Source organism: Triticum aestivum, chromosome 5B, assembly GCF_018294505.1.
Source record: "Triticum aestivum cultivar Chinese Spring chromosome 5B, IWGSC CS RefSeq v2.1, whole genome shotgun sequence".
In the NCBI taxonomy this organism is placed as follows: Eukaryota; Viridiplantae; Streptophyta; class Magnoliopsida; order Poales; family Poaceae; genus Triticum; species Triticum aestivum.
This window is the reverse complement of record NC_057807.1, coordinates 14554967-14627055: the sequence shown is the minus strand read 5'-3', so window position 1 is coordinate 14627055 and position 72089 is coordinate 14554967. Positions and strand designations below refer to the sequence as shown.

The 72089-nt window shown below is 45.2% G+C and overlaps 1 long non-coding RNA gene across 2 annotated transcripts; it reads left to right on the top strand.

Moving 5' to 3' along the window:
• The first annotated feature begins 37745 nt into the window (after nucleotides 1–37745).
• LOC123115453 (uncharacterized) lies at nucleotides 37746–42300 on the top strand. Of its 2 annotated transcripts, none has more exons than XR_006456617.1 (5): nucleotides 37746–38271; nucleotides 38361–38431; nucleotides 38560–38765; nucleotides 38851–39379; nucleotides 39961–42300. It is a non-coding gene; the product is annotated as an uncharacterized lncRNA (long non-coding RNA). The 2 variants fall into 2 exon arrangements; XR_006456616.1 differs by having other exon boundaries at nucleotides 38851–40069; nucleotides 41061–42300.
• Nucleotides 42301–72089: the final 29789 nt, after the last annotated feature.

Sequence of the window (72089 nt, the reverse complement as noted above, 5' to 3'; positions counted from 1 at the left end):
GCGGCCCGGACCGACATTACGCGTACGCTTACGCGAGACTGGTTCTACCGACGTGCTTTGCACATAGGTGGCTGGCGGGTGTTAGTTTCTCCAACTTTAGTTGAACCGGGTGTGGCTACGCCCTGTCCTTGAGAAGGTTAAAACATCACTAACTTGACGAACTATCGTTGTGGTTTTGATGCGTAGGTAAGAACGGTTCTTGCTCAGCCCGTAGCAGCCACGTAAAACTTGCAACAACAAAGTAAAGGACGTCTAACTTGTTTTTGCAGGGCATGTTATGATGTGATATGGTCAAGACATGATGCTATATTTTATTGTATGAGATGATCATGTTTTGTAACCGAGTTATCGGCAACTGGCAGGAGCCATATGGTTGTCACTTTATTGTATGCAATGCAATCGCCCTATAATTGCTTTACTTTATCACTAAGCGGTAGCGATAGTCGTAGAAGCAATAGGTGGCGAAACGACAACAATGCTACGATGAAGATCAAGGTGTCGCGCCAGTGACGATGGTGATTGTCGTGGAAATATCATGTCAGATGTCCTAACAAAAGGACTTAGTCGTGGAGCCATCGCAACAAGATTAGCTTGAAGGGGTTAAATCGGAACAAAGGACACGGGGAGTTTATATTGGTTTGGCACCTTGCGGTGAAGGTAAAAGCCTACGATCCAGTTGTTGTGGGATTGATTGAACTCGATGAGCAAGGAGCGAATCCGCTTTACCTATCTCTTGAGTTGTTGTTCCTTATCCCTTAACCGCCGTCGGGTCGTCCCTATATATACACAGGTTGCCGCCCGTCTGGTCTACAGAATCCCGAGGCCGGCTCATACAAGTGTCCTGCTCGGTTTGTTCCTCTCCCTAACTTACAATACAAGTTATACATGTATGGCGGTTTACTACTATGGGCTCTAATCCGCCATTGGGCTCTGGGCCTCTAAGCCTCCATAGTTAAAGTGCCATAGCCTTCTTTTTCATGGGCCCTTGTATAGGACTCCTTATGAGTGTAATCCGGCCCCTCCTGGGCGGTTTACATCCAGTAGTAATATCCCCAACATTAGGCCCCAAATTGAGTTGAACTTGTTTTTGTCAATCTTCAACACTTTAGAAAAATTCTTCTTGAACATCCTCCTATAGTCCTTGTAAACCACCATGACGTCACTTCCATACGAGCTTGGTAAACCGCCATGACATCATCTTCTAAAACTGCAGCAAATCGTCATGACATCATCTGCGTAAAAAACTCATAAATACCTTCCTTTATGAATTAATTTCTGAAGATCGAGGCAACAACTGTGCCCCATTTTCCGCTTCGAGCTCCCCGATCCCCGTGTTTGCCTGCTTATCCATTCGCCTTATAAATAGGCCTAGGGGTCTTTCCCTTTTCCCCTTCTGCGCCTCTTTTTCCTCCTCTCGATGCTTAAGCCCGAAAGCTTCGCTGCCGCCCTCTACCTTCAAGTGTTGCATCATCCTTGGCCGTTGCATCGACTTGAACGTACCAGAGAACCTCGGCCGTTCTCCGCCAATCTTGCGAAGATGGTAAGCCTTCTTTCTTCAACCCTAGATCTGCATTAGGGTTTCATGCCTTCATCAGTGTCCATCGGTGTTCATCGGTGTTTACTGCTTTCTCTTACTACCTCTTGTATCCTGATGAACTTAATAACTTTCTTGTGCGGCCGAAACTATAGTTTACTTTTCCTCACCATAGCGTCCTTTCACCTATGAATAGATCCCATCTGCATCTTGTTGTTCTGCTATCGCCACTTTAGGCTTTGAATTTATTCCTTTTCCTGAACTGCACTAGATCCGTAATTATTATGTCAACTTGTAGAACCTGTTTGCGTAGCACTTAGCAATTTTCAGATCCGTTTTCCTCCAAACCATTATAGGCGGTTTAACCTGTAGAAAATGACAATCCGCCAGGTACCATTAGCCCTCACGTAAACCGCTATCTTGACTTGAGCACCAGTATCCGGCTTAACGTGCATACATGCTCTGATTAAATCCCTCGGTTTATCACCGGTTTATGCGCATCAACCTTGAATTGTGAACTGGCATTTGCCCTTCCTTTACAGTTTGTCTTAAAAAATGGCCAAACAATTCGCTTCTTGCAACTGGGTTCCTTCCCGGATCATAGAAGAGCAGCTTACTGGGTACGTTTTGACTGGTGCTTTAGCCAAGAAGGAAATCATTCATTGGCGAGTCCCTGGCACTGAGAACCCTCCTAAACCTCAAGATGGAGAAGTGGTTGTGTTTATGCAGCACCTGGACTGGGGTTTTAGCCCTCTCGGATCAAAGTTTTTCCGCGATGTGCTTGCCAGCTTCCAACTCCACCCTCAAGCTATTGGACCGAATTCCGTGTGCAATATTTGCAACTTCCAAGTCTTTTGTGAAGTTTATCTGCAAGAAGAACCGACTATTGAACTTTTCAGAGACTTCTTCCATTTGAACCGCCGTACTGAATTTTCTAACGGCCCCAATACTGAACTTGGCGGAGTGTCGATAAAAAAAAGTCAATTTTCCTCATGCCAAACATCACAGCCACCCAAAGGATTGGAATCAAACGTGGTTCTACTGTCGGAACACTGCGCCTGCTGATGAAACTTCTTTGCTGGGTTACCGTGCTCACCGACTCAGCAATGAACATCCACTGCCTCAGTGGCTTACTACCAGAGAACGACAAACATATGCACCACAACTTGCAAAGCTCCGGGCTTTCCTAGCACACGGTTTAACTGGCGTTGACCTTGTCCGTTGTTGGGTTTCATGGGGTATCCTGCCCTTAAGCCGCCGCACCAGATTAATGCATGAATACACCGGGGATGTTAAAGATCCTCAATGGCACACTAAAATACAGATGACTGACGATGAGGTCACTGAGTCCGTGAAGAAGATGCTGGATGAACCGATCTCTGAATGCAGCAAAATCGGGTTGCGTCCCTTTTATGTCAAACTCAAACCGCCAGCTGTAAGAGTTTTATCCTTCTGTTTTTAATCCGTCCTCCTTTTAACACATTTTGATAGCCTTCTGTTTATTCCTATAGGCCAAAGATCCATTCTGGAAGAAGAAGACTCAAGACAAACCGGCAAAACCCCAAGACAAAACGGCGAGAGCTCCTCGTGCGAAGAGCAAGGCCACAAAGAAGTTAGCAAAGAAGAAAACCACTGAGTCCTCTGATCCGCCCGAAGATGTTGACAACTCAGAGTCAGAGGTAGAACTTGACTCCCTTGGTTCATTTTTCATACATCTTATTGACAATGACCATTATCAGGATGATGCGAAAGCCAGCCGTGCTGACCATGTAGAGGTAATCTCCTTTTCCTCCGATTCAGATCATGTGCCAATACAAAAAGTTTGCCGCGCAGTCCGGAAAGTAAAACGCTCACATCCTCTTGCTCATTTGGATCCACAATTTTCTTTGAAGACACAGCAACATGAAGGTCGTGGCACAACCCGGCACAGTGGCCAGCAAGTTACTTCCTCCGTTTTACCAGACACCCCAAACCGGAAGCGTCGTCCAGAGGTCTCTTGTTCTTCTAATAAATCTTATCCCTTGGTGGGTTGCTTCCGATACCCACTTAATCCGTCTGATTCGAATTATCAGGTCACTTCCAAGTATTCTTCCGGAGAATCATCAACCACACAAATACCTCCCCTCAAGACCGTCCCTGGGTAAGTACTATGATTTTTAGCTTTGCCTTCTTGCGCCAGTTTATCATATTAACCTTTGTTTTGCTATTTTTGTAGCGCCAAAGCCCGTCTCAGCAAGAAGGCGAAAACAAATGCTCCCACTTAGGAGTTTGAACCGGAGAGGACCTCAGAAGGTGCTGGTGGAGATGCCGATATTGCCATGGATGATCCCATACCAGAAGGTCAGGACACTTGCATTGATCCGCCAGAGGTTAACCCAGCTAGTCCTCATACTGATCCGCCAAGCCCATCCAAGGACGTAGATCTGCCAAGCCCAGCCAAGAATACTGACAATCAGCCAAGCCAGGCCAGGAATGCTGACAATCCGCCAAGCCCGTCCAAAGGTGGCGATGATGATGTTGTTATCACTGGTACTGGTCACATTGTCCCTGGCAACCCAGTTGCTTTATCCAAACATAGTGCCAAGGACAAATTTGCTGATGTGGAGAAAAGCAAATGGAACACCGATTTGTCAAGTTGTGCTCATCTTAGTGCTTAGGAGCTCCATTCCGGATTTCTAAACCGCCTATATACAAGCCGTGACTATGAGGCCGGTTTAGTCAACTTGATGAAGGAACGCTATGAGGTAACTTCAATTCCAAACCCTTTATAAATGTTCTTTATACTATATATCAACTCCACTGTAGCACCCAAGGGCCGGTTTATCTCTTCAAGATGAACCGGGAGTTTGGATAAAAAAGACATCAACTGTGTAGCCCCCAAGGGCCAGTTTAGTTTCTGTTCAAAACTTGTCCTTGTTGAATTCCTTCACCTTTGATTTTTCTGATCAATTATACATTAGCCCCCAAGTGCCAATATTAATACTTGTATTGAGTCTTGGGACTTTAAATAGCAGTCAAAATAGAAGGAATCTGCACTAGCCCCCAAGTGCCAAGTGCATAACTTGTTATATGCTTGGGACTTTGAGAAAAATATTAACATCTTCATCATCTATCTTTTGCAGGCTGACATAAGGAACAAAGATTCCCAAATTATCGATCTTCAAGAGAATATCAAATCCCAGCAAGCTGAAACCTCCAAGGCCAAAGATGAATTGAAAGGCGCTTTAACTATCATGGAGCAATTAAAGGATGGTTTCAAAAGCGAGCGGGCGGACTGGGAAACCGAGAAGGCTGCTCTGTTAAAGCGGGCTGAAGATGCCGAAGCAGCTCTTAAACCGGTGGCGGAAGAGCTAACTGGGCTAAAGCATCAAGTCAATGCTATGACTTCTGCAATATTTGGTAAGTATTGTTTTGTAAGAACCGTTCTTAAACATCTTTGATGTTGCTGGTTTTAACAACAAATTCTTGAACCATTGCAGGTAGTCGTGTTGCTCATCTGGGCTGGGATATGCGGATGAAGTTGAAGGCATCTTATACACTGATAGAACAATTGTATAGCGGCGCTCAACGAGTTATCTATGCGGCCTCAGACAACAAACCGGCTCCAACCTTGATCAAAGATACACTGGCCAAATTATCTATGACCACTGCCCAGATAGAAGAGGTAAAGCAATCCACTGCAAGGGCTGGCGCTTTAACAGCACTGACTCGGGCCAAAGCTTGGATTGCGGATCCTGATCCGGCAGATATCGCAAAGGGCTATCCTGGCGAACAAGAGGATGGGTCAGAATTTGATAGTGAAGCCCTCAAAGCCCTGACAAAGGAGATGCGCCCGCTGGCAAGCCAATTGGCCGACGAGGTTGACTTGTCTGTTCATTGGTCCAGCTATGATGCAGACAACAGACGGGTTGATGCAGCTGTGAAGGAAGTGCAGAATCTTATCCCGCCAATTCGTAAGCACACCTATGCCCCTGACGTTGAACCGTCCAATCTTATAAGTGACGAAGCTGTCTTCCAAGCTTTAACCCGGATTGACTGGGCCACCCTTGACTTCCAGCCACTGTGTGGGGAGGAGGAGGTTGAACCGGCGCAAGATGATCCATCAACTTCTCGTCAGCCTGGCAACGAGTCATAATCCGGCAGCCGGTTGTAGCTTCGCAGACTTTAGTTGATGCAACAAACACTTATTGTTTTGGGGCATCAAAACGCCTTGTAATAGGCTAGTTGAAATACTTTGATCTTGTGCCATCGTGCACTGCTACATGACACTGCAATCATTTATGATTGTTGCTATGCTTGCTCATATGCCTTTGTACTTTTCAGAAAATCCTGCCTTCTGCATTTGGAAAACTTAAATGTGTCCTGGCGGTTTACCGCCGGACGGGTTATGATATCCAATACAGAACCAGAGTTTTTATAACCAAGGCTGTAAAGCAATAACATATGAAATATATCATACCTGTGAGATGAACCACACCGTTGGTTTACTAACTTGCGTAGTAAGGGTGATAACCCAAATCTTGAGTGTTGATAACTCCCACCATGTTGTACTGGTGCATAATAAGTCATGCCGGGCTATGATAAACGCCGGATGATCATCCTGGCGACTTATAGTCAACTCCAGACCGGGTTAAGAAACACCGGTTTAGAATTGAATGTGGTCTGACAACTTGTAGCTGAAAGCCAAGCCAGGTTAACAAACACCGGGTTAATATGATGACTGATAGCCATGTCGGGTCAATATACGCTGGTTCAAAAAAAATTCATCGAAGAACAAATCTTGACAAAGGCAAATAAAACTGTGTAGTCGAGGCTTTTCAAGGGCTGCCAGGCCCAAATTCGAGGCTTTTCATGGGCTGCCAGGCCGCTGAGTTAAACCATTTTGCAAAGCCTTTCAAGATGGGCCTCCAACTAACCAATCATCGTTTTAACTTTGACAAGTTCAGAGTCTGTATAAGATTGACTTGTCAAACGTTCGGCGGGTCATGCCAGTATTACATGGATAGGAGTGGCTTACTTGATAAAGGCAGGTTAACCCGGGGTTTTAGGTGAATACACCAGGCTTCCAAGCCGTGCTTGATAGCATATTACAAGGGTCCTTTCAAACTCTTTGTTGCAGTGCACAAAGAGCCCCCAAGTAACTTTGTGAGCTATGCTCAATGGGTGCCTATGTTTGAGCTGTGCATAGCAACCAGACTCTCTTTGGCCCCTTCGGTGTGAAGCTCCCAAGCTGTATTGTGGCGTGATAGCCGGATTAATGGGTAGAACTCCGCTTTGTCAGCTGAAGCCCCCATGTAATCTGAAGATATTGGAAAAAACAGCAGAGACCCTGCTTATAGCAAGGATGCCGATTTATTATATTGATCATAATATATACATTGTCAAAATATATACATAAGAAGAGCCTATGGCTCAGGTGTAGTAAGGCCGAAGATGAGCTATATTCCACGGCTGACGGGTCTCCTCCTCCGATTTGCGTGAGTATTTGTGCTCTCGAATGTCGATGAGGTAGTTCCCAAGGTGAGGATAACTTGTGCATATCGGTCTGATCCTGGATGAGCCGGAGCACTAAGTCGCCTTCTTGAAAGGTTCTTGTTTTAACCTGGCGGCTGTGATAACACCGCAGGTCTTGCTGATAAACCGCCAAACGAGCCAACGCCATGTCCCACTTTTCATCTAACAGGTCCAACGCTTCTTGACGTGCTTGCTCATTGTCCGCTTCAACATAATTGGCAACCCGGGGCGAGTCATGATGAATATCACTTGGGAGGACTGCCTCTGCCCCGTAAACCATGAAGAAAGGTGTATAACCAGTAGACCGATTTGGGGTGGTGTTTATGCTCCATAACACAGATGGTAACTCCTCCACCCAACAACCCGGCGTCCATTTCAAAGGAACCATAAGCCGAGGCTTGATACCCTTCAAGATTTCCTGATTAGCTCTCTCAGCTTGACCATTGGACTGGGGGTGAGCCACGGACGACACATCAGGCCGGATGTGCTCTCATTGACAAAATTCCTCCATCTCATCTTTGGAAAGGTTTGTCCCATTATCTGTGATGATGTTGTGTGGAAAACCAAAACGGAAGATCACCTTTTTGATGAATTGAACCGCCGTGGCTGCATCACACTTGCTTACGGGCTCCGCTTCAACCCATTTAGTAAACTTCTCAACCGCCACCAACAGGTGGGTCTTCTTATCCTTGGATCTCTTAAAAGGCCCTACCATATCAAGCCCCCAAGTAGCAAACGGCCAAGTGATTGGAATCATCTGTAGCTCCTGAGCCGGAACCTGAGCTCGTCGAGAGAATTTCTGACAAGCATCACACCGCTTTACCACGTCTTCAGCATCAACATGAGTCGTTAGCCAGTAGAAACCATGACGAAAAGCTTTAGCAACCAATGATTTTGAACTGGCGTGGTGACCACAATCTCCTTCATGGATCTCACGCAAAATCTCGTGGCCCTCCTCGGGAGAAACACAGCGCTGGAACACGCCTGAGAGGCTGCAATGATGCAACTCGCCATTGTGAATAACCATGGACTTTGATCGCCGGACTATCTGTCTGGCCAGAACTTCATCTTCTGGTAACTCGCCTCGATTCATATACGCTAAATATGGAACCGTCCAATCCGGAATTACATGTAAAGCGGCCATCAACTGTGCCTCCGGATCAGGAATAGCTAAATCCTCCTCTGTAGGCAACTTAACCGACGGGTTATGCAGGACATCCAAAAAGGTATTGGGAGGTACCGATTTACATTGAGATCCCAGTCGGCTCAAAGCATCTGCTGCTTCATTGTTGCACTGATCAATGTGCTCAACCTGATAACCCTTGAAATAACCAGCCATAATATCCACTTCGCGTCGGTAAGCCGCCATGAGTGGATCCTTGAAATCCCAAGTACCTGAAACTTGCTGAGCCACTAGATCGGATTCTCCAAAGCATCGTACCCGGCTTAAGTTCATTTCCTTAGCCACTCGAAGACCATGGAGTAAGGCCTCGTACTCAATTGCATTGTTAGTACAGGGAAACATTAAGCGGAGAACATGACGAATTTTATCAACTCGAGGGGAAGTAAGGTCAACTCCAACCCCCGAGCCCTCCAATTGTCTGGACCCGTCAAAGTGGATAGTCCAGTACGTGTTGTCCGGTTTGTCTTCTGGTGCCTGCAACTCTGTCCAGTCATTGATGAAATCCACAAGAGCCTGAGACTTGATGGTTGTGCGAGGCATGTATTTGAAACCATGTGGTCCAAGCTCAATAGCCCACTTAGTAACCCGGCCAGTTGCCGCCCTGTTCTGGGTTATATCCCCCAAAGGAGCAGAACTGACCAATGTGATGGGATGGCCCTGAAAGTACTATTTAAGCTTCCAACTTGCCATGAAAACCCCATACACTAGCTTCTGCCAATGCGGATATCTTTGCTTTGACTCAATTAGCACTTCACTGATAATAATAAACCGGCCTTTGAACCGGATATTCCTTCCTAGCCTCCTTGCGTTCCACCACAATGGCTACGCCGACTGCCCGAGCATTAGCAGCCACGTATAACAACAGCGGCTCCTTATCAACCGGAGCCGCAAGAACCGGCGGTTCATCCAACTGCCTCTTTAAATCCTCAAACGCCGCATTAGCAGCATCACTCCAGACAAAATTTTCTGTCTTCTTCAACATCTGATAGAGGGGGATCACATTCTCTCCCAATCTGCTGATAAACCGGCTTAGAGCCGTAATATGACCCGCCAGCCGTTGAACATCATTGATACACGCGGTTTAGCCAGAGACGTAATAGCCTTGATCTTTTTCGGATTAGCCTCAATGCCCCTGTTAGATACTAGAAAACCCAAGAGTTTGCCTGCCAGAACACCGAAGACGCACTTGTCCGGATTAAGCATCATCTTATAAACCCGAATGTTGTCGAAGGTCTCCTTGAGGTCATCTATCAATGTCTCCTTCTTCTTGGATTTTACCACAATATCATCCACATAAGCATGAACATTGTGCCCAATCTGAGTATGAAGACAATTCTGCACACATCACTGGTAAGTCGCCTGGGCACTCTTGAGCCCAAAAGGCATAGATACATAGCAGAAGGCTCCAAAGGGAGTGATAAAGATTGTCTTCTCCTGGTCCTTAACTGTCATCTTGATCTGATGATATCCGGAATAAGCATCCAAAAAACTCAAACGCTCACAACCCTCCATAGCATCAATGATCTGATCAATACGAGGGAGAGAAAAAGGATCAGCCGGACAAGCCTTGTTCAAGTCTGTGTAATCCACATACATTCGCCAAGTGCCATTTTTCTTAAGCACTAGCACCGGATTAGCCAGCCACTCTGGATGAAAAACATCAATTCTAAACCCTACTGCTAAGAGCCGGGCTACCTCCTCACCAATAGCCTTGCGCCTTTCTTCATTGAAGCGGCGGAGAAATTGCTTAACCGGTTTAAACTTAGGATCAATATTCAGATTGTGCTCAGCGAGTTCCCTCGGTATACCTGGCATATCAGAAGTTTTCCATGCAAAGATGTCCCGGTTCTCACGGATGAACTCGATGAGCGCGCTTTCCTATTTCGGATCCAGAGTGGTGCTGATACTAAACTGTTTAGATCAATCGCCGGGAAAAAAAATCAACCAATTTAGTTTCATTAGCCGGTTTAAACTTCAGAGTCGGGTCATGCTCTGTGGTGGGCTTCTTCAGAGGAGTCATATCTACCGGATCAACATTGTCCTTGTAGAAGTTCAACTCTTCTGTTGCACAAACTGATTCAGCATAGGCCGCATCACCCTCTTCACAGTCCAAAGCAATCTTAAGACTCCCGTGAACCGTGATGGTCCCCTTATGACCCGGCATTTTGAGCTACAAGTAAATATAACAGGGCCTTGCCAGGAACTTTGCATAGGCCGGCCGTCCAAACAGGGCGTGATATGGGCTCTGGATTTTCACCACTTCAAAGGACAACGTTTCTGACCTAGAATCATGCTCATCACCAAACACAACTTCCAAAGCTATCTTGCCAACTTGATATGCCGATTTACCTGGTACTACACCGTGAAAAATAGTGTTCGACGGCTTAAGATTCTTATCCGTCAATCCCATGCGACGGAAGGTATCATAATACAGGATGCTGCTGCTCCCCCCATCCATGAGTACCTTGGTGAACTTATAACCCCCGACCTGAGGTGCCACCACCAAAGCCAGATGACCCGGAGTATCAATCCGGGGCGGATGATCCTCCCTGCTCCACACAATGGGATGCTCGAACTAACGCAGGTAACGAGGTACTGCCGGTTCAACAGCGTTAACTGCCCTCTTGTGAAGACATGATACTGCCCACCATTCAACTACTTCGGGTTACTCTGATAACCTGATTGCTGCTGATTCCCCTGATTGTTCTGCTGGTTTTGACCACCTTGGTTGTTCTAGTTGCCCTGATTATTCTGAAATCCAGAGTTTGAACCGCCGATGCCGTAACCCGGCCCAAGAAATCCTCGACCTGAACCGACAGACAGACCCTGGTCATACCGGAAGAGATCAGAATTTTTGAACTCCTTCATAATGAAGCAATCCTTCCAGAGGTGTGTGACCGAAACCTCCTTCGTTCCGTGCTTTGGGTAGGGCTGGTTTAACAGGCGCTCCAGATTCATGCCTCCACCGCGCTGGGGCGGTTTACCCTTACGATGTTGTGCATTGCCCTGCACATTGGTGTTAGCCACAAAATCCGAATTATCCACTTTACGCTTACCATTGGTCCCGTGGCTCGCCTGGTTATGCTGTCCTTTTGTACTAGCATTCTTCTTTCCCTTCTATGTCTGCCATGAGTGTTCCCATATCATTGAAGCGGTGCTTGAGCCGTCCCAACTTCATCTTCAGCAACTTAAACCGGCAATTACCCTCCAATGTCACGATCGCTGTATCAGCATTGATGCGGTCCGATGAATGCAGGATTTCTGAAACCCGGCGCACCCAATGAGTTGTTGACTCATTCTCTCCTTGAACACAAGCAGCCAGATCCACAATGGACATGGGTTGTTTGCACGTATCCTTGAAGTTTGCTATAAACCGGGCCTTCAATTGGTCCCATGACCCGATGGAGTTAGCGGGCAGGCTCTTTAACCAAGTGCGAACTGTTCCTTCCAACATCATGGTAAAGTATTTTGCACATGCCGCTTCATCCACTTACAGCATCTCCATACCCATCTCGTAGCTCTCAACCCATGACTCGGGGGTAAATCGGTGGTGTAGTTAGGCACCTTACGCGGGCCCTTGAAATCCTTGGGTAACCGCACATTGCGTAGAGCCGGGGTGAGACACGGCACTCCCCCGGAACTGAAGGCAAGTCCTCTTTCTATTGATGCCGCTGGTTGAACCGGGGCAGGTTGATGATGACCCGCGTACTGTGCCGCTAATGTGGCCTCCCTTCATGCTCTGCCATTATCCACCACGTCCTGAGCATTTGCACCATCACGCGCCGGATTTGGCCTTCGAGGGGCGTCACAGTTCCGCACACTACTAGATACAGCCGGTTCATCCATGTGCCTGTTGTAGCTCTTCCTCGGGCGAGGGGTTGAGTGAATTCTGTCTCGGCTGTAGGAATAGGCCTGCTGCTGCACCATGGCGGTCTGAAGAAGATCCTTGGCCCTCCGCGTCTCAACCGCTGCTGGTGACTCACCCTCCATTGGAATAGCTGCCAACTGGGATGCCGCAGCGATCATGTTATCCAAAGGGGTGGAAAAGTGACCCGGCGGGGGTGTTGTGTACTGCACCGGGTTATCTGTTCATCGAGGCGGGCCCATCATCCGTGGCTGATCCGATGTTCCGGTCCTTGGCGCTGCAGTCCGGTTTAAAGCTGCCAGATTGATGGTCCCTGCTCCTGGTGTACTGAAGAGATTCATCGCATTGTAATCAGTCGGCAGGCGAGACTGAGGCCTCCTCCGCAATACTTCGTTTGATGTGTCCTGATCCAACATAAGCCGGTAATTCTACGCCTGGATCTGCTGTGACTGAGCATCTAAAGCGGACCGCTCTTCAGTCATCCTGGTCCTTCAGCTTGGCAACCTCCGCATTATTCCGATCATGAGTCTCCGGGGTAACTGCCGTGGTCAACAGCGTTGACCAGACGTCCAATAAACCAGAAAGAACTTGAGCCGGCCGGTGCGCGGGGCCACTTGCCCCGGCTGCCGATCCGGAATTCATCGCTGCTGCAGTGGAATTTTGCAAAGTTGGCTGTGTACCGGTCATGAAGATCGCAACCCTGTTTGGCGGTTCAAAGGATTCCGGAATACTGCCGCCATCGGAATAACCCCCAAACAGGTTACCCTCAACTTGATACATCGACTCAGTCTCTCCGGTAGATGATCTGCCGTCGGAGTAGATAGCCATCTCACCATCAGATACCGGTTCAGATTCAGTACTGTGGATGCATCCTACGAACGCCCGCTTCATGGCAGGCTGAACTCGGGCAGGGCTCGCACACTGAGCCGTCTCGACGAGTTCGGTGCAGATGTCCGACTCAGGGCCCGGTTCGCCGATCTTGCCGATGAAGACATGAATTCCTCCGAAGGGGACCCGGTACCCATACTCAATTGAGCCGGCCTCGGGGCCCCAGCCTACGTTGTTGATGTAGAGCTTGCCGCGACGACTCTTGTTCATCCGGCCAACCGCGTACCCTTTGAGTCCCTCAAAGTTGCCCTTCAAGATCTCAAAACCATCGTGTGATAGCCCCACGGTGGGCGCCAACTGTCATGGAAATATCACGTCAGATGTCCTAACAAAAGGACTTAGTCGTGGAGCCATCGCAAGGAGATTAGCTTGAAGGGGTTAAACCGGAACAAAGGACACGGGGAGTTTATACTGGTTCGGCCCCTTGCAGTGAAGGTAAAAGCCTACGATCTAGTTGTTGTGGGATTGATTGAACTCGTTGAGCAAGGAGCGAATCCGCTTGACCTATCTCTCGAGTTGTTATTTCTTGTCCCTAAACCGCCGCCGGGTCGTCCCTATATATACACAGGTTGACGCCCGGCCATTCTACAGAATCCCGAGGCCAGCTCATACAAGTGTCTGGCTCAGTTTCTTCCTCTCCTTAACTTACAATACAAGTTATACATGTATGGCGGTTTACTACTATGGGCCCTAATCCGCCATTGGGCTCTGGGCCTCTAAGCCTCCATAGTTAAAGCACCATAGCCTTCATCTTCATGGGCCCTTGTACAGGACTCCTTATGAGTGTAATCCGGCCCCTCCTGGGCGGTTTACACCCAGTAGCCATATCATATCACTTATATTGATTGCATGTGATGTTTATCGTTTATGCATCTTATTTTGCTTTGATTGACGCTAACATTATAAGATGTTCTCTCACTAAATTTGAAGGTATAAGTGTTCTCCCTGAGTATGCACCGTTGTGAAAGTTCTTCGTGCTGAGGCACCACGTGATCATCGGGTGTGATAGGCTCTACGTTCAAATACAACGAGTGCAAAACAGTTGCACACGCGGAATACTCAGGTTAAACTTGATGAGCCTAGCATATACAGATATGGCCTCGGAACACTGAGACCGAAAGGTCAAGCGTGAATCATATAGTAGATATGATCAACATAGTGATGTTCACCATTGAAAACTACTCCATCTCACGTGATGATCAGACATGGTTTAGTTGATTTGGATCACGTGATCACTTAGATGATTAGAGGGATGTCTATCTAAGTGGGAGTTCTTAAGTAATATGATTAATTGAACTTAAATTTATCATGAACTTAGTACCTGATAGTATTTTGCTTGTCTATGTTTGTTGTAGATAGATGGCTCATGCTGTTGTTCCGTTGAATTTTAATGTGTTCCTTGAGAAAGCTAAGTTGAAAGATGATGGTAGAAATTACACGGACTGGGTCCATAAGTTGAGGATTATGTTCATTGCTGCAGAGAAGAATTACGTCCTGGAAGCACCGCTGGGTGCCAGGCCTGCTGTAGATGCAACTGGCGATGTTAAGAACGTCTGGCAGAGAAAAGTTGGTGACTACTCGATAGTTCAGTGTGCCATGCTTTACGGCTTAGAATCGGGACTTCAACGATGTTTTGAACGTCATGGAGCATATGAAATGTTCAAGGAGTTGAAGTTAATATTTCAAGCAAATGCCCGGATTGAGAGATATGAAGTCTCCAGTAAATTCTATAGCTGCAAGATGGAGGAGAATAGTTCTGTCAGTGAGCATATACTCAAAATGTATGGGTATTGCAATCACTTGATTCAACTGGGAGTTAATCTTCCTGATGATAGTGTCATCGACAGAATTCTTCAATCACTGCCACCAAGCTACAAGAGCTTCATGATGAAGTATAATATTCAAGGGATGAACAAGACTGTTCCCGAGATTTTCGCAATGCTAAAAGCTACGGAGGTAGAAATCAAAAAGGAGCATCAAGTGTTGATGGTAAATAAGACCACCAGTTTCAGGAAACAGGGTAAAGGGAAGAAGAAGGGGAACTTCAAGAAGAACGGAAAACAAGTTGCTACTCAAGAGAAGAAACCCAAATCTAGACCTAAGCCTGAGACTGAGTGCTTCTACTGCAAACAGACTGGTCACTGGAAGCGGAACTGCCCCAAGTATTTGGCAGATAAGAAGGATGGCAAGGTGAACAAAGGTATATGTGATATACATGTTATTGATGTGTACCTTACTAATGCTCGTAGTAGCACCTGGGTATTTGATACTGGTTCCGTTGCTAATATTTGCAACTCAAAACAGGGACTACGGATTAACCAAAGAATGGCTAAGGATGAGGTGACGATGCGCGTGGGAAATGGTTCCAAAGTCGATGTGATCGCCGTCGGCACGCTACCTCTACGTCTACCTTCGGTATTAGTTTTAGACCTAAATAATTGTTATTTGGTGCCAGCGTTAAGCATGAACATTATATCTGGATCTTGTTTGATGCGAAACGGTTATACATTTAAATCAGAGAATAATGGTTGTTCTATTTATATGAGTAATATCTTTTATGGTCATGCACCCTTGAAGTGTTGTCTATTTTTACTAAATCTCAATAGTAGTGATACACATATTCACAATGTTGAAACCAAAAGATGCAGTGGATAATCATAGTACAACTTATTTGTGGCACTGCCGTCTGGGTCATATTGGTGTAAAGCGCATGAAGAAACTCCATACTGATGGGCTTCTGGAATCACTTGATTATGAATCACTTGGTACTTTTGAACCGTGCCTCATGGGCAAGATGACTAAAACACCGTTCTCCGAAACTATGGAGCGAGCAACAGATTTGTTGGAAATCATACATACTGATGTATGTGGTCCAATGAACATTGAGGCTCGCGGCGGGTATCGTTATTTTCTCACCTACCACTACAGGAATCAGCTACTTTGCCATCAGCCAAGGCGGACGGCAAAGGCATGAATGGCGGACGGCAAAGGTCTTTGCCGTCTGCCATGGATGGCAAAAGTGGACGGCAAAGAAAGGTCCGGTAAAGAGCTACTTTGTCGTCTGCTTTTGGTGGCTGACGGCAAAGGGGCCTTTGCCATCAGCGGCTGATGGCAAAGGGCATGGCTCTTTGCCATCTGCTGGCAGACGGCAAAGGGCATGGCTCTTTCCCTTTGCTGGCAGACGGCAAAGACTGCAGGCTCTTTGCCATCTGCTGGCAGATGGCAAAGAGACCAAATAGGCATTAATTATGTTTCTTCTTATATCAATTCATTTTCGTAGAAAATCAAACACACACACACACACACAGATATATATATATATATATGACCAATATAGCATATCCAACACATATTACCAATACTCATGAACACATATATATCCAACACATGTTATCAATATATAGTCATGAACACATATATATCCAACACCTATACATGAACACATATCCAACAAATATTACAAGGAATGATCTAAAACTAAATATCTATTTTCTTAAAAACTATCTTATTACTAAGATCTTCTCTGGATCTTCTTCTTTTCTTCCAACCTGCATAACAAAAACACTAAGAAAGAGAGAATGGGTTAGGAGTAGAAATGTAGCATTTCACTTGGTGAAATGCAATGCTGTAGGAACCAGTACTTGAGATCAAGATAATCTTAGTTAAGATCCTGATTTTCAAAGTGATCTTAATTAGAAAGCCAAATAGAGTAAACCAATACCAAAGAGCCAAAGGAGAGAACCAGCCAAGGACCCAATCAAGAAGCCACCAGAATTAGTAGTTAGTTAAATGCCAACACAAAGACCACTATCAGTACTAGCTCCAGGAATCAAGCCAACTAAAAACTAGTGATTAAAGCCAAAGATTAGACTTCATCACCACAGTCAGTTTTGTAGAGTGATAATAGGTACATGCCAAGGTGCAACGCCAAAAACAAAGCTCCAGGAGGAGATATACATCACAACCAGCCAACCAGACCAAGTCCCAACACATCCAGCCACACGCAGCTTAGAAGAGGTAACCATTAAGGAGAGGTACAGAAGACCTCAAGGTATACTTGAGGGATTATGTGCTCAGACAGCCTGGAAGTGCCAAGGCTAGTTCATCACAGCATAGGGATAGCCACATGTAAATTAAGCCTAAGAGAAAGGGGCTCAGACCAGCATCACTACCCAAATCAGATGTAGTATCTATCTTATCAGTAGAAGACTAGGAATGTAACAGCCAAAACCAAGTATAGCATCTGTTCATAGGCCATTAGAAAGAGACAAATAGGAATAGCCAAACCAAGTGGTATCTGTTCATATCAGTATTAGAACTAAAATAACTACGAACAAGTGAGTATTTGTTCATGAGTAAAGTAACTGACCAAAGTAACAACTCCAGGATCAAATACACAGAACAGAGCAGTACAGGAGTATATATGCTTCACAAATACACATAGATGGTCACTGACCAAAACCTTGACACAGCAAGAATCCATCACATAGAGCTCCAATACAAGTTTATGCTTATCTACAGCAGCTAACCACAGCTAATAGAGCCTCACATCCAACAAGATCAAATGCTACAGCTATGCGTTAGAGAGATCAGGAGGGGAGCAAGGACAAGCTCACCAAGAGGAGTTGTAGCCGAAGTAGGATGCAGCCACACCATCACTATGGTGTGACCAACATCACAACCAACACCACCACAACAAGTCGGAGCTTGCCAGAGAGCACCACAACGGCGGCGCCAGCGAGAGCACGGGCACGAAGGCGCCAACCAGGGGCACCGCAGCACGAAGGCGCCACCCAGGGGCACCACCGCGCCACGGCACATCCAGCACCGCCGGAGGATCCTCACATCGACTGAACCTAAATGTGGTTTGTCCACTTTGGTTGCACATGCCAAATCAGCGATGAATGAGCCACCTTTCCCGCACAGCAAGCAAACACCCCATTCAATAGAAGAAAGGCCGGTTTTACAGAAGCAAAGATTAAAGGTGGAATGTTCAGAAGCGATGAATGATAGATTTGGCACAAGCGTATGCCCTCTAAATTGAGCAAAAGGGCATGGCCTCTAAATTGAACAAAAGAGCATGGCATGCCTCTTTGCCATCTGCTGCAAAGGGCATAAGCAGGACCACAAGTATCAGTATCAAAATGACCTTGCGCAGGTAGTGTACCAACCACATATTAGCATGAGCTCGTCCAAATACAAGACACGGTGGGGACTGAAGAACAACGAGACTGCAAACAGAATTAGCATTGCAGGAACTGCGGAGCACAGGCAACGCAATCGACAGTACTGAGCCACAGACAGAGCAAGCGAGCAGGCACAGAAAAAACAGGGCGGAGGAGCGGGACACACGCGCGCTCGAGCTCGTCGGGATCGGGATCTTCGGCTGCGGCCGCGGCGAGCCAGAGCAGCGCCACCGCGCAGATCCCCGGGGCCCACCGGCGCCCCATCCCCACCTCCCGGCCGGCCTCAGATCTCCCATGGCGGGCGGGGCGCAGAGGAGCTCGGTGCTCGGCTCCCATGGCGGCGTCGGATCTCGAGGTTGGGGCGACCGGCGACGAGGCTTCCGCGGCGGGGCGGCGAGCTTGTGGGGAGGTGGCGGCGCATGACGCGGCGCAGGCGGCAGCACGAGGCGGCGGGGCTCCTGGGGTCCGGTGAGGTGGCAGCACGCACCGGCGGGCGGAGGCAAGGGGGCGCAGTGGCGCGGGGTCGAGGAAGGAGGGGTCGGGAGGCTCTCGGCTGTGGGGCGGGCGTCGTCGAATCCCGCCGGAATCGGCCGGCGTAGCTTCTCGCGGGAGGGAGAGGGAGAGACGAGCGGGAGAGAGAGAGAGGGGTGGGGCAGAGAGATAGGGGCGGAGAGAGAGGGGATAGAGATAGAGGAGGTGGGGCAACGGTTTGTTTCTACCGCAAAAAAAAGATAGCCCCCTCTTTGCCGTCCGCTAGCAAATGGCAAAGAATCTTTGCCGTCCGCGAGCAGAAGGCAAAGAGTGGGGTTGGACCGTTGCAGTATACAGGCATCCGGTGGCACCTCTTTGCTGTCCGCTGACAGATGGCAAAGATTCTTTGCCATCTGCCAGCTGACGGCAAAGAAATGACAATTGGCAAAGACCTTCTTTGCCGTCTACCAGTTCTTTGCCATCTGTTGTTTGGTAGCTGATGGCAAAGACCTTCTTTGCCGTCCACAAGCAGACGACAAAGATCTGGCAGACGGCAAAATCCCTGATTCCAGTAGTGTTCACAGATGATTTAAGTAGATATGGGTATATCTACTTGATGAAACATAAGTCTGAAACATATGAAAAGTTCAAAGAATTTCAGAGTGAAGTGGAAAATCATCATAACAAGAAAAAAAGTTTCTACGTTCTGATCGTGGAGGAGAATATTTGAGTTACGAGTTTGGTTTACATTTGAAACAATGCGGAATAGTTTCGCAACTCACGCCACCCGGAACACCACAACGTAATGGTGTGTCCGAACGTCGTAATCGCACTTTACTAGATATGGTGCGATCTATGATGTCTCTTACTGATTTACTGCTATCATTTTGGTGTTATGCTTTAGAGACGGCCGCATTCACGTTAAATAGGGCACCATCAAAATCCATTGAGACGACTCCTTATGAACCGTGGTTTGGCAAGAAACCAAAGTTGTCGTTTCTTAAAGTTTGGGGCTGCGATGCTTATGTGAAGAACTTCAACCAGATAAACTTGAAACCAAATCGGAGAAATGTGTCTTCATAGGATACCCAAAGAAGACTATTGGGTACACCTTCTATCACAGATCTGAAGGCAAGACTTTTGTTGCTAAATTCAGATCCTTTCTAGAGAAGTAATTTCTCTCAAAAGAAGTGAGTGGGAGGAAACTAGAACTTGATGAGGTAATTGTACCTGCTCCCTTATTGGAAAGTAATTGATCGCAGAAACCAGTTCCTGTGACGACTGCACCAATTAGTGAGGAAGCTAAAGATAATTATCATGAAACTTCAGATAAAGTTACTACTGAACCTTGTAGGACATCCAGAGTAAGATCCGCACCAGAGTGGTACGGTAATCCTATTCTGGAGGTCATGTTACTTGACCATGGCGAACCTACGAACTATGAGGAAGCAATGATGAGCCCAGATTCCGCAAAATGGCTTGAGGCCATGAAATCTGAGATGGGATCCATGTATGAGAACAAATTATGGACTTTGGTTGACATGCCCGATGATCGGCAAGCCATCGAGAATAAATGGATCTTCAAGAAGAAGACTGACGCTGATGGTAATATTACTGTCTACAAAGCTCGACTTGATGCAAAAGGTTTTTGACAAGTTCAAGGGGTTGACTACGATCAGACTTTCTCACCTGTAGCGATGCTTAAGTCTGTCAGAATCATGTTAGCAATTGCCGTATTTTATGATTATGAAATATGGCAAATGGATGTCAAAACTGCATTCCTGAATGGATTTCTAGAAGAAGAGTTGTATATGAAGCAACCAGATGGTTTTGTCGATCCAAAAGGTGCTAACAAAGTGTGCAAGCTCCAGCGATCCATTTATGAACTGGTGCAAGCCTCTTGGAGTTGGAATAAACGCTTTGATAGTGTGATGAAAGCATATGGTTTTATACAAACTTTTGGAGAAGCCTGTATTTACAACAAAGTGAGTGGGAGCTCTGTTGCATTTCTGATATTATATGTAGACGACATATTGTTGATTGGAAATGATATAGAATTTCTGGATAGCATAAAAGGATACTTGAATAAAAGTTTTTCAATGAAATACCTCGGTGAAGCTGCTTACATATTAGGCATCAAGATCTATAGAGATATATCAAGAAGCTTAATTGGACTTTCACAAAGCACATACCTTGATAATGTTTTGAAAAAGTTCAAAATGGATCAAGCAAAGAAAGGGCTCTTGCCTGTATTACAAGGTGTGAAGTTGAGTCAGACTCAATGCCCGACCACAGCAGAAGATAGAGAGAAAATGAATGATGTTCCCTATGCTTCAGCCATAGGGTCTATCATGTATGCAATGCTATGTACCAGACCTGATGTGTGCTTAGCAATAAGTTTAGCAGGGAGGTACCAAAGTATCCAGGAGTGGATCACTGGACAACAGTCAAGAATATCCTGAAATACCTGAAAAGGACTAAGGATATGTTTCTCGTTTTAGGAGGTGACAAAGAGCTAGTCGCATAATGGTTACGTCGATGCAAGCTTTGACACTGATCCGGATGATTCTAAATCGCAAACCGGATACGTGTTTATATTGAACGGTGGAGCTGTCAGTTGGTGCAGTTCTAAACAAAGCGTCGTGGAGGGATCTACATGTGAAGCAGAGTACATAGCTGCTTCGGAAGCAGCAAATGAAGGAGTCTGGATGAAGGAGTTCATATCCGATCTAGGTGTCATACCTAGTGCATCGGGACCAATGAAGATCTTCTGTGACAATACTGGTGTAATTGCCTTGGCAAAGGAATCCAGATTTCACAAGAGGACCAAGCACATCAAGAGACGCTTGAATTCCATCCGGGACAAAGTCCAGGTGGGAGACATAGAGATTTGCCAGATACATACGGATCTGAATGTTGCAGACCCGTTGACTATGCCTCTTCCACGAGCAAAACATGATCAGCACCAAGGCTCCATGGGTATTAGAATCATTACTGTGTAATCTAGATTATTGACTCTAGTGCAAGTGGGAGACTGAAGGAAATATGCCCTAGAGGCAATAATAAAGTTATTATTTATTTCCTTATATCATGATAAATGTTTATTATTCAAGCTAGAATTGTATTAACCGGAAACATAATACATGTGTGAATACATAGACAAACATAGTGTCACTAGTATGCCTCTACTTGACTAGCTCATTGATCAAAGATGGTTATGTTTCCTGACCATAGACATGAGTTGTCATTTGATTAAAGGGATCACATCATTAGGAGAATGATGTGATTGACTTGACCCATTCCGTTAGCTTAGCACTTGATCGTTTAGTATGTTGCTATTGCTTTCTTCATGACTTATACATGTTCCTACAACTATGAGATTATGCAACTCCCGTTTATCGGAGGAACACTTTGTGTGCTACCAAATGTCACAACATAACTGGGTGATTAAAAATGAGCTCTACGGTTGTCTCCAAAGGTACATGTTGAGTTGGCGTATTTCAAGATTAGGTTTTGTCACTCCGTCGGAGGTATCTCTGGGCCCTCTCGGTAATGCACATCACTATAAGCCTTGCAAGCAACGTAGCTAATGAGTTAGTTACGGAATGATGCATTATATAATGAGTAAAGAGACTTGCCGGTAACGAGATTGAACTAGGTATTGAGATACCGACGATCGAATATCGGGCAAGTAACATATCGATGACAAAGGGAACCACGCATGTTGTTATGCAGTTTGAACAATAAATATCTTCGTAGAATATGTAGGAGCCAATATGAGCATCCAGGTTCCGCTATTGGTTATTGACCGGAGACGTGTCTCAGTCATGTCTACATAGTTCTTGAACCGGTAGGGTCCGCACGCTTAAAGTTTTGATGACGGTTATATTACGAGTTTATGAGTTTTGATGTACTGAAGGTTGTTCGGAGTCTCGGATGTGATCACGGACATGACGAGGAGTCTGAAAATGGCCGAGACATGAAGATTGATATATTGGACGACTATATTCAGACATCAGAATGGTTCCAGGGGTTATCGGATATATACCAGAGTATCGGGGGGTTACCGGACCCCCCCGGGGGGTTAATGGGCCTCAAGGGCCCAAAGTGGAGAAGAGGAGGGGCGGCCAGGGCAGGCTGCGCGCCCCCTCCCCCTCTAGTACGAATAGGACAAGGAGGGGGGGCGACGCCCCCCCTTTCCTTCCTCCCCTCTCTCCCTTCCTTCCCCCTCTCCTACTTGGACAAGGAAAGGAGGTAGTCCTACTCCTGGTGGGACTAGGACTCCTCCTGGCGCGCCCCCTCCTGGCCGGCCACCCTCTCCCCTTTGCTCCTTTATATACAGGGGCAGGGGGCACCTCTAGACACAACAATAATTGATCCTTGAGATCTATTAGATGTGTGCGGTGCCCCCCCTCCACCATATTCCACCTCGATAATATTGTAGCAGTGCTTAGGCGAAGCCCTGCGTCAGTAGAACATCATCAGCGTCACCACGCCGTCGTGCTGATGGAACTCTCCCTCGACACTCGGCTGGATCGGAGTTCGAGGGACGTCATCGAGTTGAACGTGTGCAAGAACTCGGAGGTGCCGTGTTTTTGGTGCTTGATCGGTCGGTCTGTGAAGACATACGACTACATCAACCGCGTTGTGCTAACGCTTCCGCTTTCGATCTACGAGGGTACGTGGACACACTCTCCCCTCTCGTTGCTATTCATCACCATGATCTTGCGTGTGCGTACAATTTTTTTTGAAATTACTATGTTCCCCAACACGACTGGCACTAGATTGATGGGCATGGTGGTCGTACTCGACTGTGGTGTTGGGCTGACAATGGCCACGTCATCATGATCATCGTCGTTGTAGTCAACAATGATGAACTAGGTCACGGGCAGTGCAGCGACCACAGGCACATGCACCACGGGTAGTGGAGGAGGTGGAGAAGCTGGCACCACGTTGGCCTATGGGACTTGCTCGACATAGAGGTGGGACATTGGCTATCAGTTCTTTTTGTGTGCATATTCATTGTCTACTTTGAGGTTCAATAGCTCATGTGCGACACATTTCATGTGAATTGGAAGTAGTGCGATGTTGTTGCCAGAAATAGCGTGTGTGTTCCGTCTTACATGGTAATATTAGCCCCAATACAACCAGTTGGTTAAAACACGGGTCCGGTCGTCAACGGGACTGCGGTTATGGTAAAAACAGGGGATCAAACTAATCAGTGCATTTGTTGGTGGGTCCCACCTGGCAGTGCATCGATTCCCCGCCTGACAGAACATGTGCTTCTCCCCTGCTTCTGGTTGTTGCTCTCTTCTTCGTTCTCGTTGGCGACGGCGACAGCGACAGAGCTTTCATTCACGGTCGCAGCTGCGTATGCGGTGAGTGTATTCGGCACAATTCCCCTTCGTCTTGAGTTAGATCTGACCAAGTGAACCTTTGTTTTCCCATGTTTTCCAAGGGATCCAGATTGTGGAGGTGGGTTGGAGTGGGGAACGGCGGCGGGGCGGCGTTGGGCTGAACGAGATGGAGCCACGAGAGACAACATCGACCAGGTAATCACCCTGTCCAACCTCTTCAACCCTGTGATGTGTGCCTCGTCCACTTTCACTGCCTCATAGTGCCCGCCATTGATAAACAGGGGCAATGTTGCTCGACCTTCGAATTCAGTGTTGAATTCTTACCATCTAAAGCAAAGCTAGTTGATTGTAGTGTGCGAGACATAGAGAGATAGATACAATTGTGAAATAGGAGGTTGAATTTGAGGAGATTGATCCACTAGAAATACAGAGCATGGAAGAGATGACCATGAAGAATGTTGTGGAGAAAATTGGGGAAAGCTTTTTTTGGGATCTAGAGCAAGAGGTGGCATGTTTACGGTTTGATAATTGGAAGGGTGAGTATGTGAGAATTGAGAATGGTGAAGAGATGGTTGATTAAATCGATTGGCAAGACAGTTGGGCAAGCAAACATACTACCTTTCATGCAGAGCTCGTTGATTTGAAATCAAATTCTAAGGTTGGGTATGTGCCCTCAAAGTTGGCATTGCAGATGGTAGATGATGATTGGGCTTCACACAGACGGAGACAGATAATGCCCATGTGTACGGGTGAAGTGTCAGTAATAGAGGGGGCTGATCAAGATGCAGAAGAGGGTTGTGATGGTGCTGTAAGGGTTGTTTGTGTTGATTGGAATTCAATACAATTAGAAGAAATTACTGATTTGGTCATTGCACCAATGGCTGACACTAAGATGGACAATTTTTTTTGGCATGCCAGTAGATCCAATAGATGATCAAGATGTGGAAGAGAGGGGTGAATCGAGATTGCCTAATGATGGTAGCGTAGATGCTTGTGAAGATGTGGATGGGCAGCTGATGAAAGATGCTACAGATGATATAGATGATGCACATGATGATGAGCTTGTAAGTGTGTATGACAAAGAAAATCCTGTTATTGAAGTAAGCAAGTTGTTCCCAAGCATGAAGGAGTTTAGGATGTGTTTCAAGACTTATGCAGTCAAACATGAGTTTGATGCCAGGACTATGTGGACTGGTAGAAAGAAATTGTATGGAAGGTGCACATGTTTTGATGAAGCGTCAGGCCTTGCAAGTGGTACATATCTTCTAGAATTCAACCTTATGGAAGTACCATCAGGGTTAATCAAAACCCAAACCCACATACTTGTATTACAAGTTCATATAGAGTATCAACCATGACAACACAACTTTGGATTGCAGAAAATATCACTCCAATTTGCCAAAAAACGAACACTACTGTAAAGAAACTTAAATTGGACTTGGAAAAGCAGTACCCCGTTAAGGTGAAGTATACCAAAGTGTGGAAAGCAAAACAGAGGGCAATGAAAGAATTATATGGTGATTGGGAAAAACTTTTAGGATGCTTTGTAACTTCAAAGTAGAGGTGGAGAAGAGGTCACCTGGCAGTGTTGTGGAGATAGATACTAAGGTAACAGAGGTTGGTAGAGTTCTTCTCTCCAAGTTCTTTATGGCTTTATAGCCTTGCATAGATGGCTTGCAAGCAGTGTGTCGTCCATATTTGAGCATAGACTCATCTTTTTTTACTGGTAAATGGAATGATTAGTTGGCAGCATGCAATGCTTTAGATGGACACAATTGGATGTTCCTAGTTGCTATTGGTTTGTTTCAGTCACAGACAAAGGTTTCATGGACATGGTTCATGATGCAGTTGAAAAGATGCATTGGGCCAGGTCACCTTTGGTAGTATACACAGATGCATGTTAAGGGCTAGAAAATGCAGTGAAGAATGTTTTTCCTCATTGTGAGTAGAGGGAGTGTTTCGTCCATATGTGGCTAGCAGCAAGATCTTACACCAAACAAACACATTCATATCCACTTGATAAGATAAAAGGAGAATGCATTGAGTTTTGTCCATGGTTGAACACCTATCATTCTCTATTGTGGTACAGGTTAGGATTTAACACTGACATCAAGTGTGATCACATCAACAATAACTTGGTAGAAAGTTTTAACAACAAGATAAAGCAGTTAAATAACTTGACATGGTTGACCAAATTAGGATCATGATCATGCGCATGTGGGAATTGAGAAGAAGGATTGGTGATTGTCTGCAAGGGGATAACCTTCCTGCATTGATACAATAGCTGGTGAACGGGAGCAGAAATCTTACACATTTGTTTGTTCAAAAATCTTCATTGTGGGGTGCTGAAGTTATAGATACCAAGACTGGAAGGAGGCATGTTGTTAACACTGAGTTGCATGACTACACTTGCGTCGAGTGGTAACACACCGGCAAACCTTGTGACCATGCCATGCTTTTCTTGGTCTCCCAACCCAAGATAAACATGCCCCCATATTTGCATTAATATTACTCGGTGGCAAGATTCAAGGTTGCATATGCAACTCCAATTCCAGCACTTACAGATCAGTCTCAGTGGATTGAAGTGGAAACTTAATTTTCCATGTGTCCTGCCCTACCAAAAAGAAAGGCTGGCAGGACTAAAGAGAGTAGATTCAAGGCATGGGTTGAGAAAGGTGGGAGTAGTAAGAAGATGAAGGGGAAGAAGGATGCAAAGCCAAAAAGGTAAAAAAAAACTGGATGCAAGTTGTGCCAGGACCTTGGGCACTGAAAAGGATCTCGAAAATATCATTTCACTCCTGAAAGGCCAAAGTATGTTTATGTTTGTGTTTTTTATTTGGATGTTGTTTTTAATTATTAGCCAAATTACAAGCATTATATTCCTGGAGGAAGCGTGGAGGTCAACCCCTTGTTGTTGAAGATTGTTGGGCAATCAAAAAGGCAAGAATCAATGGCTGTAAAAAAGGAGAAGTTTTGGTCAAAGTGTGCACACTGAACTAGACTTCGATTTTGTGGTGCAAGATGAACCTATGTTGGATGATGTTGTGGTGCAAGATGAGCCAAACTTGGATGATGTTGTGGCGCAAGATGAGCCATTGGATGATGTTGTGGTGCAAAATGAGCCAAACTTGGATGATGTTGGGGTGCAAAATGAGCAACATTCCGATGAAGTGCACAATGAGCAAGATTTGGATGTGGGGTAAAATGAGCAAAATGAGCAGGATGTGGTGCAAACTAGAACTGAAGTTGATGCGGCTGATGTGCAAACTAAAACTATGTGTGTTACAAAGTCAAGCTGATGTAGTTAATGTTGTGCAAACTAAGCCTCATTTAGATGTTGTGGTGCCAACTAAAGCCATCCTAGATGGTTGAGTAAAGAAAACCAAGAGCTCGAGTGAACTGGGTGTCGTACCCATCGTAGGACCAACAAGTGCCAAGAAAAAGAAGAAATCGAGTGTAAGAAGAAGTAGAAATGAAATATTGTTCTTTTCTGAATAAAAAAAACATGCATGTATTTGTGTAAAAAACTTTCCTGAATTTGTGTAATGATATTTTTACTTTGATGGGTATTTGTAACCCGCTGAATTTCAAATTTGAGCCAATATTAAAATTTGAAGCTTTTTAGTTTGGGTATTGATGTTATAGTGCTTTCTCAAATATTATGCATGCTAGGTGATCAATCCGATGACTTTTTGTTGAGTGAAACACTAGTCATGGAAAATGTGCTCCAAAAGAGCTCCAAAACTAGGATAAAGACCCCATTTGCAAGCATGTTTTTCTGACCCTCTCTAAATGACCCAAAAACAAAAAACTTGACTTATAGTGCGCAAATATAGGGTCTATGCCCAATATTGCATCATTTGGATAAACTATGACATGCTTAACCCTAAACCCTAACCTGAATCCCACAAAACTTCGTTCGTGGTAGCTAGGTTTTGTGAAGGTTTTTTTCATGAATATACCCGTAGACCAGGTTTTTTTCCTAGCAACCTAGTAATATAAAACGATGATGGGTGCAAGTGTCATAGTTTTTTGATTTTTTTAAATGAGTTATGGTCAACCCTAGCCCTTATAACCCCTTAAGAACCCCTCATAAGCCCTTCAAAATCCATCAAACCTAGCCAAAACCCCGCATCCTTCTGGTCCGTTGGATATCTGTGAATGGACGGTGTGGATCGGGTGCTAGGGCAATGTCAACGATCCGAGTGAGGCGCTCCGAGTGACCATATTCGAGAACGCTGGATCACTCCTCCTAATCATTTATGACTTTTGGATCGTTGCGCATCGAATAGTGTGGATGAGCCTGTAGTGCCACGTAAATGATCCGCTTGAAGCTAGTTCGGCGCTGTGATTGGCTGGATTTGAAAACGCCTGTTTTTTTTGCGCTTTGTTTGTTCTGCGCTCAAGGGTGGGCTGCTGCCATGCATGCGCGTTGTTCGGTTGTGGTAAAGAAGCCCCCCATTGGACCTTTGGACCAGACCATGCCTCCATCTAGCCGCCCAAGCCAGCAGGCTACATTGCCATGCATGCGAACAAGCAGCCTACTATGCATTCATGCACGGGCGGCACACGTATAGAAGAACGAGCAGGCGTGCACCACCGGACCGACGGCACAGACGTGTGTGCTGAAACGTCGTAGCCTTCGGTTTCTCACGCGTGACACACTCCCGATGCCACCCAACATCGCCCGCTCATTACTTCCACCCGGTGAAACCAGTCAGAAAACACGTTGCACTAGGGATATTTAAGCCACCTACCATCTTCCTCTTCTCTCACACCGTCATCCATCTCCCATCCTCTACGATATGCATATGTCCTTCTTCTTCTCACCACAAACAATGCAAAAACCAGGCCGCCGCAGCCATGCAGTACACCGGGCCATCGTACCGCTTTGCCCCACCATGCTAGAGAGGCTCTACCCCACTGGGATGTACATCGAGAACACACTCCGTGTGTGGGCAATGTCAATGTGCATGGCCGCAAGGGAGTTCACAAACTTCTTCCTTGGGAACGGCTACCGCCACCTCCCCGGGGATCTCCAAGGATCTACAGAGTCAAGGAGGTCATCCACAACGGGGTTGTGGTTGCTATCCTTGCCCACATCACCAACCCCTTCGACGCATTCTACCTCCTCGGCCGCGTGTTCTGGTGTGGCTGCGAGTTCATCGCTTTCACCACCCACAACATCTTCACGGACTACACCAACATCTTCCCCACCACGGAGCGCATGCACACTTTGGCGTACCCCATCGACAACACCACCAGAGGAGCAGTGAAGGCCGCCCAAACGAGGAGCGAGGAGGAGCAAGGAAGGCAGCGGCCAGGGTTTAGATGATCTACCCATCTATCTATCTATGTTTTTTAGCTAAATCTATCTATCTATATTTTTGTGTTATGTTATTTAAGTTGTAAGCGTACTATGGGTACCCGCTATGGGATTGGTTGGCCAGAACTATCTATATTATGTGTCTTTCTATTATTGAGTTCTTACTACTTATTTAAGTTGACATTTTTTGTGGACTGTAAAAAGGACAAACACTGACTCGTGAAATTTTCTATGAGCTAACACAAGTAAAACAGGTCCAAGTAAAACATGTGCCATGTGCTACCTCTTTGCATTTTGCCGCATTTTTATTTACATTGTTCCATCAACAAAAATTTGGCCAAAGTAAAAACAAGTCAAGAAGTATATGTTTGTTAGAGGTTTATTTGCCCAAGCAACATTTTATTTAGCTGAACCATTTTTCGTTAAACATGGGTGCCTTTGTGCTATAAAAAAGGGCTGGTGCCCCTACGCTGGTGGCTTGTTTCTCTTTGGGCCTGGTTATTTTCTCATGGCCCAACATCTATTCGGCAGCCCAGATTTTTTTACTAGAAACTAAATTTGGTGTGCACTCTGTTAATTGAAGAATAAAAACAAGGGCATGAACACTGAAATTTTCTAAATTGCTGCTTCAATTCAGTTGCATGAACTTGGCATGGCGCACAGATCGCGTCATCTGCCCCGATAGGCCTAAATGCCCAATGACGGATGAACAACAAGTAAAATAAAAATGAAGCAATGATACAACAATAGAAACCCCCTGCCCAGATATTTGCTTGCTTCTGCAAATCGATCATCTGCATTAGATGTTTGTTAATCTTCTTCAGTTGCTCGTTCAGTTCGGACTGGGCGTGCAGTTCAGCATCACACGCATACCTCGGCATCGACAGGACTCTGCCCGCCCCTCGCCTATCCGAGCTCCCCAAATTTCTCCACATCAATTCCCCTCCCCCCTTCCCAAAAAATTGAGCTCACAGGTTGCGGCCCGGCTCGAATCAATGTGGCCCTCAAACTGAATCCTTTCAATATAATCATCCATCCACTCGAAATGTGTATATTTTTTCAGGATCTGAAAATAACAACATGAACCCTAAAGTCCAAATTCGACGAGATAAAAGTAAATCTAGAGAAATCGGAGCAAACGATAGCGAATAATGGTCTAAGAACTGAGATATAACCTTGCCCCTTCCTGTCATTGTTTTGCTCAAGCATTTCACAAATTCGCGCCCAAGATTGCCATTCTCATCTGTCTTACTGACCCACCATTTAAGAAGCTCTGGGCATGGGCACTCAGGGCACCTTGTGAGCGGCACTGGACCATATTGTCGCCATTTTGAGTGCGTGGCGGAGGAGCTAGACATCTGCGCTAGGTCGCCGGAGAAGAGAAAGATTGGGGAAAGTCGAAGCAATGGGCGGCGGCGGGCGGACGGGCATGGGCGCTCGTCTCTTCTAGCTGCGGAGAGGTGGATCCCGCTCTTACGTGGACAAGTGATGGGTCCCGCACATACGTGGATAAGTGGTGGGTCCAACCCCTAATAGCTAACGAGGGCATCAATTGAGATTAAGGGCCATGTTGTGCCTGGGCTATTTACGGGCTCAAATGTGTCACACTAGAGCCATTCGCTCGAACAACGTCGCACCCCTTCCAATTCACATGAAATATGTCGTACATGAGCTATTGACCCCTACTTTGATGTGATCAATTCGCGGGCGAATCACAACAGTTGCCTCGGCTTCGGCTAGTCGCTTCAGCTCGCCCAGCGGCTGTCCTACCATCGAGAGAAGACGACTATGTCTGCGCGCTGCATGGTTTCCCATGGACGAGGAGTCCTTATCAAGCTATCGCTTGGCGGACGCGCCCATGTCAGCCCATGCAGTCAGCCCTGATGATGCGCCTCTGCGGCAGCCCTGGCCAGTGGACGGTCCGCGGTGAGCAACATGCACTTCAAGTCGGCAGAGAGTATGAACCAGGTTTTCCCCTTACAAATTAAGACAGCTTGTCCGTTGCTTAATTTGGTTCCACAGAGTAACCACGTTCATGCTAGTGGTATTAGCTGAGCGTTTGCATCTTTACTGTCAATGGACAAGTTGATTGAATAGTCCCATCACTTTCAACCGGTTTATTTTCGTCTCTTCCCTCCACCCCACCGGTTTAGTTTCACGTCACCCTCTTACAGAACGAAAAAAACTGAACGGATTAGAACTTTCGATGCTGATGCAAGTTATTTATTAATGTCTTTATGTAAAAGAATCAATCATAATCAATCTCTAAGTATCAAATCTAAATTAATTAATCTTCATAACGTTTGCTTCCTTCCGCATCACCTCCATAACTTTCCTTCCTGTTTTGGCGGAACAGTTTGGTAGTAGAGATTAGGAAGCTTCCTATGACCGTACTAATAGGAAATATTCTTTTTCTTGATGATTCGTTTCCATGCATGATGATAGTAAATTAGGCCAACATTCACCATTATTTATTACCGTCATCGATCGTATCCATTCCTGCCAGTTTTAAGGGAATCCTCCCGACGCGTGCACACTCCTCGCGTCCTCGCGCTGCCGTTCTCTTCTTCTCTATGATCTCCTCGCCCTGCCCGACCACGCCGACTCCTCAGCGCCCCGGGAGACGCCCGCGAGTCCTCAGTGCCCCGCCGTTGCCATCACATCCGAGGCACATAGGGGCCAGAACTTGCGCCACCGCCGCCGCCGCCGCTCGACCCCCTCCCCGACGCAACATCAATCGAGATCCCAAGAATTGCCTCGACATCGACAAGATCTGTTGTCGGCTTGCCGCGGGCTGCACCCCCCGCCCCCCCCCCCCCCCCCCTCTCCCTTCACCATCGTGAGTTGAGGAGCAACAGCTTCAACTCGCTTGAAGGAGAAAGGATCAGAAAGAGAGAGGTCAGGTTCCGGCCCCATGAAGAAATTAATCAATCCAATGAATTATGTAATTCTTTCTCGAGATTTTGTGATGCAAAATTGGATCTTTGGGTTAGGGTGAAGCTGGTGGGAATGCATGCGTGACCCCAAGAACAAGTACCGGATGCTTCAAACGACGAGGTCGGCCAAGGGCGTCGCTGGTGAGGACGTCTTCGAGAGCATGGTCAGCATCTCACCTCTCACCTGAAAAACTACCACTAACTCATTTCACATCATGCCTCATGCTGATTCGGTTAGCTGAAGTACTCCAGTTCCATTGCCCAGGAAAAAAAAACTAATGTGTGCTGAAATCTCTCCGCATATTGTGTTTTCTGAAGTCTGGTGGGTCGAGACAAAGGAACAAACCATGAAGAGCTCAAACTTGAGTTCCGAAAAGATATGTAGAATGTATGTGTGTGCCTCTGCCTATTCATATGTACCTATTCATATGTATTTTTTTCTATCTATGTTTCTGCTCCTCTCTGACGCAATTGTGTATGGAGGAGGGGCTACCAGTGGTGAAGTATATGGTGCTTAGTAGGTGCATCATTTGTTCTACTTCCACATATTTTGACCTTGATTATACCATATAGAATCCTAGACGTTATGACAAGGAGTCATGTTTATTCCATTGATACAAATTGTCAGCAAATTATGTATTATGTAGATTATGAGATCTTGCTAGGAAAACTGGATCATTATTCTGTGTATGTGATTATGAGGCTGGTGTTTATCTCTTTGAACAATGATTAGTTACTCCAGGAAATTATTATTAGCACTAAGAAGAAGTTTCTGCAGTCAAAATTGTGATGATCGGGTGGTGTTTGGATATCATCCTTGCTTGATTTGGGCATCGGTGGTTTTTGCAGCTTCACATCAAAGTCGCCGGCAACGATGATCCAACGAATGGAGCTACATCGGATTGGGTTGAGTGTGTGGTACGTTCACCCTGATCTCATGCTGTTTTAATATCTTTTCTCTTGAGAAAAAAATTACCTTAAGTATTTAGAGTACATGTATTTTCCCCTGAACTTTACAGTGACATATCACAAATGAACTCCATTCATCTATCTGCACATTGTGGTATGTAGTAATACATATTCTGTATATAGGGGATTGGTTTACTTAGTAGCTAGGCGAGTAGAAAATACATGAATATTGATTCAAGAATTATGGTTCATTTAAACAAATGAACTGTAACATAGCAATATGATCGAAAGAGTACATGGATATTGATTCGAGTGCGACAACTACTTATCTATTAAGTGTGTTGATGGTCTTGGGTCAAATTCAGTGTTCTTGGGAGTGTTTATTCGAAATATTGCAGCATGGTAATCACTTACTTTCATGTCAGTTTTATCTTCTCTGGCACGCCAATTGTATGCTTCTAATTGCATCATTGAATCTTCCCTGAGCTACAAGATTAAATGAGTTTAGTACTAAATTCTAGATTGTCATCTCGATGTATCTATATCTTTAGACGCTTGTCCATCCTTACCATGGATTGAATCAAGTTGATTCATAGATCATGCCATGCTTCTATGTACTACCAAATGGCGTTTTTATACAGATCGAGCGAGGTGTCTTGGACTGATGGCATTTTGTTCTCAACATGTGTGAGCATTTCTGCTATGGACCCTCTATGTTTAATTAAGTGATAACATTATTTCTTTGAAGAATGTAACTTGTGCAGTGTATAATTGTTATTAGAGAGAACACCATTTGTGTCTTTCAAATAAAAGGTTTGTGCTACTTTTTTTGTGAGAGACGGCTTGTGTTACAAATTTTAGGGCATTCCATTCCTTTTTTGGATAAAGATCTGCTATGCTATTGAGGCAGTGTATCTCTTACTACTCCCTTAGTTTCAAAATACTTGTCGTGGCTTTAATTCAAATTCGAACTAAAACCACGGCAAGTATTTTCAAATGGAGGGAGTATAACTTATGCATATTATCAGTATCCTTTAGTACGTTACATGAAATGTTTTCCAATATGCCCGAGTGAAGGTGTATTTTTATGAGATATTTCTTTAACACAAGTAATGGTGCAAATCAAAGAGTGCATGCATCGGGAGCAGGAAAAGGTGTGCTGTGATACAGGTAATAAAGGAAACCAAGGTCTACCTTATCCTCTGCTTTTGTATGCAGAGTGATGAATTTTTTCCTTTCTTAGTGTTGTAATAGTAGCCAATGACAATTATTTGTAAGTGACCCTATTCGTCTCACCCCTCATGGATACTAGCTGAGAACGTTTCGACAATGTTGAGAGAAATATGCTCTATTTTAGGCATGCTGGCCTTGCTAAGTTCTAACACGAGTCCTCTTACTTTCGCTCCATTGTAGCTAGCATGTTATAGTAGTTCGGGGGGGGGGGGGGGCTCATTTTAAGTCCTTAGTCTTTTCATGGATTTTAACTACTTTTTTTGAGAATTATGTTGCAACAATGTATCTCTTTAGGAAAATGCATATGACATTTGTTTATTTTCTCCGGTAGTCTTTCATGGATTTGATATGTATTTTCTACCTTGTAGGTCGTCCTTCACTATATGATAGCTATTTTTCTTATTAATCTCGTTTATCCTGTTTGCAATTCCCTTTACTTTCCAAACGTGTTGGTCTTGAACTCTTTTTCTCCTTAATGTAGCTTTGGATAGGGAGGCCAAACCTGCAGTTTTTGGTGATTTTATTGAATTAGATTAGCACAGGAGCGTGTAGTGCATTGCTGATTTGCCACCTTAAATTTTCAATCTGCATTGTAAATAAAACTTTGGAGTGTTTTGTAGCGGATAAGTACCTGAGTGTACAATATTCCCTTTCCTTACTACTTTGCATTGGTTTATCAGCTAGCATTTCCCAAGGTTCTTTGGAGAAGAAGCACGATAGAGTGGCAGAAGCCAAGATGGCATGGGAGGTGGTGCCGGCAATCCAATGCCACTTAAAGGTGCGGGGCAAGTCGGCCGTCCATAAGTGGCAGGTGGCAGGGAGTGCGGCCCAGGCCAAACGGTGTGATGCCTTTTGTCTTTTTGGTAGCACTTGGTAAAAAAAGACAAATTTAGGGTCTGTGAATTTTTTTACTGTTCATGCATTATTCTGACCCGATTTGTCCTTTTTGTAGAGAGCTACTCATATGTCGAAATGTTTTGAAATTTGGAGCGCACCTCACGCACAAAATTAGCTTCCATGCAAAAAAGTTTTGGATTTGTTGAATTTGTTTAGAATTTTTTGTGAATTTTCTCTTCACCGGGTGTAGATGAGCTTGGGCTCAGAAATGGATATTCGATATAAAAGAGTATTTTACGAGCAAACAATGCCTTTGGGCTGTAAGACTAAAATAGGTTTAAATTGTTACTTGGGTGGCAACAAAGTTATGGTTAAGGGGTAAATAAGGTATCCAGGTTTAATTTAGAAATGGGCAACTTGCATTTGGGTGATATTTTTTCGTTCATTTCATCTCCACCTTCCGACCTTGCACGCACTGGTTTTATTGATTTTTTATTCCTTTTTGATTCACCAGCAGATGCCGCTCCTGTCTTCTCCTATATTTGTTATGTACTAAAGTCCCCTCACGCGTAGGATTCCTCTGGAGGTATTACACCATCGCCGTACAATTTCTCATCCCATGCTTGACCCATCGCCCTCTTTGATCGCGGCGGCAGATCAACACAAACACAGAGAAAGGGGATTAGGGTAGAGTTCAGGGTGGTTGGCGGGGCCGGGTGGGAGGGGGGCCTATCCTTAGTGGTCCGTGAAGAAGTACGGTGTGAAGGAGAAAGGGCGTCATGGTGATGGTGAGGTGGATGACATCCGGTTTTAAAGGACAAGACTCCAGAGAGAAATGTCATGCTACAGTGGAAAACTGAGCATGAAGGGGAGGGTGCTTCATGGGTGAGTTTTTGTGTTGGGACCACATGTTGGAGATAGCATGTCAGATAGTCCGAACAACCACATTTCTCCCTCACATATGGGTTGGATTTGAATGAGCCCGGACTACCCAGACGTTTGAATTTTGGGGAGCCCGTAGCAACGTACGGGTGTTCTACTAGTATCCTTTAAGTTCATGGTACCAAACTGAGCTTATGGAAATGTATGCACCACTGATTCGTGTATATTTGGAGATTTTCTAAGCGGAATCATTATATAACTGAAACAATTTTTCAAATCATGAAACACGAACTTAGAATAACAATAAACCACAGACGTGCCATGCATAGTCAGCAGAAAAATAGGGAAATGACTAGATGAGATAACTTGTGGCACAAGTTTCCTAAAATTGAGTAGAAATGTGAAATATTTGCCAAATGAGGTAAGCATTGTCACAAATGTGAAACCATGCGGTAAACAGTGGAACATTTTTTTACTCGTGCATCCATTTTTTTTTTGCGTGTGAACTTTGTATTGCTCAAGTGGTAAGGCTACGGTCCGTGTTACAAAGATCAATAACCTCTGTCAAGCCAAAGTTAAGCCAAACGACAGTTCTATTCTCAGTTCTAGCAAACTTGGCCAAATAATCAATAACATTATTTTGGCTACGATGAACATGAGTAAATATAGTTGTACGGAGATTTCTAAGGAGCTTGATTTCCTCCACCAGCGAGGTAAAGACTGATCTATCAATGGCCGCATCATTTATCATCCTCACAGCTTGTAAGGAGTCCATCTCCACATGTATAAGCAGATCAGTTCTCTGGATTGCAATCGATAATCCCACCATGCAAGCACCGACTTCTGCTTCTAAGGCATTTCTACAGGAGAATAGCACCCTACATGATGTAAAGATGATCTCACCCGCACTATCTTGGAGGACCATACCAGCACCTGCACCATCATCAACAGTCCATGCTCCATTTGTATTAAGTTTAGTCCAGCCATCCACCGGCATCATACATGTAGAATTAGCAGTTGAATTTACTCTCTCACGAGGCAAAGTAATATGGTCATACGATAACACATGTTTCCCTTTTACCCGTTCCTCCTCCGACTGCTCAAGAGTTAATAGGGAGAGTCTAAATAACTCACCAAGAATCTTTTGGATAAATCTATTGGCGGAGGATCCTTGTTGTGAGTCACCTTGTTTCTATTATGCCATACCCGCCACAACATCATCGTAAGCATGCATCTCTCAATATCAGTAAGTAGCTGCAGCGCATCAAGTAACCACTCAGTGCCATTATTTGTCAATTCCTCCAGCTTCGGCAAACGCCATAAAGTGGACATACATCTCAACATTTGCACCGCCAGAGGGCATTGAACATATAAACCGTGCTACCCAACCCGCCCATCTGAGGCACTTCTCGTGCAGAGCTTCGTCCACCGTTCAATCTGCTTCGCTTTGCAGCGCTGGCTCGTTTTCTGCCATCCATCAGTTTTTACAGCTTCCACTCTCTTTTTTTATCTTGTGCTGGATGACACATGGGCCTAACTTCAACTCTTGTCCGTGTTCGCTCGCTTTTCCTCGATTCTCTGGTGAGATTGGACAGCCGCGCGCCTCACCCATTGGATGGAGAGGGAGGGGAACGAACCCTAGACCGTGAGCAGCTGCCACTCTCCCTCCTCTGCTCTTCCCGTCTCCAGCCTGCGCCGCCTCTCTGATTCCTCTTTCGGTCCTCGCCGCCGCCGCCACTCATCCTTCACCTCTTCACCCTCGCCGCTTCTCCACAACGCTAGCCCCTCCACCTGTCCTTCCTTCCCTTCGTTGTCTGGTGGCCATGGGATGCGCCTGGATCCAGATCGGGCGTAGTAGGTGAGCTGATGGTTGGGTGAAGGAGTAGGGGAGGCGGGCGATGAGGACAGGAAGAAGCCGGCCGTCCTGGTACAATGGGGCAGCCGGGAAGAAGGAGGAGGTCGGCTGCGTCCCCGGGGTTGTCGGTGCAGCTGCTCCTCAACGAGATTCGGCCATGGAGAGGACCGTGGTGGCAGCACAGCCTCGCCCCCTCTGCCGCTAGCCCGACCTTTCTCTTCTCGCGTCCCTTTCTATGTCATCGGCTCGCGCTGCTGCTCTGGTAGGCATCCTCCTCATCCTCGGTGCTCAACAGGTGAAGCCCTCTCAAGCAGGTGCACACTTCCTAATTATTTCCTCCTTCCAATGCCTTGCTCCCTGAACTTCTCATCTTTGCTTGTGCAGATTTTATTTTCGTATGCATACAAGGTGTTCGACGAAAATCCTAGAAGGCCGGCAGGGGACGAGTGATCTATGTAAGCCATGTGATTTCGTTCTTCAAAAAAATAGTTCCATCCAATCATAACCGCCCCGCCTCGCTATCGACGGTGCTGCTGGTTGCTCAGATTCCTAGGGGATGTCTCATGGTTATCATTTATGACAGGAGAGGAGGACAGCCACAGCAGCAAGCGGCGTGCTGTCCCAGCCAGCTGTCGTACATAGCCGAGTCGATTTTGCGTTGCCTTACCTCCTGTTGTTTGGTTTTCCGCTTTTGCTCACTTCTCCTTCCAATGTTGGTGCAGGATCGTTCGTTGTTCGGCTGGCTGCTGAGGTTTGCCAACGACGTCAGTTTGTTATTTTCTCCTGAAGGTAGGATCATTTCTACTCGTCTCCTCGTGGATAAAATGCCTGTGAGTTGAGACATTTTCTGTTCCATGAATCCTTCCCTGTGCAGGTTCTTTGTTGATTCGTTGGACGTGTGTGATGCTGACCAACAAGGTTAGGTTTCCTCTGGTTGTCTTTCTTGATAAGGTCTGTACACATTCATAAACTCGTGTGTTTGTGCGGTCAGGTTGGCTGTCTATATGTTTTGGGGTTCGCCTGCTCGCTGTATTGACAACCATAGAAAAATATAGCAAGAGTAAAATTAGGCTTGTTGTTTGAGATGATTCCTTTCCACGATAAATAAATTGGAGTGGTTTCAAACACTTAAGCCCTTGATCGGACAGAGAAACACGGGTTGAACTGAACTCTATATATATAGTGTTATCTATTCTTGTGGTGCTTTTAACTTTGATCTTGCAACTGAACCTGCAAACTACTTATTTTTGTGGATTGGTAAACCTGAATGTCGGAAACTAAATGGGTGGCCCTGGGTTCAGTGGCGTTCAAGTACGACAAGACCATATTATGACAGGAGCATAAAGGCATAAACACGAAAGCATGAAACTAAATGTGTTCCCTGGGTGGTCTTATACATTGAGGTCAGCTATCTTGAACATCACTCTTTATTTCAGTGCAAGAGGACCATACTGTGACATGAACTTTTATCTTTGCTCCTGGGTATACTGCTCTTTTGTTGATATATCTGAAGGTGTCTGAATCTGGTTCTTTTAAGGCTTATATTTTTATATTATAAATGCATTTTACACAGTGAAATTGTCCCTAATTATTCACTATTGCAGTGCAATGTTTTTTGTTGTTTGGATAGACAGTATTTTCTTTGAAAATATGCCTTGATCTTAGTGTATTACTAAAGTAATAAGTGGCTACAGAGGATGCCATGGTAAAGACACTCGGGGAGGTTATTTAGTAACTCTGTATGCTTGCAACTTCTCTACCTGGTCACTATTGTTAATGCTGTTATGGAAAGATAGAATAACCGCACATAGAGATTGGAACTACAAAATGATTTGATATGGAGAAATGTACTGTTATCTAGCTTATTGTACACTATTTAAGAATTAAGAGATAGTGCAAATTTTGATGTAGTCTTAGGTATTGCCTGTATCAATGCAATTTCATAAAAAAATTCAGCGAGGCCTCTGTATTCTCCGATTTGCAGACTAGATACAAAAGGTTCCGCAAAGAGGGACTCAAGTCTACAACCACCAAAGAGATAAGGCCATGAACAATAGTATGTGGCCGTGCTATGCAAATTTTCTCTCATCGAGGTATGCCTCTGTCTCAATGGGCCAAGGCTCGACTTGCCTGCCACATATTTATTTTCTTTGCTGCACGATGTTGTGAGATTGGGGTGTGTTGAGTATGCAATCCTGATTCCAGGAAAAAAATGATTACGCAGTTTGTTGGACGTGTTTAGTTTGGAGGGGTCTGCAGGTGGTGGTTATGATTCGGTTTCCATTTGATGATTTCTTCAAATGATTCAGGAGATAAATCCAAGGCCATTATTTGGTTCTACCTGGTGCAAAATCTCTCGTTGTTCTACTTAATTATACCACATGTAGAAAAGTGGATATTATTTGTTGATGAGTTTTTTGCTGTTTTGTACTGACCATATTAATTCCCTCGGGCTGTAAGAATTAAAAACCTTATTTTTACCCTATGGTTATATGTTAAAGATATTTTATAGATTGCAAGATTGAGTTCTTTCTCTTCGGTATGGTTGGTTTAATTTCTCATCTTTTCATATCTTATATCCTTTGCTGTGATGCTATGCATACCTATGAAGTACATGTATGTTACCATAAAACATGTGGATTGATCCAATGCCGCCATCCATCAAAGTTTGTATTAGGCAGATAGTCTTTATGAACCTAATTACAACATTGTAAATTGCTGTTTCATTCAGCATTCTTTTGAGTTTTCATGAGATACTCATGTTAGGAATAGCAGGTAATGGAGATTAGAATTTGGAACTTATCTCTTTGCCAGCACAATTTCAAGTTTCTCTATCTTACTCTATTTCATTAAATATATTTCTCCTCTCATTCCATCATTCAATCTGTCGGTTACTCATGATGAGTGATTATATGCAATCATCCGACAATAATTAATTTAGATAATTAGTTATGCCAGGTTGCTACATTTCTATCTCCTTTTTGCCAATATGAAATATGATGGCATATTAATATTTAGATCCAAGTCGTCGTCCGCTGCAGCATCACCCTTCTTTTCCGCCGCCCTAACTTTTTTACACCCCAGGCCTAGCAGGCGATAACGGCGCCATGAGGATTCGCTGCCGTGAGGAGGACCCCGGCCCGTATGATGTCCACCGGAAGGTCACACACTTCCTTGGCTCGCTCAGACTGGCTCCATTGATGGCTTCTCGAAGGTATCTTCTTGTGCAGCTTCACACTTGCTTGTGTGTCTTGCAAAAAAGTAAGCTACCTGGTACCTCTTTAGTCTGCTTTAGCAGGCGTATGCAGAGGAAGCCAAGGGATACATGATATTGGTAATTTACTAATGATCCATATTGTTGGAATAATTTTGTTGCAAATATTTTCGTTGGTTGTCCTTTTATTTTATTTATAATCTTGCCTCGATCATGTCTTCCATTGTGCTTCTTCACTGAAAAGGTGGTCTGCATATGTGCACTTGCTGAGAATGGAATAATCTCATGAATTCTATTGAAAACATAAGTTACTTATTTTAGTATGCTTAATGTTTGGTTTTAGTAATTATGTCTGCTTTAGCAGCCAGGAGCATCCCCTCCCATTTTTGACTTTGAACCATGTGCCCTGTTTAAACCAGCATAGTTCGATGACCTTATGCAATTATTTGGTACAAAGAATGTGCTGATAAAGTATTTTTACTTTTACTTTACTGTGTTTAGTTCCGAGGTATTGATACTCCTGTCAATCTGCTCTAATCTGGTTCACCAATATCCTGAAGGAATTAGACCATCTTATATCTTTTTTTTCTGATTTTGGTTGGACACCTGCTTAGATGGGTGAACTTTTAACCCATCTTTTATTGCTTGGAGGTGTATTTGTTGGGTTCCTCTTGGCGTGTTGAACAAAAATTGGCGTTCAACACTGCTATTTAAAGATGGTTTGGTTAGTACTAGGGAAAACCCATAGATGGAAGGAAATTATTGTAGGTGAGAGCATGGTACCCCGTCTCTTCCTATTTTGTTCATTTCTTATAGTATTACTTTGAGGCATTATTTATAGCAAAAGAATTAGGTTGACCATTTAATATCCTTATTCCTTATCATGCTATGCAGAGGCCCTTAGGTTTGCATTTGGATGCTAATTGTTTAATAAACATCATGCATTAGTTAGCTATAATCATTTATCTTTTCCACAAACATGATGATTATGTTTAGTAGGATTGTCCGTTACATATCCCAGTGATGTATCATTGTAAAGTAAGGTTTAAGGAGATCTAATCCTGGGCATATCAATGTAAGAGCACGTTTTTAAAGGAAATATGCCCTAGAGGCAATAATAAAGTTATTATTTATTTCCTTATTTCATGATAAATGTTTATTATTCATGCTAGAATTGTATTAACCGGAAACATAATAGATGTGTGAATACATAGACAAACATAGTGTCACTAGTATGCCTCTATTTGACTAGCTCGTGAATCAAAGATGGTTGAGTTTCCTAGCCATGGACAAAAGAGTTGTCATTTGATTAACGGGAATGATGTGATTGACTTGACCCATTCCGTTAGCTTAGCACACGATCGTTTAGTATGTTGCTACTGCTTTCTTCATGACTTATACATATTCCTGTGACTATGAGATTATGCAACTCCCGTTTACCAGAGGAACACTTTGTGTGCTACCAAACGTCACAACGTAACTGGGTGATTATAAAGGTGCTCTACAGGTGTCTCCGAAGGTACATGTTGGGTTGGCGTATTTTGAGATTAGGTTTTGTCACTCCGATTGTTGGAGAGGTATCTCTGGGCCCTCTCGGTAATACACATCACTTAAAGCCTTGCAAGCATTGCAACTAATGAGTTAGTTATGGGATAATGTATTATGGAACGAGTAAAGAGACTTGCCGATAATGAGATGGAACTAGGTATTGGATACCGACGATCGAATCTCGGGCAAGCAACATACCGATGACAAAGGGAACAACGTATGTTGTTATGCGGTTTGACCGATAAAGATCTTCGTAGAATATGTAGGAACCAATATGAACATCCAGGTTTCACTATTGGTTATTGACCGAGAATATTTCTAGGTCATGTCTACATAGTTCTCGAACCTGTAAGGTCCGCACGCTTAACGTTACGATGAAAGTTTTATTATGAGTTTATAAGTTTTGATGTATCGAAGGAGTTCGGAGTCCTGAATGAGATCGGGGACATGACGAGGAGTCTTAAAATGGTCGAGACGTAAAGATCGATATATTGGTCGACTATATTCGGAGTTCGGAAAGGTTCTGAGTGATTCGGGTATTTATCGGAGTACCGAAGAGTTACGGGAATTCGCCGGAGAGAAGTATTGGGCCTTATTGGGCCATACGGGAAAGAGAGAGGGGCTGCCTAGGGCAGGCCGCGCGCCTCCCCATGGCCTAGTCCGAATTGGACTAGGGGGAGGGGCCGCACCCCCTCCTTCCTTCCCTTCTCTCTTCCCCTTCCTTGTCTCCTACTCCTAAGGACTCCTAGTTGGACTAGGAAAGAGGGAATCCTACTCCCGGTGGGAGTAGGACTCCCCTAGGGCGCGCCATAGAGAGGGCCGGCCCTCCCCTCCTCCACTCCTTTATATACGGGGGGTGGGGGCACCCCATGGACACACAAGTTGATTTACGGATCATTCCTTAGCCGTGTGCGGTGCCCCCCTCCACCATATTCCACCTCGGTCATATCGTCGCGGAGTTTAGGCGAAGCCCTGCGCCGGTAGAACATCATCATCATCACCACGCCGTCGTGCTGACGGAACTCATCCCCGACACTTACCTGGATTGGAGCCCGGGGAACGTCATCGAGCTGAACGTGTGCTGAACACGGAGGTGCCGTACGTTCGGTGCTTGGATCGGTCGATTCGTGAAGACGTACGACTACATCAACCACGTTGTCATAATGCTTCCGCTTAACGGTCTACGAGGGTACGTAGACAACACTCTCCCCTGTCGTTGCTATGCCATCACCATGATCTTGCGTGTGCGTAGGATTTTTTTTTGAAATTACTACGTTCCCCAACAGTGGCATCCGAGCCTAGGTTTTATGCATTGATGTTATATGCACGAGTAGAACACAAGTGAGTTGTGGGCGATACAAGTCATACTGCTTACCAGCATGTCATACTTTGGTTCGGCGGTATTGTTGGATGAAGCGGCCCGGACTGACATTACGCGTACGCTTACGCGAGACTGGTTTTACCGCCGTGTTTTGCACACAAGTGACTAGCGGGTGTCAGTTTCTCCAACTTTAGTTGAACCAAGTGTGGCTATGCCCGGTCCTTGAGAAGGTTAAAACAGCGCCAACTTGACGAACTATCGTTGTGGTTTTGATGCGTAGGTAAGAACGATTCTTGCTCAGCCCGTAGCAGCCATGTAAAACTTGCAACAACAAAGTAGAGGACGTCTAACTTGTTTTTGCAGGGCATGTTGTGATGTGATATGGTCAAGCCGTGATGAGATATAAGTTGTTGTATGAGATGATCATGTTTTGTTGAAGTTATCGGCAACTGGCAGAAGCTCTATGGTTGTCTCTTTGTTTCATAAGATGCAAGTGCCAAATAATTGCTTTACTTTATCGCTGTGCGATAGCAATAGTTGCAAGAGCAATAGTTGGCGAGACGACCATGTGACGACACATTGATATAGATCAAGATGATGAAGATCATGGTGTCGTGCCGGTGACGATAGAGATCATGACAATACTTTGGAGATGGAGATCAAAGGCGCAAGATGATCATGGCCATATCATGTCACATATTTTGATTGCATATGATGTTTATCTGTTATACATCTTATTCTGTTTTGTTTGACGGTAGCATTATAAGATGATCTCTCACTAATTATCAAGAAGTGTTCTCCCTGAGTATGCACCGTTGCCAAAGTTCGTCGTGCCCAGACAACACGTGATGATCGGGTGTGATAAGCTCTATGTCCATCTACAACGGGTGCAAGCCAGTTTTGCACACGCGGAATACTCAGGTTAAACTTGACGAGCCTAGCATATGCAGATATGGCCTCGGAACACGGAGACCAAAAGGTCGAGCGTGAATCATATAGTAGATATGATTAACATAATGATGTTCACCATTGAAAGCTACTCCATTTCACGTGATGATCGGTTATGGTTTAGTTGATTTGGATCACGTGATCACTTAGAGGATTAGAGGGATGTCTTTCTAAGTGGGAGTTCTTAAGTAATATGATTAATTGAACTTAAATTTATCATGAACTTAGTCCTGGTAGTATTTTGCAAATTATGTTGTAGATCAATAGCTTGCGTTGTTTCTTTCATATGTTTATTTTGATATGTTCCTAGAGAAAATTGTGTTGAAAAATGTTAGTAGCAATGATGCGGATTGGATCCGTGATCTGAGGTTTATCCTCATGACTACGCAGAAGAATTATGTCCTTGATGCACCGCTAGGTGACAAACCTATTGCAGGAGCAGTTGCAGAAGTTATGAACGTTTGGCTAGCTCAATATGATGACTACTTGATAGTTTAGTGCACCATGCTTAACGGCTTAGAATCGGGACTTCAAGACGTTTTGAACGTCATGGACCATATGAGATGTTCCAGGAATTGAAGTTAATATTTCAAGCAAATACCCGAGTTGAGAGATATGAAGTCTCCAACAAGTTCTATTGCTAAAAGATGGAGGAGAATCGCTCAACTAGTGAGCATGTGCTCAGATTGTCTGGGTACTACAATCGCTTGAATCAAGTGGGAGTTAATCTTCCAGATAAGATAGTGATTGACAGAGTTCTCTAGTCACCATCACTAAGTTAGTAGAACTTTGTGATGAACTATAGTATGCAAGGGATGACGAAAACGATTCCCGAGCTCTTCGTGATGTTGAAATCGACGAAGGTAGAAATCAAGAAAGAGCATCAAGCGTTGATGATTGACAATACCACTAATTTCAAGAAAAGGGCAAAGGAAAAGAAAGGGAAACTTCGAGTAGAATGGCAAACAAGTTGTCACTCCCGTGAAGAAGACCAAAGCTGGACCAAAGCCTGAAACTAAGTGTTAACACTGCAAAGGAAATGGTCACTGGAAGCGGAAATGCCCTGAATATTTGGTGGATAAGAAGGATGGCAAAGTGAACAAGGGTATATTTGATATACAGGTTATTGATGTGTACTTTACTAGTGTTTATAGCAACCCCTCAGTATTTGGTACTAGTTCAGTTGCTAAGAGTAGTAACTCAAAACGGGAGTTGCAGAATAAACAGAAACTAGTTAAGGGTGAAGTGACGATGTGTGTTGAAAGTAGTTTCAAGATTGATATGATCATCATCGCACACTCCCTATACTTTCGGGATTAGTGTTGAACCTAAATAAACGTTATTTGGTGTTTGTGTTGAGCATGAATATGATTTGATCGTGTTTATTGCAATACGGTTATTCATTTAAGTAAGAAAATAAACTGTTGTTCTGTTTACATGAATAAAACCTTATATGGTTACACACCCAATGAAAATAGTTCATTGGATCTCGATCGTAGTGATACACATAATCATAATATTGAAACCAAAAGATGCAAAGTTAATAATGATAGTGCAACTTATTTGTGGCACTGCCGTTTAGGTCATATTGGTGTAAAGCGCATGAATAACTCCATGCTGATGGGATTTTGGAATCACTTGATTATGAATCACTTGATGCTTGCGAACCATGCCTCATGGGCAAGATGACTAAGACTCCGTTCTCCGGAACAGTGGAGCGAGCAACTGACTTATTGGAAATAATACATACTGATGTATGCGATCCAATGAGTGTTGATGCTCGTGGCGGGTATCGTTATTTTCTGACCTTCACAAGATGAATTGAGCAGATATGAGTATATCTACTTGATGAAACATAAGTCTGAAATAATTGAAAGGTTCAAAGAATTTCAGAGTGAAGTGGAAAAATCATCGTGACAAGAAAATAAAGTTTCTACGATCTGATCGCGGAGACGAATATTTGAGTTACGAGTTTGTTCTTCAATTAAAACAATGTGGAATAGTTTCACAGCTCACGCCACCTGGAACACCACAACGTTATGGTGTGTCCGAACGTCGTAACTGCACTTTATTGGATATGGTGCGATCTATGATGTCTCTTATCGGTTTTACCACTATCGTTTTGGGGTTGTGCATTAGAGACAGCTGCATTCACATTTAAAAGGGCACCATCTAAATCCGTTGAGATGACATCGTATGAACTATGGTTTAGCAGTAAACCTAAGCTGACGTTTTTTAAAGTTTGGAGTTACGATGCTTATATGAAAAAGTTTCAACCTGAAAAGCTCGAACCCAAACGGAGAAGTGCGTCTTCATAGAATACCCAAAGGAAACTGTTGGGTACTCCTTCTATCACAAATCCAAAGGCAAAACATTCGTTGCTAAGAATGGATCCTTTCTAGAAAAGGAGTTTCTCTCGAAAGAAGTGAGTGGGAGGAAAGTAGAACTTGATGAGGTAATTGTACCTGCTCCCTTATTTGAAAGTAGTTCATCACAGAAATCTGTTCCTGTGACTACTACACCAATTAGTGAGGAAGTTAATGATGATGATCATGAAACTTCAGATTAAGTTACTACAGAACCTCGTAGGTCTTCCAGAGCAAGATCCGCACCAGAGTGGTACGGTAATCCTGTTCTGGAAGTTATGTTACTAGACCATGATGAACCTACAAACTATGAAGAAGCGATGGTGAGCCCAGATTCCGCAAAATGGCTTGAGGCCATGAGATCTGAGATAAGATCCATGTATGAAAACAAAGTATGGACTTTGATTGACTTGCCCAATGATCGGTGAGACATTGAGATTAAATGGATCTTCAAGAGGAAGACGTACGCTGATAGTGTTACTATCTACAAAGCTAGAATTGTCGCAAAAAGTTTTTGACGTTTAAGGTGTTGACTACGATGAGAGTTTTTCACTCATATCTATGCTTAAGTCTGTCTGAATCATGTTAGCAATTGCCACATTTTATGAAATCTGGCAAATGGATGTCAAAACTGCATTCCTTAATGGATTTTTTAAAGAAGAGTTGTATATGATGCAACCAGAAGGTTTTGTCGATCCAAAAGGTGCTAACAAAATGTGCAAGCTCCAGCGATCCATCAATGGACTGGTGCAAGCATCTCGGAGTTGGAATATACGCTTTGATAAGTTGATAAAAGCATATAGTTTTAATACAGACTTGCGGTGAAGCCTGTATTTACAAGAAAGTGAGTGGGAGCACTACAACATTTCTGATAAGTATATGTGAATGACATATTATTGATCGAAAATAATGTAGAATTTTTATGGAAAGCATAAAGGAGTGTTTGAAAGGAGTTTTTCAAAGAAAGACCTGGGTGAAGCTGCTTACACATTGAGCATCAAGATCTATAGAGATAGATCAAGACGCTTGATAAGATTTTTCAATGAGTACATACCTTGACAAGATTTTGAAGTTGTTCAAAATGGAACAGTCAAAGAAAGAGTTCTTGCCTGTGTTGCAAGGTGTGAAGTTGAGTAAGACTCAAAACCCGACCATGGTAGAAAATAGAAAAGAATGAACAGTCATTCCCTATGCCTCAGTCATAGGTTCTATAAAGTATGCTATGCTGTGTACTAGACATATTGTATACCTTGCTCTGAGTTTGGCAAAGGAATACAATTTTGATCTAAATGTAGATCACTAGAACAGCGGACAAGAATATCCTTAGTGAGGACTAAGAAGATGTTTCTCGATTATGGAGGTGATAAAAGAGCTAGTCGTAAAAAGTTACAACGATGCAAGCTTTTACACCAATCCAGATGACTCTAAGTCTCAATCTGGATACATATTGAAAGTGGGAGCAATTAGCTAGAGTAGCTCCATGCAGAGCATTGTGGACATAGAATATTTGCAAAATACATACGGCTCTGAATGTGACAGACCCGTTGACTAAACTTCTCTCATGAGCAAAACATGATCATACCTTAGTACACTTTGGGTGTTAATCACATAGCCATGTGAACTAGATTATTGACTCTAGTAAACCCTTTGGGCGTTGATCACATGATGATGTGAACTATGGGTATTAATCACATACAGATGTGAATATTGGTGTTAAATCACATGGTGATGTGAACTAGATTATTGACTCTAGTGCAAGTGGGAGACTGAAGGAAATATGCCCTAGAGGCAATAATAAAGTTATTATTTATTTCCTTATTTCATGATAAATGTTTATTATTCATGCTAGAATTGTATTAACCGGAAACATAATAGATGTGTGAATACATAGACAAACATAGTGTCACTAGTATGCCTCTACTTGACTAGCTCGTGAATCAAAGATGGTTGAGTTTCCTAGCCATGGACAAAAGAGTTGTCATTTGATTAACGGGATCACATCATTAGGAGAATGATGTGATTGACTTGACCCATTCCGTTAGCTTAGCACACGATCGTTTAGTATGTTGCTACTGCGTTCTTCATGACTTATACATGTTCCTGTGACTATGAGATTATGCAACTCTCGTTTATCAGAGGAACACTTTGTGTGCTACCAAACATCACAACGTAACTGGGTGATTATAAAGGTGCTCTACAGGTGTCTCCGAAGGTACATGTTGGGTTGGCGTATTTCGAGATTAGGTTTTGTCACTCCGATTGTCGGAGAGGTATCTCTGGGCCCTCTCGGTAATACACATCACTTAAAGCCTTGCAAGCATTGCAACTAATGAGTTAGTTGTGGGATGATGTATTACGAAACGAGTAAAGAGACTTTCCAATAACGAGATTGAACTAGGTATTGGATACCGACGATCGAATCTCGGGCAAGCAACATACCGATGACAAAGGGAACAACGTATGTTGTTATGCGGTTTGACCGATAAAGATCTTCGTAGAATATGTAGGAACCAATATGAACATCCAGGTTCCACTATTGGTTATTGACCGAGAATAGTTCTAGGTCATGTCTACATAGTTCTCGAACCCGTAGGGTCCGCACGCTTAACGTTACGATGAAAGTTTTATTATGGGTTTATAAGTTTTGATGTACCGAAGGAGTTCGGAGTCCCGAATGAGATCGGGGACATGACGAGGAGTCTCGAAATGGTCGAGACGTAAAGATCGATATATTGGACGACTATATTCGGAGTTCGGAAAGGTTCCGAGTGATTCGGGTATTTATTGGAGTACCGGAGAGTTACGGGAATTCGCCGGGGAGAAGTATTGGGCCTTATTGGGCCATACGGGAAAGAGAGAGGGGCTGCCTAGGGCAGGCCGCGCGCCCCCCCATGGCCTAGTCCGAATTGGACTAGGGGGACGGGCCGCACCCCCTCCTTCCTTCCCTTCTCTCTTCCCCTTCCTTGTCTCCTACTCCTACTACATGGAAGGACTCCTAGTTGGACTAGGAAAGAGGGAATCCTACTCCCAGTGGGAGTAGGACTCCCCTAGGGCGCGCCATAGAGAGGGCCGGCCCTCCCCTCCTCCACTCCTTTATATACGAGGGCAGGGGGCACCCCATGGACACACAAGTTGATCGACGGATCGTTCCTTAGCCGTGTGCGGTGCCCCCTCCACCATATTCCACCTCGGTCATATCGTCGCGGAGTTTAGGCGAAGCCCTGCGCCGGTAGAACATCATCATCGTCATCACGTCGTCGTGCTGACGGAACTCATCCCCGACGCTTAGCTGGATTGAAGCCCGGGGAACGTCATCGAGCTGAACGTGTGCTGAACAAGGAGGTGCCGTACGTTCGGTGCTTGGATCGGTCGATTCGTGAAGACGTACGACTACATCAACCGTGTTGTCATAATGCTTCCGCTTAACGGTCTACGAGGGTACGTAGACAACACTCTCCCTCTCGTTGCTATGCCATCACCATGATCTTGCGTGTGCGTAGGATTTTTTTTTTGAAATTACTACGTTCCCCAACAGTTTTTGTATTAGAGTGCTTACTGTGTTTTACATGGTGGTGTTTCTAAGAAAGTATATTTGGTTGTGATCTTCAAATGGTCTGAAATTTAGTTAAGGGATGACAAAGCCTGAATGTGGCCACATTTTGGTGGGGAAGGAGGGATATAGTCTTATAATTTAATCTTAGCCTTACACTTCTGTGATTCGTTGACGAAATGTATCTCGATTTAGTTTTGGCTGTATTGGGACTGGGATTTAAGCTTCTTTCCTTTCCGAGACGCATACATAAATACTGTGTGCTATATGGGCTGGAAAAATAGTGTTGAAATTTAAACTCGGATCGTACGGGCACTCCTAGAGAAGCGGTTAGGTCATATCTCTATTTGGGACTAATTGTCAAATGAATAATATTATTTCATGTGTATATATTTTTGAGGCTGTATAATTCCTCTTTTTTGATTCCTCACAGCCTGTTCTTTTTTGATTGTTTGTTTAGGTATCTAAGAATGCTGATGATTACACTCGAAGCAAGCCTTGTCGCGGCGCTGCAAGTGTTGCCCCTTCCTCCCCAAGGGCAAGGTGAAGGAAGGTGCATGTGTGGTTCTTCTGCAGCTCGCAGCGAGGCGCTGCAAGTGTTGCCCCTTCCTCCCCAAGGGCAAGGTGAAGGAAGGTGCATGTGTGGTTCTTCTGCAGCTCGCAGCGAGGATTGCTGTGTCTAACCTGCACAAGAATGCCAAGAAGTCCTTCTCGGAGACGTAAGCCACGGCGCATGTTTCTGCCATGATTTCCTTTGGTTGGATTTCGTGGATTTAGGTGTTGAAAAATTATGGGTTGTGGATGCAGGATTAAGGACATGTACCCGCACTACAACAAGAGATCTGGGCTGCTTCTTTGTGGCTTCTAAACTTGAAATGTTTGTTTGAAAGTTAGTTTAGTTTTTTGTTGTGGATTCACAGCTTCTCACTATACCATCCTTTTAGACCTTTAGATTTCCAAAGAAACAAAATGAAGATATGGTGGTATGGTCTCGATAGTACAACTTAAAGCCTTCCATGCTTTATATTTTCTTTGAAATTTGCTCTTGAAGAATCATGTATCTATGTTAGATCCAGTGAGAAAAGGCGGCTTCCAAGCAGAGGATGCGGGAGTGTTGGACACATTTGGTTTTCGACTTGGGTGTCTAAATATTCTCACAATATACTTGGCTCTCTCTCGACCTTTGCGCCATTGGCGTAACGAGTCATCTAGTCAACATAAAGCATGGAAGGTATCCTCCTCACGCCCACAAATCGGGCAAGTTCCTGATAGCTATAGCGTCCGTTTATGTTTGTTTTGCCAGGTAGGGAGAGAATTATTTGCAACACGCTAAGCAAAGTTCAACATGTACGATGGCCGTCCGGAGCATTGCTTGATGATTCTCCAGTAGGCGGTACGAGGCTCTTCCATATAATTTTTCAACATGTACGGTGCCCGTCCGGAGCATTGCTTTATGATTCTTCAATCAGTATACATGTTTCCTCAAAAGCCATAGTGAATGCCGACTAAACTGTAAAAGCAACCTTTTTTGTGGGTCCCCAAGCAAGCACATCATGGCCTAGCCTTGGTGAAGCTCTTATTTTTAGGATTTCATCTACATCACAAGGAAGAAAAGCTTCTTGTAGCAGATTTGCATTCCAGGAGCCATTTTCTCTTAAAAGTTGGGAGACCATCTGTATATGCATGTGCCTTGCACTGAAATTGGCCTATATGAGAAAGGCCTAGGGATCCAAGCATCTCTCCATATTCGAATACTCCGTCCATTTCCCAACTCTCCATATCAGACCTTATTTAAGCAGATCTGTGCATCCAATTTTTTGCATCAATTATATCCAGCAATTTACTTGATATTCTAAGTTGCTCTTATTTCCAGTTGCAAAGGGATACTAATATGATGACACGAAATACTCATGAGGCAAAGTGCGTTTTTTTTATCCATTCACAATAAAGCAAGGTGCATCTCTCCGATTTTTTTATCCGTTCACCCGTATTATTATTTTTGAATTTTTTTGAGATTTTTTACCATCGGATGTTGTACTAATTTATATCTGGTGGATAGATGAATGTAGGCTTTTGGCCGGCCTATTTCTCCGATTTTCTGGTCCTCAGCGGTATTATTATTTTTAATTTTTTAAAGATTTGTTACTATCCAAGGTGATACTAATTTTTACATGTGATGGATAGATCAATGTAGACTATGGGACGGACCATACACGCTGCACAACTCCTGGGCCTCTTACCGTGGGCTCCAGAAGATGTGCCCTGCCACCGGTGCACACACTTTGCCAAAATTAAAAAAGAAATGCCTGGACTAGTACATTGTGTTGGTACGCCCTAGACACCTTAGTTAGCCTTTTAGTTTGCCATAAACAAGGTAGTTTATGTAATGAACTAGTAGCTAAATACCCGTGTGTTGCTACGAGATCAAACAATATTTGAACAGTAGTGGCATGCGACCTATCATTCTCGAAGACGTGGTTGGAGGTCTCGACCATCAGCGCTTGGTCGTCCTCGAGCGCACGACCGTCCACCTCGTCCTCCATCGTATGTTGTCCTTGTCCGCGAACGTTTGGGCAGCCGTCACCGTGTGGACGTTCTTCAGAGCATGGTCATTATCCATCTTGACGAATGCTTGGTCGCCCATTTTGTGAATGCATGTCGACGTCATCGATGTTGGAAAGTATTGGTCGGTCATGTCGCTGACAGCCTGCTGGCCATGGCCAATGCAAGCGAGAGCCTGCTGGCCGCCTGCAAGCATTCCCAAATTGATTCAACATGATTAACCTGCCTAATTAATTAATTACAATCAAAATTAATTATTTTCTGAATTATCCGCATACCTAATTAACCGCCTGCGTACTTCTAACAATCTACAGGCATACTTAACTGCCTGTCTAATTAACTATTGATTTTCAAATTGATTCAGTGCAAAAAAATACCTATTTAAAAGGACCTAATTAATTGCACGTGTAATTAACCGTGGGGATAATTAACTGTATTAATGTCATAGATTTCCAAATTTGTTTGGCGCTCAATTTCTGTATTGTTTTCGCATCAGTGGTTGCGTCTCAAGGACTAAGCACACGTTCCCCTTTAATAGTAGACTTGAACAATATCGTGTGTTGCAATGAGATATAAATCTTCTAGTACATTGGCTTGTAATTTATCTGTCTTTAATAATGTGATTATAGAAATATATGATCATCAAATTCTACACGCAAAACGTTGTAGCATCAGGTTGCAGTTCTCTCGTCGTTGAAGCACACTATCGCCGGTCCTGACATACAGCGCCGCCAGTTGCAACTCCCGCATGCTCGTGATTGCAGCCTCGCCGGCGACAGGCCTCACCAATTGCAGCTTGGCCGGTTGTAGCATCACCAACGGTTGCAGCTATGGCAAACACGGTTGTAGCTTTTGCGGTGCAGGGTTGTAGCATTTGTCGTCGACGGTGCCGCCCGTTCCAGCTTCCGCGTGAATGGTTGTAGCATAGACTAGAACTGTTTGCAGCTCCTGCGACACACGGTTGTAACATTCGTCAACGACGATGTCGTCGGCTGCAGCTCCAGCGAACATGGTTGCCGCTCTGGCGAACGTGGTTGTAGCTTCTGCAGTACACGGTTGTAGCATTCACCAACGATGCGTCACTGGTTACAGCTCTGGTGTACACGGTTGTAGCATCATTGTGAATTGGTTGTAGTTTCTGCGGTGCGTGGTTGCAACATTTGACAGCGACCCCGTCAACGACACATTTATGCGGCTCGAACTCTCTCGTAGCTGTTGACTATTGTGATTATTATGAAAGCTAGGATAGTGTAGGATATTATTCTGCCTTGGCTAGTACTCCAAGATAATCATGTACTTCTATATATATGTCCATGAGACTCAAGCTATACATCAAACTATTCCACTCCTTTCTCTCCTTTCCAACATGGTATCAGTTTCCGGGTTCTAAACCCTAGCAGCCGCCGCTTCCGCACCCGCGCGCCGCCCCTGGGGCGGTCGGCCTCCATGACCGCCGCCGGGGGCTGCACCGCCCGTATCTAGGGTTCGTTCGCCGGTCGGGTTGACCGGCTGCCCTAGAGAGTCTTTTCCCCGAGCCATTGCTCCCGAGTTTTCTCTCTCCCGTCGGTCATCTTGATCGGCGGTTTCTTTTTGTTTTCCGATTTAATCTTGATCGGTTTGCGTCGCCCACCGCCGCCGTCGACCCCGTGCGCCTCTACTCCAACCCCGGCGCGATCGTCCGCGCGTCTGCCCGCCGGTCGCCCCGACCCGACGGCCTAGCGTCATGTGGCGGCCCTTCACCGCCGATGTTCGCACGCCGGCCCGCCCGTCGATTTACACCGGCCGCCACCTCCCAGCTTCGACCAGGACTCCTGCATCACCCCGATCTGGCGGCCTCGCGCCATGCGGCGGCCAATCATAGCCGCCCTGCCGCCAGCCATCGTCGGCTTCATATCCGACCCCGCCACCACCCCGTCTCCACTGAGTGGCGTCCCCGACCTCGCGCGCGGTCGGATTGATCACCCGCCCGCCGCCGCGATCCGCCTCATCTACGCCGCGCGACCGATCCGGCCCATCGGCTGCGCGCGCCTCCGCAAGCCCCGTGAAGAGCATCGCCGAGTTTAGTGTGCCCCTCCACCGATTGAGCAACGGGCTGCCGCTGCGTCGCCCCTTCAGGCTGCAGCGCCACCGCCCCGTGGTTCTTCCCCCGGCTGCACCGACCCGCGTCACCGCTGCGTCGCCCCTTCGGGCCGTAGTGCCGCGACCAGCGATCCACCGCCGCCACGGGGCCGTCCACTCCAGGCCGTCCCCATGGCTGCACTGACCCTCGCACCGTAGCTGCATCGCCCCGTCAGGTCGTAGAGAGCGTGTCACGCGGTCCATGCCGCCGTCCTGAGGCCGTCCCCGCAGTTGCACCGACCCGCGCTCCTTCGCCATGCCGCCCCTTCCCGCTGTCGCGCCGCAGCCCGTGGTTCCTGCCCCCGCCCCCAGGTCTTCCCGTTGTCGCCCCGACCCGCCCGCCGCCGCTGCGTCGCCCCTTCGGGCAATAGCACCGCGGGCCGCGGTCCACCGCCGTTGCTGCGCGTTGACTTTTCGTGGTATGCGCCGCGCCGCCTCCCTTGGCGCGGGAACGCCACTGTCCGCGCTGGTCTTCATCATGTTGTCGGGTTCTTCGCCTCCTTCGAGCATCGCCGCCGCGCTCCTAACCTAGCCGCCGCCGTCGTCGCCGATCTTCTTCGGCCACCGCCGCCGCTACCCCTGTAGCCGCCGCAGCCGCCCGTCCATCCTCTTCATCTTCGTCCAACACCAGCCCGTCGCCAGCGTCACCATCATCTACCCCGGCCACTTCATCTACTCGACAACCACGGGCGACATTGGCCCCGTGCCGATTGGCGCCGCAACCATCGTAGAGTCCTTTTCTGCTGGCCTCTCCAACTTCTTTGACATGGCGTACAGCTCGTGCAGGTCCCAGTCTACGCATGCCCGGTGCTGGCAACACCGCCGTGTGCCTTCGTCCACGACGTGTCCCCAGGCCTAGCAAGCCTGGTGCGGCGCTTCGTCAACTTCATCTTCGTTCGTCTACGCATGCCCGGTGCTGGAAACACCGACGCGTGCCTTTGTCTACTATGTGTCCCCAGGGCTGGCAACCCTGGCGCGATGCGTCGTCAACATCATCTACTTCCTGGCGCACCACTACTTCGACACCACTGCGCCCACGACTAACTCGGCGCCTCCTTGCGCCCGCGGCTCCACGTCGACTTCCTCGACACCGACTACCCCGACTCGACATCGACCATGACATTCTTCGCACAGGTACCTCGACTACGGCTCGACCACCCATGCTCTCGGCTACATCGACAAACGGCACAAAGGGCTACCGCCTGCTTGAGCAACCTCGTTGGTTTCCACTCCAGCCACGACTCTGTGATGCATCGACCGTTACGACTGGGGGGGGGGGGTGTCCGTCGGCTTGCCTTCGGATTCTTCTCCAGTCTCACCGTCTACGTCGCTACCGTTGTGACTGCGGGGGATGTTGAGTATCGTGATTATTAGGAAAGCTAGGATAGCGTAGGATATTATTCTACCTTGCCTTATACTCCAAGATGATCTTGTACTCCTATATATATATGCCCATGAGGCTCAAGCAATACATCAAACTATTCCACCAACCCTCTCTCTCCTTTCCAACAATAGCACCGGTAGCTTGCGTCATCTCTGCCCCGCGGGGGCGCCCCAAGCAGCAAGCCCTCGTCATGCCGGGTCGCCATAGTTCGGCAGCACGGAGCGGGTGAATGCAGCAGCAACGCCGCCCCCCTGCGCTCGACAGGCCGCCGGTGGTGAGATAAAAAGGGAAGGCAAGGTACGACGGAGAACGAGAAAAGCACCAGGACAACGCACGGGGAGCAGCCTGTCGTGGCTAGAACAAGGCAACAGTTGTTTTTAGATGAAAAAATGAGAGGTGGAGAACGATTGGTGGAGTATAAGACAAACAACTACTCCCTCCGTCCAGGTTTATTAGGCCTCTTAGCAACATAAGTATGTCCCTTTTTATAAGGCATCCCTTTGGAAAGGTGCATGCATGCAACCACTTCATTGGTTGCATTAAAAGCCATTGTTGTTGGTGCCATGGCTGAGAAATTAATACACTTCATGCGTGTTTTTTCATTGGCTGCATGCATGTAAAAGAGTGCATTGGGAGTGAAATGAAAGAATTAATTTTAGCAAATTACTAGGTGTCTTGGTCTAAGAGAAGTTGTCTTTAGGCCTAATCAACTCGGACGGAGGTAGTAAAAAAAAGACAGGCTGCAGAGCGCACAATTTCGTCTGCTCGAGTGGTGGCAGTTCTAGCGGCCCGAGGTTTCCGCCGGCCCTCCGGAAGCAAACGTTTTCCTAACTAGATGATACCCCGCGTGTTGTTGCGGGATATTTGCTCAGTCTTTTGGAGGCATGTATATAATAATGTAAGATGGCAATGATGGAACTTGAAAAAAAAAGGGAATAAAACCAGGCAAGGAATTGCTCGAATAAAGTTCAATGATGAATTTAAACTTTTAGCATTTAAATGGTATAACTAAATTTTACACATAGAAAATTGGGAGCTCCCAAAATACAGTTACAACATTTTGGCTCTAATATTTTCTTACAAAAATATGCAACAAAAATGGTTAAACCAATCTGATAGTTTCACACCGAAAATTAATGTACACACATACAACATGGGTGAAAGTACAATATATTCAATGGAAAGAAGTAACGAAAAGTTGCATAGTTGAACAGTTTCTGAAGTAGCCGTGGATTCATTCCCATGTATGCAAATATTTGTTGGTTGCGCCGAAGAGATAAACAATCAGCTTAATACTCGAAGAACCTACCTGCAAGTATATATATGAGACAAAAAGAATTATATTAGCATTGCAAGTATATTTTTTTAGAAAAGGTGCATTGCAAGTATATACAGTCCAAAAACGCTGAAAATGAATGTACACACAGACACACTTAGTTAAAGCATCAGCTTAGTAGTCAAAGAGCCTACCTGCAAGAATATATATGAGATAAAAAGAATTGAAAACAACCTCAAGATGGAGATGAGATAGACCATCATTAAGAGTAGTGCTCCCAGTCCTGAAACAAATTTAATTGCGTGTAAGTATATATCTACTTTTCTATCCATCTCTTGTGGTGGAAATATATTTTACTGAATCCAAAAATTGCTTACCATTGTCACCAGCATGAATAAAGTAGGGGTGCACTCACCTGTCCATACAACACAGTTCTAGAAAAACGACAAAGAAAATCTGTAGCCTCTTCTTACCCCAATTCCCCAATAATTTCTTCATTTATCAGGTCGAGCATGGCCAGGAACTCGTCATGCACCCTTTTCAGCTCCTGGTCCATCTGTATGTGATCTTGGTTGTCATTGTCAATGGTGCTGGTGAGGCCGTCAGAGGGCGGCCACATGCGCTGCTTCTCTATTACGATAAAGCCGGCTGATGATTCGTCGGCCGCTGAGTCGTAGGAGTTGATCCCCCGCCTACGTTATCTGCAGCCTGCTGGGAGCGGCATGCATCAGTTAGTGGCAGTAGTAGGTTATCCTAGTGCGAGAAGCTTGCGGTGGAGGTGACGGTGAGCAGGGCTGAGGGCGCGGTGCCGGCGAGCAGGATGAGGATGCCGCGTTGCTCGCCCACAAGATGGACCTGGAGGTATCGCTGCTCGTGGTGCCAGTGTCCCCGATGGCTCAGAGAGACGCTGACGATGACTATGAGGGAGGAAGAAAGAGCACCGCAGTGGAGCAGGGAGGTTGTGAAAGTCGCCGTTGCCGCTGGATCGGAGGTAGGCTATGGAAGGATTTATAGGGATGAAGCCAAGGGAGATGAACCCAGGGGCTTCGTTGGGGAGGCCTGCGTGTGTTACCATGCACGAAGAAGGAGAAGATACAGTAGTGGGATTTAATGGCGAGTAAAGAAGGTGAAGAGGGAGAGGAAAATCAAGGTTCGTTTGTATGGAGAATCCTCGAGGAAAAAAAGAACGATGCCATGCGTGAAGACAAACGTTGCTCTGCCGTTGAATCCTTTTGTTCGGTATATGCTCACTTTTCTCTGGTAATAATGGACCGCCGGAAGGTGAGGACGTGGCATGCGTTATGCATGTGCAAAATTGCTGATCTGAATGGACCGGTGACATGATGGTTGCATGTTAAGAGAGCGTTGACATGGCATCATGCTGATGTGGACAATGCGCATGTAGATTGAATTGCTACAGTGTGGAGCAACTTTTTAAGAATAGTAGATATAATAAGCAAAGAGGATTAAGGAAGCAAAGAAATTAAGACAGATATAATGAAGACGTGAAGGAATTATTATACGAGTAACTATATATCCAAATCACATAAACATAAATTTTTTATATAAAATTTCATGAACAAGAGGCTCACCACAAGGTGGTGCCGGCGACGGGACGGTGCGGGCGATCGACGGTGGTTACGACGGAGATTTAGAAGGCACTAAGTAAACCACACCTACATATGCAAACTAAGTGTTATTTTGACCTCAAATTGCATATAAATCAAATACTACCACATATAATTCCTCCCAAATTACTAAAACCCACAATTAATCACTATATAAACCAATGCAAGAGCTAATCTAGCAATGAGAGATGAAAGGACAAAGTTGCTAACCTTGGTGATCATTTGAATGGATGAGGGCCTGCAAATCTTGACAAATTTGGGCAAATTTTGTGATGAACTTGAGAGGAAGAAGGGAAGAATAGAGGAGAGGGAGAGAGGAAAGGGGGAAGAACAGAGTGCGGGTGGACGAAGGGTTTATATAGGACGACCTTTAGTACCGGTTCGTGCCACGAACCAGTACTAAAGGTGCTGGAAGGGCCCCACTCTGACAACATCCTGCCAGCACTCTCATTAGTACCGGTTCGTGGCACAAACCGGTGCTAAAGGTTTGCCACGAACCGGTACTAAAGAGCTCCACCTGGCTAGCCGTTGGAACTGGCACTAATGGACACATTAGTGCCGGTTCTGTTACAAACCGGGACTAATGTGTCTCACATTTGACCCTTCTTCTATTAGTGTGGACCACAACACTTCCGAAAGTGAACCATAACACTACCAAAAGTGAACCTCATGAGTACTTGTTGTCTTTTTTATACTTATTAATTTTTTACGTGCGTTGACCAAGTGAGTGGACCTTTCATCGGACAGAAGAACGCACTACTTCAAACGGAAACCGCACTGCAGCAGGCAGCCAAGTGAACTTCATGATTTCTTTTTGTCGGTTTTTGTTGTCTTTTTTCAACTTTTTTTGAACGAGTGTGGATCAACACTCGCGAAAATGAACCGCAACACTACCAAAAGTGAACCTCATGAATTTTGTTGTCTTTTTCGTACTTATTATTTTTTACGCACGTTGACCAAGCGAGTTGACCTCAGGGATTGAGCGAGTAAACTACATCTAATACAGAAGCGAGCTTTTTTGTTGAGATCTTTTTTGTTTTGTGTTTACCAAGTGGACAACAAAGGATCTTTATAGCATATAGAATATGCACTCTCCACAAGCCAAATCACGGTAATAAACTGCATTTTTTACAATAAACTAATGCAGTGCACTTTTTAACAACAACAAAATTGAGTAACAGGGCATTCAATAGAACTACATCACTTCATCCTTTGGGACCGCACGCCCAAGCCTGTGCGCCGTTGAACTCCACAAATGCTTGTGAGCTGCACCCAAACCAGCAAAGAGTTGCATGCATTAACATGGTCAAACTGAAACATACAGCAAGATGACTACTAAAAAAGACATAACAAGATGAACTACTTAAAAAAAGTATGACACCGGCCACCCCTAGTGCAGTGCACTTGTCCTCTGCTTCCCGCGAACAACAAGGAGTGTAGGAGGGAGCTGCAAGTGAGGTTCGTCACCCAGACGCCTGGCAAGCTGCACGGCACAATCGCCTGCACTGCATGCCACGCTCGTCCACACTGCATGTAGTGCTCGCCGAAAAGGGGTGACCCATCAGTTGGTAGGACGGTAGGACCTTCAAGCACACACGCCGGCACCCGACAAGTTGCATGCCCTCTAGGGAGGGTGGAGAGGAGCAGGAAATAGGATGCATGCACGCAGCACTGAGGTACCCACAAAACTACAGGAGATTGGCTACCTGTCAACAGCGAGCAAAACAGTTAAACACCTTCGATCCCCAATACATGCAGAATTCACCACCACGAGAACCAAATTCAACAAGAAAGACGGACACGAGATGCAAGATGACCAAGAACCTACTCGATTTTTTTGTAGAAGAGAGGTGCTCGAGGGGGATGAAGGATCTCGCCAGAGGAAGGATGACAAGACACCGAACGACACACGCGCGTGCCTACAAGCTGCGTGTCATGCTTGCCCGGACTGCAAGCTGCTGTCGCCAGAACCTCGGCCCTAATGGACCTAGCTCCTTCATAGCTGCCGGTCATCTTTTCTGCATCATCTATCTTTTCTGCAAAAAAAGAGTGAAATGAACCTCAAGAGCAAAACTACAGTGGACTGCATTTGCACTTTTATTTGTCTTTAGAAGAACACAAAAACGCAAATCTCATCGACGGGAACAGCAAACTACAGTGCGCTGATTTTCCTCCAAAAAACAAAAAAGTGAACTGCAACATCCTCAAAACAATGGCGTGGTTGCCTGTTCGTCAGTGGGGAGAAAGCAGGGGAGGCCGGTGCATCAGGGAAATCTCCAGGCCAGGAGGGCGGGCTGCAGCGGAGCCGGTGGTGGACCTCATGTGGGTAGGTGAGGTGAGCCCCTGCCTTGATCTGGCATCTGCGGATGCAGATCCAAGCGTCGGCGTGGGCGTGGGGTTGGATCAGGTCGGCGTAGAGGTCAACGGCCGTCGGGGAGGCGGATCTGGGCGTGGGGGACGGGATCCTCCCGTGGCCGCCGGCGTCGATGCAAGGCAGGGTGGCGCGAGCCCAGCACGCCGGTGATGCAGGGCAGGACGGCGCCAGCCCAGGCCGCCGATGGGTGGGTCGACGGCCGGCTCGGGGTAGGGCGGTGCCCAGCAGATGTGGATCGGGGGACACGAGGGAGAGAGGTGCGGCGCCGCCATGGGGGGGGTCGATCGGGGGAAGGAAGGTGCACAGCAGAAGGTGTGGTGGGAAGGTGGCGCGGGGTGGTGGCCGACGTGGGGTGGTTCATCGCCAGGGCGGGTGGCTGCATGGTGGTTGGGGTCGGGGGGTGGGGGAAGCCCCGTTGACCAGGTAGAGAGTAGCGAGGTGGGGTGGGGGTGTTTATTTTTTATTGCCTGTGCGGTTCGGTTCGGGTTTCGTCGTAGCGTGGAAGTGTTAGCAGAATAAGGCTAGTTGATATATATATCATCAAATGTCTCACAACCACCATTGTTCACACATACACATGTATATATATACAAGTAGATATATATACAATTTCTCCTACATGTTGCCTTCGGAGCCAGTGGCATTTGCCCTGGTGCCTTCGGAGCACGATGACAATTGGGAGTGGTTCATGGGGCCGGACGGTAGCGGGTAATGGTATTCTCCTTTGGGATCTATGACCTGATCGAGCAAAAATCCCGCTATTTCCTCTTGAAGTGCTCGTATGCACTTTGTTGGTAAGAGCTGCTCCCGCACCTCGTTGAACTGTTAAGAAGGATATCAATATGCATGTGTTATTAGTGGTGTGACTAGATATTAATAATGATGTAAAAATTGTGAATAGTGTTTTGGTAAACCTACCCATAGTTGTCTATCAAATTTGGTCATTTCAGACGCCATCATGCGAATGTTCTCGCAAATGTAGTATGCACACACTTCAGTCCCCGACGCCTGCTGCAGGGCCTTTGCGAGAATAGAATTTAATCAAATAATAATTAATCAAGCATGATAATTAATGGAATTCAAACAAGAATTAAAGAGATGGTAGCTAGCTAGTACTACTTAATTACTTACCTTTATGTGCTACCAAACGTCACAAAATAAATGAGTGATTATAAAGGAGATCTATAGGTGTCTGCGAAGGTGTTTGTTGGGTTGGCATAGATCGAGATTAGGATTTGTCACTCCTTGTTTCGGAGAGGTATCTCTGGGCCCTCTCGGTAATACTCATCACTATGAGCCTTGTAAGCATTGTGACTAATGAGTTAGTTGCAGGATGAAGTATTACGGAACTAGTAAAGAGACTTGCCGGTAACGAGATTGAACAAGGTATGATGATACCGACGATCGAATCTCGGGCAAGTAACATACCGATGACAAAGGGAACAACGTATGTTGTTATGCGGTCTCACCGATAATGATCTTCGTAGAATATGTAGGACCCAATATAAGCATCCAGGTTCCGCTATTGGTTATTGACCGGAGACGTCTCTCGCTCATGTCTACATAGTTCTAGAACCCGTAGGGTCTGCACGGTTAACGTTCGATGACGATTGGTATTATGAGTTTATGTGATATGATGTACCGAAGGTTGTTCGGAGTCCCGGATGTGATCACGTACATGACGAGGAGTCTCAAAATGGTAGAGTCATAAAGATTGATATATTGGACGGCTATGTTCGGACACCGGAAGTGTTCCGGAGAAGTTTCGGATAAAACCGGAGTGTCATAGGGTTACCGGAACCCCCCGGGGGAACTAATGGACCTAGATGGGCCTTGGTAGGAGAAGAGGAAGGGACAGGAGGGGCTGGACGCCCCCCCTTGAGTCGGAATAGTACAAGGGAAGGGGGACGGCGCCCCCCCACCCTTTCCTTCCCTTCCCCCTCTTCCTTCCTCCTTCCCCCTCTTCCTTAGGTGAAAACCTACTAGGACCTGGAGTCCTAGTAGGATTCCCCTCTCTTGGCGCGCCCTAGCAGGGACGGCCGGCCTCCCCCTTGCTCCTTTATATACGGGGGTAGGGGGGCACCCTAGAACACACAAGTTGATTGTTTAGCCGTGTGTGATGCTCCCCTCCACAGATTTCCACCTCGGTCATATATCGTCGTAGTGCTTAGGCGAAAGCCCTGTGCTGGTTACTTCATCATCACCATTATCATGCAGTTGTGAAACTCTACCTCGACCTCAGCTGGATCTAGAGTTCGTGGGACGTCACCGATCTGAACGTGTGCAGATCGCGGAGGTGCCGTACCTTCGGTGCTAGGATCGGTCAGATCATGAAGACATACGACTACATCAACCTCGTTGTCATAACGCTTCCGCTTTTGGTCTACGAGGGTACATAGACAACACTCTCCCCTCTCGTTGTTATCCATCACCAAGAGATAGATCTTGCGTGATCGTTGGATTTTTTTTAAATTACTGCGTTCCCCAACATAAGGCAAACAAGCAGAATGGTTTTATGTGTTGTCCATGCCCTATATGTGGGAATACGAAGTCTTACTCTAACTCAAAATCCATTCACACCCACCTGCTTTATAAGGGTTTCATGTCACAGTATAATGTTTAGACCAAGCACGGAGAAATAGGGGTTATGATGGAAGATAGCGAAGAAGAAGAGGACGATGACAACTATGTGCCCTCTGAATACGGTGATGCTGCAATGGGGGAAGCTGTTAAAGATCAAGACGAACCAGACGATGTGCCCGATGATGATCTCCGCCGGGTCATTATTGATGCAAGGAGACTGTGCGAAAGTGAAAAGGAGAAGATGAAGTTCGATCGCATGCTAGAGGATCACAAAAAAGGTTTGTACCTCAATTTCGAAGATAGCAACACAAAGCTATGTACCGTACTAGAATTGCTATAATTGAAAGGAGAGAATGGTGTGCCTAACAAAGGATTTGAGAAGCTACTAAAAATATTGAAGAAGAAGCTTCCAAAGGATAACGAATTGCCCGACAATACGTATGCAACAAAGAAGGTTGTATGCCCTCTAGGATTGGAGGTGCAGAAGATACATGCATGCCCTAATGACTGCATCCTGTATCGCAGTGCGTACGAGGATTTGTACGCATGCCCGGTATGCAGTGCATTGCGATATAAGATCAGACGAGATGACCCTGGTGATGTTGACGGCGAGCGACCCAGGAAGAGGGTTCCTGCCAAGGTGATGTGGTATGCTCCTATAATACCACGGTTGAAACACATGTTCAGAAACAAAGAGCATGCCATGTTGATGCGATGGCACAGAGAGGATCGTAAGAAAGACAGGAAGTTGAGAGCACCCGCTGACAGGTCGTAGTGGAGAAAAAATGAGAGAAAGTACTGGGAGGAGTTTGCAGGTGACGCAAGGAATGTATGGTTTGGTTAAAGCGCAGATGGCATTAATCCTTTTGGGGAGCACAGCAGCAATCACAACACCTGGCCCATGACTCTATGTATCTATAACCTTCCTTCTTGGATGTGCATGAAGCGGAAGTTCATTATGACGCCAGTTCTCATCCAAGGCCCTAAGCAACCCGGCAACGACATTGATGTGTACCTAAGGCCATTAGTTGAAGAACTTTTATAGTTGTGTATTGGAAACGGTGTACATGTGTGGGATGATCACAAACAAGAGGAATTTGACCTGCATGCATTGTTGTTTGTCACCATCAATGATTGGCCTGCTCTCAGTAACCTTTCAGGATAGACAAACAAGGGATACCACGCATGCACGCATTGTTTAGATGACACCAAAAGTATATACCTGGACAAATGCAGGAAGAATGTGTACCTGGGGCATCATCGATTCCTTTCGACCAACCATCAATGTCGAAAGCAAGGCAATCATTTCAAAGGCGAGGCAGATCACCGGAAGAAGCCCGCCATGCGAACCGGTGATCACGTACTTGCTATGGTCAATGATTTAAAAGTAATCTTCAGAAAGGGTCCCCGCGGACTATCTGTTCCGAATGACGCTGAGGGACACACACCCATGTGGAAGAAGAAATCTATATTTTGGGACCTACCCTACTGGAAGACCTAAAGGTCTGCTCTTCAATCGACGTGATGCACGTGACGAAGAACCTTTGCGGGAATCTTCTAGGCTTCTTGGGCATGTATAGGAAGACAAAAGATACACCGGAGGCACGGGAGGACCTGCAATGTTTGCACGAAAAAGATGGCATGCCTCCAAAGCAGTATGAAGGTCCTACCAGCTACGCTCTTACCAAAGAAGAGAAGGAAATCTTCTTTGAATGCCTGCTCGGTATTAAGGTCCCGTATGGATTCTCGTCGAATATAGAGGGAATAATAAATATGGCATAGAAAAAGTTCCAGAACCTAAATTCTCATGACTGCCACATGATTATGAGACAACTACTTCCGGTTGCATTGAGGGGGCTTCTACTGGAAAACGTCGATTAGCCATTGTGAAGCTATGTTCATTCCTCAATGCAATCTCTCAGAAGGTGATCAATCCAGAAATCCTACCAAGGTTAAGGAGATGTGGCGGAATGTCTTGTCAGTTTCGAGCTAGTGTTCCCACCATCCTTCTTCAATATCATGATGCACGTCCTAATTCATCTAGTCCACAAGATTGTTGTTCTGGGCCCTGTATTTCTACACAATATGTTCCCCTTTGAGAGGTTCATGGGAGTCCTAAATATGTCCGTAACTGCGCTAGGCCAGAAGGAAACATCTCCATGGGCCATCAAACAGAGGATGTCATTAGGTTTTCTGTTGACTTCATTCCTGGCATTAATAAGATAGGTCTCCCTCAATTGCGGTATGAGGGGGACTGGGTGGAAAAGGCACGCTAGGAGGGGACTCAATAATATATAGGGACGGGCATTCTTGGTCTCAAGCACACTACACGGTTCTACAGAATTCTATCTTGGTGACCCTGTATGTCGATGAACACAAGAACATTTTGCGCTCCAAACATCGGGACCAGTGTGATGACTGGATTACATGTGAACACATTAGGAGTTTCAGCATTTGGTTCCAAACACGTCTCAGGGGTGACAACACTGTTTCTGATGACCTGTAGTCGTTGGCACGGGAACCATCTTCGACCGTAATGACTTACAAAGGGTACGAGATAAATGGGAATGCATATTATGGTTACATAGTGGACATATGGGAACTTGACTATGGATATGATATTAAGGTCCCTTTGTTTAAGTGCAAATGGGTCAATCTGTCAGGAGCCGGGGTACAGGTAGACCCACAGTATGGAATGACAACAGTCGATCTGAACAATCTGCGGTACATAGATGAACCATTCATCCTAGCCAATGATGTGGCGCAGGTTTTCTATGTGAAGGACATGTCTACCAAACCGAGAAAAAGAAAAGATAAGGAACCAGATACATCATACGATGAGGCAAAGCGCCACATAGTTCTTTCAGGAAAAAGAGACGTCGTGGGATTGGAGGGCAACACAGACATGTCTGAAGATTATGAAAAGTTTCATGAAATTCCTCCCATCAAAGTCAAAGGCTGACCCAAGCACCCTGTCAAACGATGAAGATTATCCATGGTTACGGCGCAATAAGCAAAGGACACAAGCAAAGGAAAAGTGAAGACTTTCCAGCAACAACTATGACGATGCCTTTAATCTAGAATATCACTGCAGTTACATGTGAACAAATCAAATCCCTTTGTAACAGATGAGTTTTCGTCCGAAACCCTGATACTTCCAAAGAGATTGTCTGTTTTGTAAACGAAGTGCATCCAGTTTTTGTCGTAACCCTCTCAACTTTTTAGCACATGCTATGTGGGTGAAATGATGATACCATGCCAACTTTCTACCTTTTTAGAGTTCATTTGTAGTGCTTTTCAATTTAAGGGTCATTTAGCTATAAAAAATCAGTACGGGCATGAAAAATACCAAATGAAGTCAGAGAGGGTTGAAAATTGATGATGTGGCTTTCAATGGTGCATTTTGAACACACAAAAAGTCTGGAGTTCATATAAGTTCAAAAAATGGAATCCCTTTGTAACAGATGAGTTTCCGTCCGAAACCCTAATACTTCGAAAGAGATTGTCCATTTTGCACATGAAGTGCATTGCTACATCTTAAGCTTGTGTTGGTTTTCCTTGAAGAGGAAAGGGTGATGCAACACAGTAGCATAAGTATTTCCCTTAGTTTTTGAGAACCAAGGTATCAATCCAGTAGGAGGCTCCTCAAAAGTCCCACGAATCTACACAAACAAATAAGAACCTCGCAACCAACGCGATAAAGGGGTTGTCAATCCCTTCACGGAAACTTGCGAAATTGAGATGTTCTAGAGATAATATAATAAGATAAATATTTTTGGTATTTTTATGATATTGATTGGAAAGTAAAAGATGCAAATAAAAGTAGATGAAGAACTTATATGATAAAAGATAGACTCGGGGGCCATAGGTTTCACTAGTGGCTTCTCGCAAGATAGCATAAGTATTACGGTGGGTGAACAAATTACTGTCGAGCAATTGATGGAAAAGTGCATAGTTATGAGATTATCTAGGCATGATCATGTATATAGGCATCATGTTCGTAACAAGTAGACCGACTCCTGCCTGCATCTAGTACTATTAGTCCACACATCGACCGACTCCTGCCTGCATCTAAGGTATTAGGTTAATGAAGAACAGAGTAACGCATTAAGAAATATGTCATGATGTAGAGGGATAAACTCATGCAATATGATATAAACCCCATCTTTTTATCCTCGATGGCAACAATACAATACGTGCCTTGCTGCCCCTACTGTCACTGGGAAAGGACACCGCAAGATTGAACCCAAAGCTAAGCACTTCTCCCATGGCAAGAAAGATCAATTTAGTAGGCCAAACCAAACTGATAATTCGAAGAGACTTGCAAAGATAACCAAACATACATAAAAGAATTTAGAGGAGAGTCAAATATTTCTCATAGATAAACTTGATCATAAACCCACAATTCATCGGATCTCGACAAACACACCGCAAAAAAGAGTTACATCGAATAGATCTCCAAGAAGCGGAAGGAGAACTTCGTATTGAGAATCAAGGAGAGACAAGAAGCCATCTAGCTAATAACTATGGACTCGAAGGTCTGTGGTAAACTACTCACAACTCATCGGAGAGGCCTTGGTGATGATGTAGAGGCTCTCCATGGTGGATTCCCCCTCCGGCGAAGCGCTGGCGATGGCTCCAAGATGGGATCTCGCGGATACAGAAGGTTGCGGTGGTGGAATTAGGTTTTCATGGTCGCTTCTGATGGTTTCAGGGTACTGGTGTATATATAGGAGGAAGAAGTACGTTGGTGGATGATTGAGGGGCCCACGAGGGTGGGGCGCACACCGGGCACCTTCATGGCCGCCTCGTTTGTTGCTTGATGTCCACTCCACGTCTCTAGGTTGGCATTTGTTCCAAAAAGATCGTTCCCAAAGGTTTCATTCCGTTTGGACTCTGTTTGATATTCCTTTTCTTCGATATACCGAAATAGGCAAAAAAAACAACAATTTGGGTTGGGCCTCCGGTTAGTAGGTTAGTCCCAAAAAGGATATAAAAGTCTAAAGTAAAGCCCATAAACATCCAAAACAGGTAACATAATAGCATGGAACAATCAAAAATTATAGATACGTTGGAGATATATCATGCATCTAGTTTTTGCCGTAACCCTCTCAACTTTTTAGCACATGCTATGTGGATGAAATGATGATATCATGCCAACTTTCAACCTTTTCAGAGTTCATTTGTAGTGCTTTTCAACTTCAGGGTCATTTGGCTCAAATAATGAACTAATAGCAAAAAGAATAAACTAATAGCAAAAACAATGAACTAAAAATAATCAATTCAAATATTATGTTATGATCAACTAAAAACACTATAATATCCTTCAATAGCAAAAAGAATCAACTAAAAAGCTTTTATAAAACTCCAATAGCAAAAGGAATCAACTCAAAAAACTTTTATAAACCTCCAGTATTATTGAAACTAAAATTATATAGAATTTATGCAACCAAAATTATCAAAGTATTTTCTGTTCAAAACATTAAAAGCAAAAAAGAATTTTCATAAAGAAATTTTTTTAGAAACTTTAATAGCAAAAAGAATTATCATAAAGAAATTTTGTGTTAGAAACTAAAATAACAAAATCTGTTTTTGAATATAATGATATAACACAGTAATATTAAATACCAGGAGAAAGAATCATTCAAAAATCTATTTTTATAGTAAAGTTATTCAAAAACTAGTGATTCATACAAATTTCAAAAAATTAAAATTTAAACTATTCAAATTGGAAAACAAATGGCACTAACAGAAAGTTTATAATTTGTATTACCTAAAAGCAAAAAGAACTAAAAAATAAAGAAAAAACAAAAGAAATAAATAATGAAAAAACAAAAAAACTGGAAAAAAATGCCACCTACTAGGCCACCACGGCCTGAATACGTCTGGAAACCCACCATGGGCCAGAACTCAGGCCCGCAGAAGGCCCAGTATGCCCATCAGGCATAGAAGTGTCAGATTAGGCCAGTGAGCTTGCAATGGAGAGGAGCTCGAGAGGAGTGCGACAGTGGGGCTTAGAAACCACTACGCGCCCCTCTCAACTAGCGAGGTGGGACTAAAGGTTTTGGCCACGGGCAGCATGAGGCCTTTGGTCTCGGTTGGTGGCACCAACCGGTACCAAAGGGGGGCATTGTTACCGCCACGAACCGGTATCAATGCCCACCTTTGGTACCGGTTGGTGCCACCAACCGGGACCAAAGGCCTCTGTTTCCCGCCCTTTGGGCTGCTGAAAACAGACCTTTGGTCCCGGTTGGTGGCACCAACCGGTACCAAAGGGAGGCATTGGCACCGGTTGGTGCCACGAACCAGTACCGATGCCCTGGGTATATAAGAAAACACTTAGCAGTTTCGACGACATCCATCACTTCTTCTGCCTGACACCCCTGCTCCTCCTCATTGCCGTTGCCGCCCGACGCCCCTGCTCCACCTTGCCGTCGCCGCCGCCACCGACGCTGTAAGGCTGCTCGCCGTCACCGCCGCCACCGACGCCATCAGCTTGCTCAACCTTGCCGCCGCTGCGGCTGACGCCCACTGCCCCGACTATGGCACCGATCCCCGCACCCCTGCCCGCCCCGACGCACCGCCCACCGTGCCCCGCTGTCCCCTGTGAGCACCAGCCTCCTCCCGCGCCCCTTCCCTGTCTCGCGCCCCTGCCCTGCCCCGCCGGTGCCGGTGCTGCCGCCGCCGCCGTTGCCGCCGCCGCCGCTGTGCCCCCCCCCCCCCCCGTCGTGCCCCTACAGATGTTTTAAGATGTTTTTTAATGTACTTGGTCAATTTTTAGATGCAATTTTTAGATGTTGTTAGATGCTATTTTTAGATGTTTCTAGATGTTTTTTAGATGTACATGGTGAATTTTCTGTAGTATATATACATATATAGATGTTGTTAGATGGTTTTGTATACATATGAAAACTTGGTCAATTTTTTTTGTAGTAGATGATCATGATATATATGATGATATATGAAAACTAGCTTGGTCAATTTTTTGTATTAGATGATGATATATGAAAACTTTTTTAGATGTATATATATGATGATGATGTAATTTTGTTCGATGATATATGATGATGTAATTTTGTTGATATATATACCCCCTCCCCGATAATTTCGACATGAGGGGGGTCGACATACCCCCTCCCCGATAACACTTTTTTCTATGTATATGTCATCGTTGTCGATATACCCTCTCCTCGATAACTTTGACTTGAGGAGAAGAAGAAGGAGAGGAAGAGGAGAGGAAG